This window comes from Glycine max, chromosome 14, assembly GCF_000004515.6.
Source record: "Glycine max cultivar Williams 82 chromosome 14, Glycine_max_v4.0, whole genome shotgun sequence".
Lineage (NCBI taxonomy): Eukaryota > Viridiplantae > Streptophyta > Magnoliopsida > Fabales > Fabaceae > Glycine > Glycine max.
This window is the reverse complement of record NC_038250.2, coordinates 39,029,323-39,101,411: the sequence shown is the minus strand read 5'-3', so window position 1 is coordinate 39,101,411 and position 72,089 is coordinate 39,029,323. Positions and strand designations below refer to the sequence as shown.

General features: G+C 33.3%; 1 protein-coding gene and 1 non-coding gene across 3 annotated transcripts; both read left to right on the top strand.

The window, feature by feature from the left end:
• The first annotated feature begins 24,726 nt into the window (after positions 1-24,726).
• Positions 24,727-35,924, top strand: LOC100813138 (probable protein phosphatase 2C 76). Of its 2 annotated transcripts, XM_006596231.3 has the most exons (10): positions 24,751-24,814; positions 24,923-25,162; positions 25,365-25,625; positions 26,729-26,856; positions 26,979-27,077; positions 27,321-27,479; positions 27,833-27,919; positions 29,474-29,565; positions 32,129-32,203; positions 35,457-35,924. In XM_006596231.3, the coding sequence occupies exons 3-10, from the start codon at positions 25,378-25,380 to the stop codon at positions 35,637-35,639; spliced, it is 1,071 nt and encodes a 356-aa protein (XP_006596294.1). In that variant the 5' UTR covers positions 24,751-24,814; positions 24,923-25,162; positions 25,365-25,377; the 3' UTR covers positions 35,640-35,924. The 2 variants fall into 2 exon arrangements, with proteins under 2 accessions (XP_006596295.1, XP_006596294.1); XM_006596232.3 differs by lacking the exon at positions 24,923-25,162 and having other exon boundaries at positions 24,727-24,814.
• MIR9753 (microRNA MIR9753) lies at positions 33,553-33,781 on the top strand. Its single transcript, NR_126801.1, has one exon. It is a non-coding gene; the product is annotated as a microRNA MIR9753 (primary transcript).
• Positions 35,925-72,089: the final 36,165 nt, after the last annotated feature.

The window sequence follows — 72,089 nt, the reverse complement described above, 5'->3', positions numbered from 1 at the left end:
TATCATGCGTCTCTTCAAGGCATCATAATGAACATATCGTTCCTGCATTTGTCCGTTATCATATTCCAGTGTCACATTGTGCATGAGCCATTGCATCATCATGCATATGCATTCTACATACTTTTTGTTCTACAAACTACATACCTTTTGTTTTCATGCATGTTCCTTGCATTTTCCTCTGCAAAACAAAAACAAAAAAAAAGGGAAGCATGAAAATTCACGCTGCATTCTTAGTTGCATATGTTCGGTACCATGAGCCAACCATGTTGGGATCATAAACCCATTTCACTTAAAAACAAAATGATTAAACATGGTACCTAATGCATGGTTAACTAAGAAAAGATGTTTCTTCGGGCATCTCAATCTCATAATTACATTTTCTATGCATAGCATGCGTATTCCCGAGTCTTTCATCCCTATGAAATGTTGTTGAAGTAATGGCGATCAAAATTGCCATTCCCTGGGTTATGGGGTTGAACCAAGCTCGTGCTTTTACGAAAAGGTTCATCAAGTCAAGTTGAAGTATGAAAGTAACCATCTTGCAAAAATTGGGGCAAAACATGGATCGTGTTACATCGCTGCTTCGTCTACTGCCAAACACATTTAGGAATGTCGATGTCCCTGTTACTTCCAGTTTCACCTTGACGAAGATGTCATGGACCATGTTGAAAATCTAAATTGATTCAACCCCATATCCTGTGTAAAAATTCGCAATACTTCAACTGTGCATCATTCGCATACATCCATGTTGTTCATTGGTTGCATTGCTCATTGCATTCTTTCCTTGAAAAAAAAGAACTTAATCATTGTTATAAAAAAGAAAAAAACACGCTTTACGGTGCCCTTACCGAACCTGTGCTAGAGCTAGAGTAATGGGTGAAGTAGAGGAGGTGCAAGAGCAGATGGAGGCCATGATGAGCATGAAGAAGATAATGGAAGCCAATGCGGTTACAGTTGCCGCTACCAGTGTTGTTGCTAAGGTGAACCCGACGTCCCCATCCGACATCAACCAAATGAATCATCCAACCTCAGATATGGTAGGCAAAGATTTGGGAAGTACGGGCGGCCCCCATGATGTGCAAATTCAAAACGAGCACGCCTTCCCATCATATGGCTTGCCTCTCAACTATATGCCACCCAATGTGGCGTACACTCCCAATGAGAATGCCAATAACTCCACTCCTATACCCATTGAGAGCCAACAACCCCAAACTGATCATGCACATGTCTCTTAAACCGTGGGGGAGACACATAAAATTCCCCACCACAATCTAGCCGACTTCGAGCCTTGCCTCGGATATGCCACTGAAGGGCAAGGAGTTGGTGATATACCCCTGCAAAACACTTGGGAGGGCCCTCAGTATCACCCACAACCACATCCCTCACATTCCACAATGATTAAAAACCCTCATGCTATGGCGGAAATGGGAAAGTTGGATCATCTAGAGGAAAGGCTCAGGGCCATTGAAGGAGGTAAAGATTATGCCTTTGCTAACCTAGAAGGGTTGTTCCTAGTACCCAATATCATCACCCCTCCCAAGTTGAAGGTGCTGGACTTTGACAAGTACAAGGGGACTACTTACCCCAAGAACGATCCAAAGATGTATTGTCGGAAGATGGGGGCATACACAAAAGATGAGGAACTATTGATACATTTCTTCCAAGAAAGTCTTACGAGGGTAGTTGCTACCTAGTACACTAACTTGGAACCTTCCCGAGTCCATTCTTGGAAGGACCTAATGGTTGCCTTCGTTAGGCAGTATCAGTACAATTCTGATATGGCTCCGGATAGGATGCAACTATAGAACATGTGCAAAAAAGGGCATGAATCTTTCAAAGAATACACCCAAACGTGGAGGGATCTGGCAGCCCAAGTGGCACCCCCAATGATGGAAAGGGAGATGATAATCGTGATGGTAGACACATTACCAGTATTCTACTATGGAAATGGTGGGTTACACACCTTCAAGCTTTGCGGATATGGTCTTCGCCAGCAAAAGGATCGAAGTGGGTCTAAAAAGAGGCAAATTTGGTCATCCTGCTTTGATAAAAACTGGGGCAAATGAAGAGGATGAGAATGAGGGAGAAACCCATGTTGTGACTGCCATTCCTATATGGCCAAGTTTCCCACCAACCCAACAATGTCATTACTCAGCCAATAACAACCCATCTCCTTACCCACCACCCAGTTATCCACAAAGGCCATCCCTAAATCAAACCACAAAACCCACCTACCACACAACCAATGCTAAACACCACTTTTAGCACGAACCAAAGCACCAACCAAAAGGGAATTTTGCAGCAAAAAGCCTGTAGGATTCACCCCAAATTCCGGTGTCATATGCTAACTTGCTCCCATATCTACTCGATAAATTCAATGGTAGCCCTAACCCCTGCTAGGTTTCCTCAACCTCCATTTTTCCGAGGATACGACTTGAACGCAACATGTGCATATCATGGAGGAGCCCTGGGGCACTGTATGACCCTGAAGCATAAGGTGCAAAGTGTAATTGATGTGGGCTAGCTGAAATTCGAGGAGAATTGCTTGTTGAATCCTAACACTGACAAGCGACACCACACATGGGGCAATTTTGAAAGCTGTTGTTAGATGTCTCTAATGACTCATCAGGATTTTCAAGTTTATGCCATTATTGTAAACCATAGTTACAATGCTAAATAAAATGGATAAGTCAGACATCTTTGTCCCTCATCCTCTCATAATTACATCTTTTCTTCCACTGGAATGTGGGTGCAAGCCATTGGTTTGTTCGCTCGAGCGACATGCGCTCCTGAGTGCTGACTTCCAAGACCGTTCAATCAGAAATTACTCATTTTGCACGTTGGTGGGGGAGCCGTAAAACAACGAGTAAAGTTCAAAACAAATAAGTTTCAAAATAAAAAAAAGTTCAAAAAGAAAAAGAAAAAAAAGCATTTGATTGATTGTGTTTTCAAGACGTTCATGTGACCTCATTTTATCATTCTAGAAAGTTTGTCTTTTTAGAGAGAAGTGAGTTATCAAGAATAGGATGTTGGACAAATGGCCTCAGTTATTTTAAGAAGGGGGGGGGGGTTGAATTAAGATACAAAGAATATTCCCCAATTAAACTTTCACTCTCTCTTTTTTGGATTAACAATGCACCCTTAACATGAATTACTCAAAAGACAATTCAAAATAAACTTCTTTAAAGCAAAAGAGAAATAACAATAAATAAAAGAAGTTTAAGGGAAGAGAGGAATGCAAACCTGATTTATACTGGTTTGGCCACTTTCCGTGCCTACGTCCAGTTCTCAAGCAACCCACTTGAGATTTTCCACTCTCTTTGTAAAACTCCTTTTACAAAGTCTGAACCACACAGTGACAACCCTTCCCTTGTGTTCAGGAATCCTCTACAACAAGAGACCCACGGTCTCTTAATCCCTTTTCAGAAATAAGAAGAAGAGAAGAAGAAATCTCTCTTGGGGCCAGTAGTTTCCTTTTATTAGTTCCTGGGCCACCCCCTGATATTGGAGGGCGACCAACTGTGCGAGCACAACCAGAGAGGGAGGCTATCACGCAGCTACTATACATACTGGGGCAAGATTTCACCCGTGCCGCTGCAAAGAGACGAGTGTGGATTATGCGCGCCAACATGACCACTCTTACACAGATATAGATGATGTTGCTACTTAGCAACATTCTGCCCAACGACCGCAATGTCGATCTCCCCCTGTGGAAGTATCAGTTGGTCTGTGTCGTTCCGACATAGGTAAGTATGCATGTGGCTAAACTGATTTCTGATGTCATCTATTGTTCGCAAGGATCGCGCCCGCAAGACACCCAGTAGACCCGAAGAAGTCCAACAGGGTCCTAGGGTTTCCAGCTCTGATTACGGGCCTCTGTCAGTTCTACGGAGTGTCCGTCGCCCCCAGCAAGGTCATGCCATCATGACATAGGTAAGTATGCACATCGCTCAACTGATTTCTGATGTCATCTATTGTTTGCAGGGATCGCACCCGCAAGACACCCAGTGGACCCGAAGAAGTCCAACAGGGTCTTGGAGTTGTTAGCTCTAATTACGGGCCTCTGTCAGTTCTACGGAGTGCCTGTCACCCCCAGCAAGGTCATCAGGCCCCCTACTAATCGAGCTTTCAACAAGAAGTACTTCGCCCCCAGGCAGGCGCAGGACGAAACACCACAGCAGCCTGGGGATGGCCGACCAGCAGGCGACCAATTCCAAAGCCAAAGATAAGCAAAGTACTAGGTCCGTGACCGACAAGTCATCATGCGTCCAACTCAAGACGTTAAAGAAGCGCTACTAGGAGGCAACCTAGTATCCTTTAAATTTCTGCTTGTTATTTGATCGTCCTTTGTTTCTCAAGTCATAGTAGGACACACCTAGTTGCTCATGATCCTAGGAATTTAAATAAAACAAGCACAAGCTCGGAAGGTAGTCATACCTCACAAAATATATGTATGTGTTTAGGTAGTGAAAATACCTTAGATATGCATGTATGTAGCAAAAAGATATCTCAAAAAAAAAAAAAAAAAAAATATATATATATATATATATATATATATATATATATATATATATATATATATATATATGTGTGTGTGTGTGTATGTTTAGGTAGTGAAAATACCTTAGATATGCATGTATATAGCAAAAATACCTCACAAAATGTATATATGTATGTTTAGGTAGCAAGATACCTTGGATATGCATGTATATAGCAAAAATACCTCACAAAAATATACACATGTTTAGGTAGCAAAATACCTCATGAAAAAAAAAACAAAAAAACAAAAACAAAAACAAACAAAAAATATATCTTTCAGCTGAAAAGCCTACATGCTTTTGAGAAGAGATAACTTCCAGCTTTTCTTTGAAAAAATTCACTGATCATAACCAGTTTTTGAAAAAATGTGTATATACCTGAAGGGTGAATGCTGTGAAAATTTTCCTGAACGCCCAAAATAGACTCGGATGAATGCATGAATTGATAAAAGAACATATTTTGGAAACATCGGGTTGACTTAAATAGGGAAAATGAATCCTGAGCCCTAGTGTCACATGACCATAAAAACTTGATGCTTGAGTGTCCACATGGGTGCATGCATGACCAGTTTTGCATAAAATTTCCTAATCATCATTGTTTCATGTGTATCATGGAAATAATGTAGGACATTCCCTTTATCCCCGAACCGCTGGCCAAGCCCTGACATATATCATGACCAGCCGTTCTACAAGCCTTGAGCCAAAATCCCAACTTATCATAAACCTTGACCCAGGATGAGAATGTCAATCCTTGTCCTCGGAAGAAAACAAAAAAAAAGGAGAAAGAAAATTCCCAATCAAAGAGTGGGAGGAAGCAAAAAGAAAGAAAGTTCCCGATCAAAGATCGGAAGAAAACAGAAAAAATATGCAGAAAGGTCTTTGGACCAGACAATATCTGAACAATACAGAATTGTCACCAAGTAAACAAAAAAAAAAGGAAACCACGACCTAAAGTGGTCCTCTCCCTTCGATTGCCAACCAAAATCCTGTGCGTCGGTGGCTTGTTCACCTTACACTAAACAAAAACAGAAAAGGAAAAGGCCAAGAACACTCAAAGCCAAAATTCCCACAAAGAAACAAACCATTCCCAAGAAAAAGTCATATTGATCCATGATCACGCATGTAATCTTTGATTTGATAGGAAATGATTTACAAAATCAAGTCATGACATATCTATGGTTCGGAATTAGGATAAAACACTTACCTGTGTGAGATTGATACACTTTGAGTGATTTTCTCTTATTTTTGTTGGACCCAGTGTTTTCTCTAAATGGTCGTTTAGAAACGAAATGCTAACATCCAAAATCTCATTTATGGTTATGAGAAAATTTCATCAGCATACTCTCCTTCCCCGATAGACACATCATTTTTCATCAAAAAAAGCATATGTTGCTCTGATCAGTTGGAAGTTTTGTCTCTTTACTAAAGCATGTTCACATTTTAGTGAAGAAAACATCGAGACTATTTTTAGTCTCACAGTTATCAAGAACTACGTAGGTCTGAGTTTGTCATCACAAATTGAGGATACGTAGGAGCAAAAGCCCTGCTTTTGTCGACCACCCCACCTTTTGTTACCGTGACCCAAGAGTCCGGTGGCATGCGGAGCCACATGACCATGGGATCCCCAAATTCGTATATTCCATCATTTATCATTTGTATGTTATCTTGTTTCTATGACTTGAGGGACTAACGTTTGTTTTGTTTTTTCAATCGTCTTTTGTTTTGTGCATGCATTTTGTTTGGACTATTGCGTAGTGCTTACTTCGTTATTGTCGATAGTGTTTGTTGAAATTCCGGAACCTTGTAGAGTTTTCCTTTAGGAACGTCGTCCTAAAAATAAAACGAACAAAAATCATGATAACGCCAAAAATTGAAAAAGAAAGAGGTGTTGTGAACAAATGTCATGTTTATATATAAAGAAAAGAAAAGAGTTTTTTATATATGTAAAAAATGTATGGAAAGATTTTGTGTGTGTGTAAATAAGGTGTGAAAAGAAATTCTTGTGTGTGAGTAATGAGTGTACATAAAGAAATTTTTGTATAAACCACGAGTGTATGTTGAAAAACGAAAAAGAAATCTTTGAACAGGAATAGAGTTTTTATATGGACCGTGTTGATATAAAGAGAAAGAGTTTTTGATACGTGTGTATACAGAGAAAGTTTGTCGTGTATAGGAATGTAGGTGAACAAAGAAAAGCTTTTCTCATAGATGGCGATGGATGTATAGTTTTTGCAAACATAAAAAATGAAACAAAAAAGAAAAAGAAAGAAAGACCTCGAAGGTCGGCATGTTATAGTCATAGGAAGCATAAATCATTCGTAGAGAGCAAACATATCTTTTGGAAACAAGGGACTAACGCTAAGAGTTTATTGTCCAGAATAACCGAGATGAGAATGGATGGATTCATTGAACCGATGAAAGAACATAATTTGGACTTGTGTACATCCCAAGCCTTAGTATCACAATGCCATAAACTGGATGCTTGAGTACCCACCTAGTTGTGGCCATGACTAATTTTGCACGTTGTTTCCAAATCGTCATTGTTACGCGTGGCTCGTGGAAATAATATGGAAATTCAACCCGAGACCGACACCTTGACACATGAATTTGTTTTGCCCCAGATATCAAGATCGGGCTCCCACGATGAAAAGACCATGTTGAGACACAACCTTAGGCTACTTTGAACCTTGGCCTATGAAAAGAATCCTCATCCTTTTCCCCGAAGAAAAGGACAGCAGAATCTCCTCAAGGGAGAGCAAATAATGAATGCTAAAACCCGAATTCCCAAAGAAAGAAATGGAAAGGGAGAAATGAAAAGAAAGAAAAGGAAGAAATGAAAAGAAAAGGAAAAGAAGGATTCTCGATCAAAGATCGGAAGAAAGTAAAAAGGAAAAGATCGGAGGAAAACAGAATAATTATCGATCAATAAAAGAAAGAGAGTACAGGAGATCTTCGGACCAAATAAATTTTCGGCGAGGTAAATAACCGCCGGCAAAGAGAAAACCCATTTTTTAAGTGGTTCTTCCTTTGGGATTGCCATTCAATGTCATCCTCGACTGGCGATATCCCGCCCCACCTAAACAAAGAGGAAAAGATCGAAACACCCAGCTTCCTCTCCAAAACACTACCTTCGAGAAAATCCTATTGATCCGTGATCGTGCGTGTGATCTTTTGGTTCGATAGGAAATCATGTGCAAAATAAAGTCATGGTGCAGTTATGGTTTAGAATTAGGGTAAAACACTTATCTGTGTGAGTTTTTATACACTATGAGTCACTTTATTCCCAGTTTCAGTTTGACCTGACGTTTCCCCTGAATGTTCATTTAAAAACTAAATGTTGACATCTTGCCCTTCATTTTCGGTTACAAAGAAAATTACTTTTGGCATGGGTATATTGTTTCTCTAAGATATGGTGCTCTCGCGAATGATTTATTTTTTCTTTACTAAAAGCATGTTCACCTTTTAGGTGAAAAAGACCCGGTGGACCATCCGGTCCCACCCTCAAATCTTGTTCGGAGACCCATGAATTGATTGCCTAGCGCTGTTCATGTGTCCTCCACCCTCAAGCGCGGAGCCTCCAGTGATTGGGAAATGTGGTTTTTGTTATTTTCCCGATCGGTTCCTTCGCCAAACATGTGTATATATGTATATTATGTTATTAGTGCTTTTGTTGTTTGTATTTGTTTTGTGTTGTGCAGAGAAAGAAGAAGGAGAGACGGGAGTCGTCATAGACTAATCATAGAAAGGGCGAAGAAGGACAAAATCAGTGTTTTATCTTTGCTTTCCTCTTATCTCTGATAAAAGGTAAGTAAAGAGGGGCAACTGTCATACCCTAATTTCGTCCGGGGACTATTGTTTGATGGCATGCAACCTTTGATTGATCGCTTCGAGGTACTTGGCACCCTTTGTTGCACAATACGTGAAATTCCGTAACATGCCGGAAATCAAAAAGAAGTATTGTTACGCAATCCGTGACTTTTCGTAACTTTTCGAAAGCTAAAAAAGGAGTAATTACATGATTCGTAAGGTTCCGTAACCTTACGGAAAGAAAACAAGTATCGTTACGAAATTCGTAAAGTTTCGTAACGTTACGGAAAAAGAATCACCAAAAAAAGCAAAGGGAGTGTATTTAGTAAAAAGGGGGTGCAAATAGCAACCAGGCCCACTTGGGCCTTCCAGATTCTTCCTCCAGAAGGCGGTTGCTTCTGGAGGAAGCAACCTGGCTCGCCTGGGCGAGCTGGGTGGCAAGCTCCTCCCCTATTTTGCTATAAATAGAGGGAGGAGTGAAGAAGGAAGGGGTTCAGCCTTCTTGGCACTTCGTATTCACTTGAAATTGGTGAGAAAAATTGTTTCCGTGGGTGATTTCACGAAGATTTTCAACCGTTCTTCGCCGTTCTTCGTCGCTCTTCGGTCTTCAACCGGTAAGTTCCCGAAATGGAACTTTTCAATTCACTCTATGTACCCGTGGTGGTCCCCATTTGTTTCGCGTGCTTTTATTTTCATTTCATTTACTTTCCGTACCCCTTTTGACGTGCTTCAGTTATTTACTTAAGTCATTTCCTCGCCTAATCAAAAAATAAAATAAATTTCCACCGATCATTTGATTCGTAATATCCTTTAATTTCTGTTAAATGAAATCCGACCGTTCGGTCATGCCGTAACCATGTTGGAAACCAAAAAGAGGTGAAATAATAATATAATAATCAAAACGTATCTTTTAGTAAAATAAAGCAAAAAAAATCAATCGGACGTTTCTCTTTGGGATTTCTCTTTCTTAATTGAATTGACTAATAATTAAAGTGAAACTAAGGCTAAAATCAACTCACAAAGTCAAGCTCGTCCGCGAAAAATCACTAAAAAGGATTTCAAGGTTCAATATCTCAAGCTTTTTTCTCACCAAGTAAAAAGGGATCATTTTTAAGGTCCAATACCTTAAAAAGACCACATTCCAAGTAAAAAGAATCGCTTGATTCACCCTTAAAAAAAAAGAACTACATAGGTCTGTTTTCCTCTTCGATGGAGGGTACGTAGGAGCAAGAGCCCCGCTTTTGTCGACCTCAAAAAATAAAAAAGAAATAAAAGTTAGGGTAACACAATTTCACACAATTCTAAAAAATAAGGTTGTTGTCCTGTGAGACAAACGTGAGAGGTGCTAATACCTTCCTCAAACATAAATACAACTTCTGAACTTGGAATATTCTTTATGACCGGTTTCCTTCAGTTTTTCCGACGTTTTCCACAAATAAACGTTGGTGGCGACTCCGCACATTTTCCTCCATTGGAAAGCGCACCCGTGAGCCTCGCCTCGCTCGCCCACAAAAGGGTAGGTTGCGACACAACCAATTGGTTTGCAACCAGGAGGCAAGTCTACTAAATGCCATGTCTTGTTAGATTCTAAAGAATCCATCTCATCAGTAATGGCTTCTTGCCACAAGTCAGCATCCAAAGATGACAAAGCTTCTTGGAGGTTTGATGGATCCTCCTCTAATGTATAGGCCATATAATCGGACCCATAATCTTTAACAATTCTTGTTCTCTTACCTCTTCGAGGCTCTATATCTGGTTCTGGTTGTGCAAGATTTTCACTACTAATAACAGGAAGATGACTAGATTAAGTACCCCCACTATTCCTTAATTTAAAAGAAAATCAGAAACCAGATTCTTTCTCATCTCTGGAGTATGCATCACATCTTTGAGAATCAAAGTCTTTCCAGGGGTAAACTTCAGTTCAACATCTCCAGTTCCAGCAACAGTAGTGGTGTGGGAATCACCCAGCAACACTTTCTTATTTTCAACATTCGTGTATGTTTTAAACATAGCACGATCATAGCAGACATGGCGGGAGGTGCCAGTATCTACCCACCATCCATCTGATCCTCCAATCATATTAATCTCAGCTATCACAACTATTTATGACTCTTGAGCAATTTTATGCATCTCATGAGATTGAGACTCTACTGATTTATCATCAGTCATTTGATACTTGAGGTAGCGGCTAACATCATACTTTTTAGTCCTAGCTTCCTCAGTATCATACTTCTCTTCCAGAGCCAGCCAAACTAATTTGGCAGACTTATATGGGCTATAATAATCATAGAGATCATCAGCTAACCCATTCAGAATGAAATTATTGCATAGGTAATCATTTTCATTCCAAAGAGCTAATTCCATAGTCATTTTATCCTTCACTTCCTTCTCAGCATCTTCAGGTACCACCAGAATATCAGTGTTCAAAACATAGGCAACTTTTCTCATAGAAAACATCATCTTTTGTTGCCAACGTTTGAAATGATACCCTTCAAACCTAAAAGGTTTGTTGAGGTCATTGTTGTTCAAGCCAGTAATATCTAGGATAGCCATAGCAGAGCCAAAACCGTCTTAAAATTGTTATAACAATAGTTTATGGCAAACCAAAAAAATTACTGGTTGAGTCGCAGACAATGTCGCTTTCTTTAAGACGTTTCGTGGCACTGCCAAAAAATTGTGCAAGCAAACTATCAACCACGATGTCGGATAAAACAGCCCAGATCACTGTATAAGATTTCCACTGCACTGAGGGAACTTTTCTAGAATTACACCCTCTTGTATGACTTGAAAAGTCACTCTAAAGCCACCCGAAAATATGACTTGAGAAGTCATTCTAATAGCCAACCGAAAATATGACTAGAAAAGTCATGCTAATAGCCAACCAAAAAAATATGACTTGAAAAGTCACTCTTATAGTCAACCGAAAATATGACTTAAAAAGTCACTATTATAGCCAACCAAAAATATGACTAGAAAAGTCACTCTAATAGTCAACCAAAAAAATATGACTTGAAAAGTCACTCTTATAGCCAACCGAAAATATGACTTAAAAAGTCACTATTATAACCAACCGAAATTATAGAGCGACAGAAAGAAAGAGGGAGAAATTTGCCGAAAATGCATCAGTTGAAATATGAGAGGGAGAAAGAAAAGTTGAGGAAATGCTTCTCAACTGGGGCATGAAAAAATGAAGAAATGAGCTCTCTATATATAGGGAGAGAAACACTATTCAAGTGTTTATCCTGAGCGATGTGGGACTTCAAGCCCTTTTTTTTTTCTTCCTTTTTTTTCAAACTTTCATCCTTTATTCTAACATGTTTAAATCTCATAACAATTTCTTTTACAGTGAAGGGAAAAACAGGTCTTTTTTCAAGGCAACTGTATAATAATCTCACTTGAACTGCCATATCACCAAAATGAGACAACACACGTGCATCCTTTTTTCAATATTCAAGCGGAAGCACATGCTACTGTAATGTGATTGTGCTTTTTAGATCCTTAAGAGATTGCATTTGCTTTCATTTCCTATTATAGTTACAGGAAAAACATTGGTTTGCAAATTCGGCCATAGTAAACTACAGCAACGCCACTCAGCACATATGAAATCTAAGATGTACTGCTGGATCAATACTACAAGCCTCGAACAACCTAACTAATCAAATTTATGATGATTAAGATTGTAAATCCCTTAGGAGATAACATGGGGTCATTCTACTGAAATTAAGATTTTAGTCTACAAATGTTTTGTCTTTGCTACGTACTTCTAAGCTGTAACCAAAGATAACAACATTATGCGTGATGTAAAATAATTTCATAAAAATTTACTTGAACTTGAGAATTTTGGAACTAATTAAATAGTTCTTCAAATATATATCGATATCCTTATGCTTAGAACGATTGTAAAATTTATGCAAACAACACTTATCGTGTCCTATCCTATAATGTTGTCTATCTTAGTCTAATTCAGTTCTTCATTTTGGTCAATTTCTTCTTTTGATTGTTCTACCTAAAATCAAGTAAGGAATACCTTTGAAAAAAATTATCCAAAATAGTCACTTTCAAAACATACACTAGACACCAATCACGGTTAATTTTCAATTTCTTTTCCGCTCCATTTAAAATAAATAATATTCCATTGGCAGTTTAAGAATTGGATTGAGTCAGTTTGGGTTTAACCTATTACTCAATTCAATCAAAATTGTTCCCATTAGATTGGATCATATTTGTGCAATTTTATTAATAGACCTCATACAAATCAACCTAATTATAAAATGGATCATGTTAGATTAATTGGATATAAATATTTGAAAAATATTTTTTATTTTGTAAATATTAATTTTTTTAAAACAATAGTTTAGTTTTTTCTAAAATTTTATAAGTATATAATGATTAGATATACTATGAAAAAGACTAAATTATAACGATATTTGACTAATAAAATTAATGATTTTAATTCTAATATAATATTTTTTTTAGATAGAAATAAAATATATTAGATTATTCTCATGAGAAAACTTAAAGAAAATTAAGACAAATATAAAAATAATTTTTAAAAAATCATGGGTGATCTAATTTAATATTTTAATAAACTATATTAGCTAAAAATTAACGTGTTTTATATTTAATAATTAATTTATATATAATAAAAAATTTAATTATATTTTATGGATTGAATTGGATTTAAAAATAAAATCTGTTATTCAACCTTTATATGAACAAGTCTAACTGGAATGAGTTAGATTTGACTCAATTCCTTACAAAACACAACTCAAATTGTTCAAGTTGATTTGAGTAGCTAGATTGACATATGTATATTTGAAAGTAAAGTGGAAGGGAAAGAAAATGATATGAAAATGGATTATAGAAATTAGCATTTACCGTCAATATGTTATAGTTTCAAGCACAATATTATTATAAATAGTAAGTTTCTTTGTTGTTACACACTATATTTCAGCTTCTGTGATCTCTGCTCTCCACCATCAGTAGGTCAGGGCAACCACGAGATTTGAAGAAGTTAGTGTTCCTCTCATTTTTAACTTGAATTTTTTTATAAAAAAATTTCCGTGCTCTGTTACACTCGCTGTGTATTGTTAAAATTATTTTTATTATTTGTTCAATTCTTTGGTTTTGAAATAGGTAGCAGCAATCACTAGAGAGAAAGAGAGCCAAGAAAAAGAAATTGTAGAGAAAGATAACAAGCTCCGCTAAAAAACATTTATATTATTGTTATTATTATTGTTATCATTATTATTATTATTATTTAGACTCTATTCTTCTATAGTTTCTTAGTTTATTTTCTAATCATAGAATAAATAAAAAGGATTAGGAAAGAAAATAGATTGTTGATTCATTGAGTGTATTTGCAACTTGAGTCGCAATATCAGCAAAAGACAAATTGTTTCTATAGTTGTTTGTTTCATGTTTTTCCTTCCTTTTATATTGCGTGATTGAAATTGAGCAATAATAATATTTGAAATATATTGAACTTATATAAATTAATAATTAAAATTATTTTTTTTTCAAATTATTATATTTTATGCATTAATAATTGACCGTTCAATTTCAATAATTCAAAATTTAATTTATGTGTTCAATAATTTAATTTATCAATTGACCATTAAATAGTTAATTTGATATTTTATTCCAATATAATTATTTTAATTTCAATTAAATTATTTACAAAAATATTTTCCATATTAATTTTTTTAATTAAATACTGATACTTAATATAAATATGATTGTGAAATTTTTTTAAATTAGAATATAAAATAAAAAAATGATTTACATTCATTAATTATAAAATAGGATTTATAAAAAAATAATTACTTTAATTATAATTACAATTATAAAAAATTGATTTCAATCAATTAAACATTTAATTTGGAGATAAATACGTAGACATGCATTTCAATTTAATGGATAATAGAATTATCATTCTTATCATTTGTTAACTGAAAAGATAAAAAAAAGATAGAAAGGAATATTTTAAGATTAAATAAGATATAAATAATGATAATTAAGAAAAATTATGAAAGCTTAATTTGAACTGGTCTAATTATTTTAAAAAAATTATACACATTTATATCTGGATAGAATAATCAGGGGTGTAAGGGATGAAAAGTATAGTAGATAGTATATATATATATTTTTATACTGGACAAGGTAGGTGAGTAGCAGTATACATCTATAATAATTTTTTCATTGTTGATGATATTCATTATATTGTGGACACCATTTTGATAAATTGTCCTTCTTTATCCTGATATGTCTTTGTTAGTTATTCGTTTCTGTGATCTCTACTCTCCACCATCATTCAGGGCAACCACGGGATTTGAAGACGTTAATATTCCTCTCATTTTTAACTTGAATTTTTTTATTAAAAAATTTCCGTGCTCTGTTACACTCGTTGCGCATTGTTAAAATTATTTTTATTATTTGTTCAATTCTTTGGTTTTGAAATAGGTAGCAGCAATTCCTAGAGACAAAAAAAGCCAAGAAAAAGAAATTGGAGAAGAAGATAACAAGCTCTGCTAAAAAAAACATTTATATTATTATTATTATTGTTGTTGTTGTTGTTATCATTATTATTATTATTATTATTAGTCGCAATATCAGCAAAAGACAAATTGTTTCTATAGTTGCTTCTATAGTTGTTTGTTTCATGTTTTTCCTTCCTTATTGATTTTTCCCATTTTTTCCCCTTTCTGATTTTCCGGCTTGCAAGGTGATCCACGAAAAAACATTCAGCCAACAAGTTTCTTTCTTTATGCTTTGTTTTATGCATGTTTATTATTATTATGATTATTATTATTTCGATGGAAGGTTCAAGCTATTTGAGAGGTACTTCAACTTCAAATTTCATGCTATTCTACTATAGATTTATGTCTTCTTTCTTCATTCTTATTAATTCGTGTTTCATTTTCTTCTTTAAAATTGCAATCATGATATTCTCATATTTCTTCGTTCTTTATTTGCTTTTGTGATCTCTTCTCTTCACCATGAGTAGGTCAAGGCAACCCACGGGATTTGAAGACGTCAGTGTTCCTCTCATTTTTTTTACTTTAATTTTTTTTTAAAAAAATAATTTCATACTTTGTTATACTCGCTGCGTATTTATTTGCAATTGTCTGATTTTTGTTTGTTGTAAACATTTATATTATAAATGTTAAAATTATCTTTATTATTTGTTTACTTCTTTGGTTTTGAAAGAGGTAGCAGCAATTCCTAGAGAGAGAAAGAGCCAAGAAAACATTTATATTATTATTATTATTATTATTATTATTATTATTATTATTATTATTATTATTATGTAGGCTTTGTTCTTCTATAGTTTCTTGGTTTATTTTCTAATCAGAGAATAAATAAAAAGGATTAGACAAGAAAATAAATTGGTAATTAGAAGACAAAAGGATTAGGATGATAGTAATACTGGTTAAACTACCTTTTGTAGTTTACAATTTTTTAGAAATGTTATTGAATGATGTATTTTGAACAATTAGTTAATTATAAATATTAACTTTCTTCATAATTCACTTCTCAATTTAATTTTAAGCCTATATTGTAACTTGAAGAGTTGTACCTAATTAATTGAGCTTTTACTGATTTTTCTTGCCTTCTTTGTTCAATGTCGTTATAAATAAGTTCATATACAATTATATCATATAATTTATATGCAAGGATAACATATGTAGGAATGATTTATTGTAAGCAGATCATACATTTTTGTGACAAGTTCATCCTTGAAAGACCAATTGAAAGATATAGTTAACTGATATCAGTATTTGTTTTTAGCTCTTTTCATTGACCAGTGGATCCAAATTTTGTACTGTTAACAATGCTTCTTCTTACAGACAAAAAATGGTTATTGTTATGTTTTAGGACATTTTTCTTGATCCCAGGTGTCATACCCTAATTTCGTCCGGGGACCATCTGTTTGGTGGGATGCGACCTTCGCTTGGCCACTTCGAGGTACTTGACACCCATCGTTAGGCAATCTGTGAAGTTCCGCGACATGTCGGGAGTCGAAAGGAAGCGTTAATGCGCAATCCGTAAAGTTCCGTAACATTCCAGAAGCCAAAGAGGGAACAATTGTGTAATCCGTAAGGTTTCGTAACATTACGGAAAGAAAACAAGTATCGTTACGTAAGTCGTAAAGTTCCGTAACGTTACGGAAAAAGAATCAGCAAAAAAGGGGCAGAGGGGTGTATTTAGTAAACAAGGGTGTGCAAATAGCAATCAGGCCCACTTGGGCCTTCTAGGATGTTTCAACAGAAGGCGGTGCCTTCTGGTGCAAGCAACCCAGCTCGCCTGGGCGAGCTGGGCGGCAACCACCTCCCTCTTTTCCCCTATAAATAGGGGAAGGATGGCAGAACAAATTTGTTCAACCCTCCTGGTATCTGAGAATCACTTAAAATTAGTGAGAAAAATTGTTTCCGTGAAGAAAATCCAAGTCGAGGCACTTCCGTAATGCTTCCGAGACGTTTTCGTGGGCGATTTCGTGAAGATTTTCCTCCGTTCTTTGTTCGTTCTTCGGTCTTCAACCGGTAAGTTCCTGAAATCGAACCTTTCAATTCATTCTATGTACCCTTAGTGGTCCCCACTTGTTTCACGTGCTTTTATTTTTATTTCATTTGCTTTCCGTACCCCTTTTTGATGTGCTTTAGTCATTTATTTAAGTCATTTTCTCGCCTAATCAAAAATAAAATAAATTTCCTCCGATCATTTGAGTTGTAACATCTTTTAATTTCTGTTAGAATAAAATCCGACCGATCTGTCATGTCGTAACCACGTTTAAAACCAAAAAGAGGCAAAATAATAATATAATAATCAAAAAAATATTTTTAAATAAAATAATCAAAAAAATCAATCGGACGTTTTTCTTTGGCATTTTCTTTCTTAATCGAATTGACTAATACCCAAAGTAAAACTAAGGCTAAAATCAATTCATAAATCATGCTTTTGTCATCACCTAAAAACCATTTTTAAAGGTCCAACGCCTTGAAATGCTTCTTTTCGCTTTTATTGGTTAAACATGGATTTTCAAAAGCCTAAAATCAACACATAGCTTTGTCCCTTCTTTCAAAAAAAAAAAACCAAGAGATCATTAATGGTCCAATGCCTTAATGTTTTCTCTCCTTTCAAAAGAATCGAAAGATCGTTTAATGGTCCAACGCCTTAAATGGCCTTTTATTCAATCAAAAATATATCTTGCAAAAAAGAATAAAAAACTTAATCAACGTTCAGTTCTCAAAGAACTGCATAGGTCTGATTTCCTTATCACAATTGAGGAATACGTAGGAGCAAGGGAAACGCCCTTGTCGACCCCAAAAAGATAAAAAATATAAAAGGCATAAAAAGACACAAAAAGTGTAAAAAAGGGAAGATAAAACAAATTGAAGTCATATTTGCACACTTGATAAAAGGCTGTCGTCCCTTGTGACGGACGCGTGGGGTGCTAATACCTTTCCCGTGCGTAAGAACAACTCCCGAACCCTTCACACTTAAAGTTCGTAGACCACGCCTTTTTCGGTTTTTCCGACGTTTTCCTCGAATAAACGTTGGTGGCGACTCCGCGCGTTTTCCTTCCTTGAAAGATGCACCCATGAGTCTCGCGTCGCCCTCCCGCCGAAGGGTAGGTTGCGACACCAGGCATGATGTCTTTGTTTCTTTAAGTAAAAGAATAATTTAAATATGAAGGATTTTTCCCTGAACTTTTTATTTGACACTGGTAGTAGCCATTTTTGGCTGATCCGAAGAGTCTTCAAAAGTTTGTTCGGATTAATGATGTTAAGAATCATTCCTTTGTTTTGCATGTTTACTTTATGGAAGTAGCTAGGTTGACATATGTACATTTGACAGTAAAGTGAAAGGGAAAGAAAATGATATGAAAATGGATTGTAGAAATTAGCATTTACTGAAAATATTTTGTAGTTTCAAGCACAATATTATTATAAATAGTAAATTTCTTTATTGTTGCACACTATATTTCATTTTATTCCTATTATGTAATAAAAAATAAAACAATCAACTGAAAATTTAACAAAACCACTGAAACTACTCGATGGATATAATAACCAATCTCATTCCAATAAACTCATAAGCTAAATAAATAATTATAGATTTCAAAAATCAAATATAATTATCTAAATCAACTTTATACCAACAAGACTAACATATTTTATATATAATGTATTATTTTTATCATTGTTATTATTTAGTTATGCCGAATATAATAAGAGGAACACTTACTTCTGTATTAGCTGGTTTTTTTTCCAACCATGTATTTGTGCGTGTTATTATTATTATTATTATTATTATTATTATTATTATTATTATTATTATTATTATTATTACTCAAGTCAAGTGATCATGACTATGCTAGGGTGTTGCCTAGGATATTCCCGTGATTCAAATTTGTCATCATGAGCAAGGCAACCACGAGATTTGAAGGGGTAAGTGTTCCTCTCATTTTTCATTTTAATTTTATTTTATTTTAATTTTTCATGCTCTCTTACACTAGCTGGTCATTTTTGTTTTGGGGATTCGACAGATACATGCACAAGAAATTCCAGAGTAAGTTTGATTTTTCACTTCAGTTTTATTTTATTATAATTTTTCATGTAGTCCTGATTTTTCACTTCAATTTTATTTTATTTTAATTTTTCATGCTCTGTTACACTCGTTGCGTATTGATCCGCAATTATCTTTTTTGTTTTGGGGATTCGGCAGACACATGCACAAGAAATTTCAGAGTAAATATGATTTTTCACTTCAATTATTATTATTATTATTATTATTATTATTATTATTATTATTACTCAAGTCAAGTGATCATGACTATGCTAGGGTGTTGCCTAGCATATTCATGTGATTCAAATTTGTCAGCATGAGCAGGTCAGGGCAACCACGGGATTTGAAGAAATAAGTGTTCCTTTCATTTTTCACTTCAATTTTATTTTATATTAATTTTTCATGCTCTGTTACACTAACTGGTCTTTTTTATTTTGGGGATTTGACAAGTACATGCACAAGAATTTTGGTGGGGTATCTTTGATCTGAGCATTTTACACTTATTGGTGGCTTTAGTTTCTCTACATGGTCCTCAATAGATTTTTAGTTGTGCCTTTATGTGTAGATTATAGCCCCAAGCTGCATATGAGGTGGATATCTTTTGGTATACAGTTGAGGTTAATTTCATTGCCATTGCCTTGAATTTTGGTCATTTTATTGCTCGGTACACAGCAGAAAAATGACAACATTCTTCAAATATGCCGTGAGCAGTGGCGGAACCAAGACCCTAAGTTAGTGGAGGCAAATTATAAAAAAAATGAGTGGGTTCAACTATATAAATATAAATGGAATAAAATACAAAAATATAAGATTTTATTTACAATTTTTAATTTAAAAGAAAATTTATTGGTGGATTTTAAAAACGAGGGGGTGCAAGTGCACACCCTCAATCTAATGTAGGTCCGCCATTGGCCGTGAGGTAATGTTACCACAAGATCCTTCAAACAATAAAAAATATAGGTACAAACAACTAAACTATACCAAGGCTAATTGTACTCTTTTTTTTTTTGTGTATCTATTGCTGGCGAATATAAATTATAAGAAATTGAAAGAAAAATTAGATCATGGCTCCACTTGGTGTCTCAGTCAATTTCCAGATATGCTTGAAGTGTTGACCTTTCCTTTCATCTTCTTCTTGACCTCCTTAATCTACAAATAATTGCAGTCATGTCAAGGCAAATCCGGTATTTTACCTTTGGTTGAGGGTTATTAGGAACTCTGCAATGCATCAACGTTAGAAACTTAAAGAAAATTTTAAAAATGTAGATTTGGGTCTAATTTAGCTTTAAAATATCAATTTGTAAATTAATATTTATCTTTTACTTATATATTTTATTTTAATAATGCTTGGTTTTATTCTTAGGAGGAGGAACCAAGTGACCTGCAGTCTCACCACCAAAATTCACCTCTCTCTCCCTCCTCTGATTATACATTAATTTGAATTTAGCAGTTTTTCTATTGAGACGATAAAATATATTAGCAATTTTTCTTTTGAGATGATAAAATATAAAAAAATAATGTGTGGAGGGACCGTAAATACTAGGTCCCATGCTCTCGCTGTTTGGATTATTGGAGGTGTGCCCCCGGTTTCCCTTTCCTCTATGTTCTCCAAATATAATGTATGTTGCATTAAATTTGATGGTGATGGCTGATGAAGTTTGAATGAATATTAGGTGAAGGGGAAGAAGATTTTAAAATGCTTTGCAAAATTAATATTGAAATGGATGTAAGTCTACATATTTTAATGTGGTTTCTGTCATTGGTAAGATGGTTTATTGCCTCTAGCTAGATTTGGATGAAGTAATGTTTATATATATTAAGAAACTGAAAAGAGACCATTTCTATTGAAGACTTTTCTGTTGAAAAGGAATACTCATAATAGATATGTGAAGTCAGCACATAAAGGACCTAACAGCCGCTCTATTGTTTATATATTATTATTATGATGATGATCATGAAAGATGTAGTGGTACAGTGATTGATTTTGACTTTAGCATATTTTTTTTCTGCACTTACTGAGGAGACTACAACAACATTGGAAGGCAAGTTTAGCTTCTGAGGGAAGTTTTTCACAAATTAATACACTTCATCTCTTTCTATGCACTACTTCTCGGAGACCAAACCTCTTTCTCCTACTCCACTTCTTTTTCATTGTTGTTTCATCTCTCTCTCTCTCTGCACTAAAACATGATTAGCAAGTTTTTTTTTTCTACTCGACTTTTTCATTGTTCTAAAGCATTGCTCCATTAATCTCCAGCCGTTGTCCTCAATAATGGCAATGTATTTGCAAACGACCCGTAGAAGAATCTCTCTCTCTCGGATGTGCTAAAGTTTTTACTTTTGGTTATATGGGATTTCTTTCATTTACTCTTCCTTCCGCACCTAAATTAAAAATAATATGTCTCTCTTGCATCTTTGCTTCCTTCTATATTATGATCTATTCTGGATTTCTCTACACACTTTGTCACTTCTATAAAGGGGAATTGGGTTGGTTTGATTTCATATAGTACATCATGTGTTTCAAAACTCATTGCTTTTGCAGATGACTGCATTAAAGGATATAGAAAGGTAGGTATTGACTTATGGAGAAAGGTATTTAATCAATCAGAGGTCTTTCTATTTTTTCTCTCATTCTTCAATCCCAACTTTTTTTTCCTTTTCACTAAAATTCTCCTATTGCTACTTCAATTCAAGAAGTATCACTTAAATCATTAACTTAAATTGTAATATGAGAATTTGTGCGGTTACCCATTTCAGGAAGCCACTGGAGTAGTTCTTAAATGCAGTCGTAGATGGAATCACTTTGAATGATATCACTAAAATTTCTCGGAAGATTGTTTCCCCGCCTCTCACTATGGCATCATATGGGGATGGTAATAATCAATTAATTAGTAGTAACTTAATTCAAGCATTTGGTTTGGTTACTGATACAAAATCCTATTGCCATGTCTTTGCCTTGCAGTATTCAATGCCTCCCAGGGAGTTCCATGCAAAATGAAATTGCTTTTTCATTCTCACCAAGCCAAAGTAAATCCCGGAGAATTTTTATTGTGGATATGAGATGAACTTTTTCAGTTTTGTTTTTAGTCATTCCCTTTGAAATATAGGTGTATGATCTCACGACATTTTCCTTCTTTTTGTCAACTAATTAATTTTCTGTATTTCTTTTATTAGTTCTTTTCAGGAATAATTGATTTGGTTTCTACTTCAGTGAAAAAAAAATAAGAAAAATGATTTATATGTCTTCTTTTGAGGCAAAAAAAAAAAAACACAGTCTACAAGAGGATTATGATTAATTTGTTAAATTCGTACTGAGTATTGACAGAAGGAGGGTTTGCAAAAATAAAAACTTGATGCTTGCTAAATAAATAATAAGTGCCAATATTGTCTCCTCCAAAATAAGTCTTATCTCCCAGTTGTTCCTCCAACAATTTAAGGGCCTCTATGAACTCCTTCTTGGCAGCTTCTTTTTCTTCTCCCTTTGATGTCCAAATCTTCTTTCCAAGATCATGTATCTATTCAACATTAAGAATTAACACCCAATTAGATCATAAAATGTAAGTGAGAAAAAAAAGGGGCCACTAATAATAACCAATACACTCATATCTACCATAGTGATACCAGAAGGGATGATAGAGACAATCAAATATGTTTTGTTAGACATAAGATCAACCACTTAAGAAGATAATCAAATACTTTTTGCTACATGTTTCTAAAGTAGGCTGAGGAATATTTACCAATAAATAAAACAACAAAAGAACAAAACTATTAAACGAAAGTAGCTGAACCACTTAGATAGGTTGTGGAGAATCTAGGGAAAAAAAAGGCGTCTAAAGAAAGTAGCTATTTTTATCCAAATGGGGTCCATTTTCCTTTCATTAAACATCTCTCATATTCCAAATTACATCTAAGCCCCCATAAATGGTCTTACGACTTTGTGGAGACATGTGTTTTTGATAAACAGTCGCCCAGGCCCGGTCACTGCGACCCCCTTTGTGAGGAGGCACCCCATGAGTTTTATTTTACGGGGCTATTTTGCCAAATTCCCTTACTAAACTCTCCATGAGTTTTAATTTTATTTTTTTGTTTTAATACATAGGTAGAAACTCCTAGATTTATGTTTTGTTAAGCTTTTTGGTTGCTTCGTCCAAGTTTAAAGAAAAGCATTGTGCTTCTTCGAATCCTTTTTTTATTTTTCTGCTTCTTCGGATTCTTTTTTTTTTTGCTTGGTTAGGTTCTGAGTGTAATTTCAAGAGCTTATATTCCCATTAGTTAAAGGCTCGAGATGGTTTTTCCTTTGCTGGTGTAAAATCTTTAGCGCTTTGATCTATAATGGTCAATATTTTTGCCTTTTACTGATATTATTTGTGTTATTGTTGTTATTGTTGTTGTTGTTATTATTATTATTATTATTACTATTATTATTATTATTGTTATTATTATGTCTACTGTGCAGAGTGTCATCTCGGGCAGCTCAAGGCAAAGATAGTCAAACTTAGGACATAATTATTGGAGTCTCGAAAAGTATGCTGCTATTTATAGTGTTTATTATTGGTTTCTATTTTCAGATTTAGTTTCTCTCCTGAGTTTTTGTATGAATTTTGCACGAGAGCAAGATTTTGAAGTTTTTATGATTTGTGTGGAATCCTCTTTCATGGGTCAATGGCGGACCTACGTTGCCTCCAGGAGGTGCACTTGCACTCCCTCATTTCTTAAAAATCATCAAATTTGTAAATAAAATCTTATATTTTTGTATTTTATTTCATCTATATTTATATAATTGAACCCACTAATTTTATTTTTTATAATTTACCTCCCGCTGACTTAAGGTCTTGGATCCGCCACTGTCATGGGTCACGGAAGCAGCAACAATCATGGCCATTGCTTTGGTCCATGGAGGAGTAAGTTGATGTATACTTTTAAGTTTTCATTATATATTCTTTTGAAAATGTTTATTTTGATATCTCTATGTGAATGCACATAATAGAATAATGACTTTCAAAATAATGACTTTCATCCCTGATTCAAATTGGTCTTCTAAATCAAGTTTTGTAATAATAATTAGACTTATATGACATTTATGTGTAGTTGATTTAACTTTAGCAAGTGTGTTTATTTTTTATTTTATTAATTTGTCAACTTATTATATATCCTTTTTAATGTTTTATTTTTTTTATCATACATATACAAGCAAAACCAAAATAATTCTCGAGTTTTCTTCCCTAATCCTTTTTATTTTTTTCCCCCGATTAGAAAATAAACTAAGAAACTATAAACGAATAGAGCATAATAATTATAATAATACTAAGAAAAACAAAAATAATTCACAAGTTTTCTTCCCTAATCATTTTTTTCCCTGATTAGAAAACAAACTAAGAAACAATTATTTCCTATCTCTTATTATTATTATTATTATTATTATTATTATGTAGGCTTTGTTGTTCTATAATTTCTTAGTTTGTTTTCTAATCAGAAAGGTAATTTTTTTTCTTTTATTTCCTATAATTTTTATTATGTATTTCTTTCTCTTATATGTTTGGTTTCTTTGGGTCAAATCATTATTTTCTTTTGCTTTTGATGAATATCTAACCTGTTTTATGTAGTTTCAAGCATATAAGAAACTAAATAATAAGTTTATCATTAACATATGAAAAAGGAATTATAGAAATTAACATTTATCATTAATATTTTATAATTTTAAGCATAATATTATCATAAATAATAAATTTCTTTATTGTTTCACACTATATTTTATTTTATTTTTATTATGTAATAAAAAATAAAAAATTAACTGACCGTGCGTACACGCACGGGTCACACTAGTAGTCATATATTTGGGCATGCGAAAGAGAAGTATGATATGAGTACTTGCCAGGCTTACACGTTGCTATCTTTCTCAGGTTTTTTCCCTTTCTTTCTCTTACCCTTCTCCTTTTCCCTCTGTCGCTTTTGCCAAATCTCGCTATGCTTCTCTTCTAACCTCTCACCCTCGCTCTCTTTCTCTCTAGGGTTTCGTTCTCATTCTAGATTCCCACATAGAAACTGTTTCTGCGTTATTTGATTCTTCTCCCAACCTTTCCTTGATCCGGATTAAGATTCCTGGCACGTTTTTGAACCGATCCACTTCATATCGGATCCGAATTCGAACATTCAACATCTGATTCCGCAATTCTCTCCGAATTTTGCTTTGAATTTGCTTTTCGAATAGATGATTACAGTTCCTTAGACAGTTCAATTATTAAAAAAAGGTTTTGATCCTCGAACTTTTTTTCTTTTTGATTTCACGAAACTGTGTTGGATAATTATATTGATTAATGATGAGTGTGGTTATGATTGGCTGATTATTCATCGTGGTTTGTGAATTTGTGTACTTGCCTTTTTTTTATTCATTTGTTTTGCCTTAGAGTTCAACTATTGTTGGGATTTGAGAGCATTTGTGTGATTTGCCAGGTACATCATTTAGATGGTATGCCGCAGTTGTGTAAGGTCTTTGGTTGTTCAAGCTGGAACCTTCGCCAACAGAGTGAGAATCAACGGATTTGGGAGGAGTTTGCAGGCAGTTCAGAGTTTTTCTCATTGGCCAATTCGTGAATACAAGACAACCACAAGGATGATGGTTGATACGGGTTCTATGTCAAGGGCTGGACCCCTTGTTGATACGATGCCAGAGAAAGATGATGATGGTCGGTTTGCCAGTGGAGGGTGGAAAAGGTGAATATGATTCTCACAACTTGCTTTCAACTTGTGCTGACATGTTGAAAACTGTATATCTGTTATTGGCGATACATGGAATCTTTACTTTGTTGCCTTGGTACTATGGTTTAACATCCCTATTGGCCGTTGCAGTTAAGCATTTACAAGGTTAGGAGTTTCAACAGGCTCTGAGTTGGGTTGTTAGATTTTAGATTTGAAGAGAACTATGATTTGAAAAAGTCAGTTCTATGTTTAGGACTGTTATCTGAATGTGCTTTTTGGAATTGTGTTTTTGTTTGGCTTTGTAAGGAAAGTTATTCTTGACTACATCAACTTACCAAAAACGTGATTGACATTTACATTAGTTTATTCAAGATGATGGGGAAATTTTGAAAAAAAGAGAGGGTGTTAATGTTATATCACTGCCAAAATAGCCTTTGGCTGTTGAAAGCAAGATTTACAAAGGCCCAAGGGAATTTTTGAAGACCCCACATATCAAAGTCAATGACCTAGTATTTTATTTCTAAGGAAGGAGTAGTGCAATCTAAAGAAGCACACCATGGGTGGCCATTTCTAAGGGTTCTTAAATCATTAGATTCATGTGCTGGTTTATCTTTTGTTTATTGAACTGTGTTTCTTTTTGCTCAATAAAAGCAACAACAAAAATCTTTATCCCTACGAGGTGGAAACTGTGGAACAAAACACAAGACAACATTGACAATAAAAAGAAAACATAAATAGAGCTAAACTCCCATGCCTCAATATAATGAATGTATCTGTTAGAGAAACCTCCCTTAAAAGGTCAAGTTCTTTTTGTGGAAGGTAATACTATTAGTGGAACCCTGAATTTTAATAACTTGTACTTGAAAGTTGAAATCAAGGAGTTAAGTTAATAATATTTCTTTATCTTCCTTGTAATTTTCTTAGCTGAACTAATCTTTATTCACCCATACTATGATACAAATCGATGTAAAATTTTAGTTAAGGCTTGCATTGTAAGAATGCCATTATTGAATAATTTGATTTGCTTGACTGGCTGGATTTGGTGTACTTTATACTTTTGCTGATCTATATTGTGATAAAATAAATGGTACTTATTTCAATGAATTTTTATTTGGCAGTGACGATGGAAGACTTAGCTGTGGGTATTCAAGTTTTAGGGGAAAGAGAGTGACAATGGAGGATTTTTATGATATTAAGACATTGAAGATTGGTGGCCAATCAATATGCTTATTTGGAATATTTGATGGTAAGATTTTCTACTACATCACTTGCATGGGAGAAATATAGTTCTTTAATTTCAGTGATTGCAATTGCATTCATCTGTTATGCAGTTTTGGTAATATGCCTTAAATTTTAAATTCCATACAGGTCACGGTGGTTCTCGTGCTGCTGAGTATTTAAAGGAGCATCTTTTTGATAATCTCTTGAAGCATCCAAAATTTTTGACAGATGCCAAATTGGCTATAAGTGTGTTTGCTTTTTCTCATTTATTTTCGTCAATGTCTCATTGTAATATCTTTTGTTTATTATTTGTTATTTTGTTAATGCTTTACTGTGTGTTCCAACATTGTTGAAAGTGTTTAATGCATACCCATCACATGTTTGTCGTATTTCCTTCCTTATGGGGTCTGTGGCCAGATTCCTGCATGGATTGCTTTTGATCTTCCATTATCAGTTTTTGCAATTATAGTAACCTCCGCTAGCTTGCAGGTGAAACATATCAACAGACTGATGCTAATTTTCTGGATTCTGAAAAGGACACCTTCAGGGATGATGGATCTACAGCTTCGACAGCAGTTTTGGTTGATAACCATCTTTATGTAGCAAATGTTGGAGATTCTAGGACTATAATATCAAAAGCTGGTAAAGGTACTAATTATATAACCTACTATTTTATGATATCTTCAATTTGTTGTCACTATTAATTAACAATAATATAGGTGGAGTTTAAATTCTCATATCATTTATAGATTCTGATGCAGTATTTGGTATTATATTTGTCAAATTTCTTTTTTTAAAATGGAAAAAAGTGTTTATATCTTAATGATGTGATGTTGGGGAAAAGCTGCTTGATAATGTAAATACAGAGATCATGTGGAAGATACAGCATTTCAGACAAGAGTCCTTGTCTGGTCATATGATAAATTTTCTCCTACAGTTCCATTTGAATACATTTTGGAAATAAGATTGGTATCTTGAATTAATTTTTTTTATTTTGGCAGCAAATGCTCTCTCTGAGGATCATAAACCAAATAGAAGTGATGAGCGGAAGAGAATCGAGAATGCTGGTGGTGTTGTCATGTGGGCAGGTGAGATACAATATTTCAGGCATATAAATAGCATCATTATAGTTCTGTTGTGATATTCTGCTTCTGCCACATTTAGTGCAACATACACTGGGGATGGGTCAGTTTTGGGGATTTCCCATGTTATCTTTGGCCAGAGTTGAGATTTGATGTTGACCTTAGAAGCTTGAGCTGACTCTATCTTGGATCATTTTTATCAGGGGTTATATTGGCAACTTGGCATAATAATATGCATGGAATTATGTTTTGGCTGATGGCCATGCCAAATATTTGCCCACCTTTTATCTGTAAAAAGTTTGTTATCTCTTATTCTATCGTATGAGTACATGGAAATTTATAGAAGTTTAGTGATTCAGTCCTTTTATTAAATTTTCTTTTGCTACTCTTGAACAAAATATATGTCATTATCAAATTGGTACAAGGTAGCCAAAAGATCCTACCTTGGATTGGATTAGAAAGGCAGAGGGAACACTTAAGTTGTGTAATAATATGGACAGTATGTTCCTGTCTAAAATACAAAATTATATCCATACATAATTTTTTGTGCATAACTGCATATAACATAAATAAGAATTGCTACTAACATTTAGTTAAAACATACACTGAAAGAGGATAAGGTCACACTCACATATGACTTATATAAGTCACAAACTCAGAACATAAGCTTAAGTTGCAGTTTAACTTCAAATATAGATGGCATATGCCAAATAAAACTCAAAACACCATAAGAAAACAGTCCAACTCTAGATCTCTTCTCTACTCTAGCAAATTATTCAGTGCAGCAAAACAGACCAGAGAAACAAAACCCCAGTCAAACCAGCACCAACATAGAGAAGCTGGAAGGAGAGGAAACCAATGCAGTATCCAAATGGCCAGGAGTTGATTAAAATTTAAACCAAAAACCTAGCTGGACCAGCACCCAAAGAATATCAAATCAAGCAGATCAGAGACTGTGGGGGAACAAGCAGATCAGGAAGCCTTGTAGCAGAACAAACCGAGCAGCAGCAGAAAAGAGATCAAATTGCCATCACCGAGTCTTGTTTGTAGAAGGTCAGCACAAGAGGCTGCAGGGTTTGAATGCAAAGGGGCAAGTCAAAATGGGAGGAGGAAACATGGATTGAAGGGTTTTTAAAATTGGGTTGGTTCTCTGGCCATTTTCACAAATGGGCTTTCTAGTCTACATGGTGGGATTGTTTGAAAACATGTTGATCCTACACAATCTCTCGAGAACAAATTTGAGCATGATACGATTGCTGGCTGCCACCAAAATCCCATGTGATCTTGTATGAACAAGAATATAATATCACATTTTTTACTATCATGCATCGATATGTGTTCCGGGCATGTGGACAGTAATTAAGTGGATGATACCTGCTGTGCTTCAGGACAAATAAACTTAAACATTAGATTGATTTATACAAATAGTATCCATGTTCTGAACTTATACATAAATGGAAACATGCTTCATATCTTCACCTTAAAACCAGGTCAACAATCCAAAGGATGAAATGTTTAGTTTGGGCATGTGATTTTACATTTGTTTATTTTTCTGGTCAGGTACTTGGAGGGTTGGAGGGGTGCTAGCAATGTCTCGTGCCTTTGGTAACCGTATGCTGAAGCAGTTTGTAGTAGCAGAACCTGAGATCCAGGTGATCCTTGATTACTGTTTGCAACCTGAAAGTTTATAGCTAGATATGATTCACTCTAATAATTATTTTCACTGTATGGATAATTAGTAACTTTCTACTTTTACAAGGGAATAACTTAGTAGAATAAAGTTTAATAATGATATAATTCTAGCTTTCAGGGGCCAAATTAAGTACTCTATTTATTAATGAGTATAATACAAGCATAATCGTATTACAAAGACATGTATCAAAGTTTGAACACCTGTTATTAATTTAGAAGTTACTAATTAGTCTTTTACTTGTGATTAGGAAGGTCCTTTTTTTATCATGTGATTATTGACAAAAGAATTACTGAAGTAAATCAAATCAAGGGAAAGATATTAACAATTAGAGAGAGAAAAAATGAACAGCCCACTAATACAATGTAATTCCTGTAAGAACATAGGAAAATATCCAATAATTACTTGGTCATATCATAGTATCTTAGAGTATCATAGCATGATTCAGACTTTAGAGCATCCAATAATATCTAGATTGTAGTAATCAATGGCGCGCTATAGTGGCACTATAGTGGAGTATTGGAGCGGACCTAGTTTGTTATTGGATTCAAATAACAGATTCATTTCCAATAGTGCCATTGCAGCTGCAATAGCACAGCCAAAATAGTAGCTTTTCACGTGCTATAGCTGCACTACCATGATATGGGTTTTGAAAACCCAATTTTACCCCCTAAAACAATGTATTTTAGGTCTTTTTTTGGTTAAAATTGTGATTGCTCTCCCAATTTCTGATGATTTTTCGCTTTAGAAACTTAATACCTTTCCTTGACCATTCCACAAAGAGTTACCTCTGTTCTTTCATACTGTATAGGACTATTTCTTTCCTGTGTTTCATTCTTTCTTCTTCCTTTAAACTTCGCAATTCAGATTTTACTAATTTTTATCTAATTTATGTTCCTTTTCTGTTAATTTTACCAACATCTTTAACTTTTTTTGTACTTCATTACTATGTTCTTATTTCTCCTAGATTGATGATGTGTATGTGTAAACTGTGACTTGTTATTTATTTATCAGGAAATTTCTAAATTTTGTTTTTTTAAGTATTTATGTGTAGTATAAATTATTTAGTTTGTATTATAATTATGATATTCAAAATATTGGTCATTTTGCTTCCAACTATATGCGCCGCCATTTGAGATTTATAACTATGATCTAGATTGTATTTTCATATTTCAGGGTATATTAAAGATTATAGCTTGGAATTAGTTTCCATGTTTCCTAATATGAGTAATATTGTATGATTAATATAAATAAGGATTAGTGCTTTAGGTTTTTTTAAACATGAACAACATAAATACATAATCACAATATAAAGAGAATATTATTGGAAGTCTTTCTTTGCTCAATTTCTTCCCTCAATACCAAAATCCCAGAATTTCAGCATGGCATCAAATAGATATCATCCTCCATGACCTATCCCATCACTATTCCGCTACCGAGCTTCCTAAAATTCCAATTTCTACTTAATTTCCCTGATTCTTCTTTCAAATTTGTCGCTACTGACGTAGTTGTCAAGCTTCCTAAAATTTGGAGTTCTATTTTCCTTTCACAATTCTTCTTTCAAATTAGTCATCTCTCCTGCTGGTTTATCTTTCCAGTATTTTTCTTCTCTAGTCAGAAAAGCATCTCTGGTCAGGTCACTAATCGCCTGTACTTTGGCAGTAGTTCATTGTTGTGACATCTCCAATGTTGAACACCCATGTTTTTCTGCTGTATATGATTTCTGCTGTGCATTTTTCTACCATGTTTCAAACAGTTTTCCAGTTGCCATGTCCTCCTTTCAGAAGTTTGAAGAGTATCCTTGACTTGTTCTATACTCTGGCTGTCTCCTCCACTGGTTGTCTCCACTGTCAGCTTCTTCTGTCATGAGATGATTATGGTGAATGGATATTAAGAATGTTTGCCGGGTTGTGGCATCAATTGTCCCGTGGTGGAGGCTCAGGTGGGTCAAGTCACAGTCAACTCATGGCGCTTGGGCTGTTATGCTTTTAAGTAGAAAGAGTTGCGCCCTAACTATCAGCTATAACTTTTGGCTTAGTAGTAAGCACTCAATCCAACAAAGAATTATGGGTCTTTCTTTTCTTGATTTTTTCCCTGAATACCTAAAATCTCATAAGGAAACAAATATCGAAACATAATAAAATAAAGAAGCAACTCTTTAGGATTGTTTCCTCAATTAGATATCTAAGGGGTTCCACAATAGCTTTTGAAGATTTACTGAGATATTCTAACCAAACACAAAATGTAAAGCACCCAAAGACCCTCAATATGTGAAAATAGTCTGCTTTTTCTAGTTAGTAGTCTGTTAATAGACTGTTCAAAAAATCAATAAAATCATGTGTATAAGGTAATTTCTTTTACCGAGTTGTCTTTATAGGTTTAGTCTGGACTAGTAAACTTATCATGTGCATATATTTAATATATTGTTGGAGCCATGTGTGATTTAGGCATATTTTGTTGGAGCGATGTTAAAGTGACAAGCGGTAATAGTTTGACAAAGTAATTTATCTTTCATATACTTTCAGGACCAGGAGATAGATGAACAAATTGAACTGATTATTCTTGCAAGTGATGGACTCTGGGATGTAGTACAGAATGATGTAAGCTTTGTCTTCGTTCTTAGTCATGCATTTTGTTCATATGTGCATATTTGATGCCTCCTAATATTCATTTCTTATCAGGCAGAAATAGATTATCCTGATAGTTGATATAGCCAGTAAAAGAAACTAGAAAAATAATGAGCATAAAGGTTGTGCACAACACACATCATTAGAATAGTGCGTGTTGTGCACTTCTGTTTTGCGATCAGTTGAGTCTTTTTGACATTTTGTTTTCCTCGTCGACTTCTTAAAGACTAAAACCTTGAAACTGAAGCCCAAAATCAGTTGGTCTATTGTAACCCTAAGTCCCAATTTGTGATATGTATTTATTAATACTTCTAATATATAACCATTTGGGACTTACGGCTACCACAAAAGAGTTGGTTTTGGGGTTGAGCTTCAAGAAGCCCAAAAGGAGGAAAACAAAATGTCCAAGACTCAAAACTGACCCGCAAAACAGAAGTGCATAACACGCTTCTACCGAGTTTGCAAATTTCTGATTCTGCGCAGGACTACTCACCCAGCCATAGTAGACCTGCAGAATCGTGCACTTCTACTACTACCATGAGAATTATAGATTAGGCATATTTTGCATTTGGGCTTTTGTTCAGCCTTGTCATTTATATTGTTGGGCTTAAGCCTCTTTCACATGGTCATAGAATTGTAAATCGTGAAATTGTAACTTGAAACATGGATTCTACAAGACTTAAAAAATTTAAAAATATGCATATAAATTCTTATATATGCATCTAACATACATGGTAAAATTATGATAAAAAACACATATATACTACTACACATCAAATACTTAAATAAGCTTAAATTCAGACGTGGTGGTTGTGGTGTTCGTGTGGCTGGGACTTGCGACAATGAGAAGAGCAGGGTGAGGAGGAGGCAGTAACTTCATTCAGTTATTAGGCTTCATTCTTCAAGGTAAAAATTAGGGTTGAAAACAAAGTAATAGTCACATTGGGTAAACTGAAAGCAATTTTGAGCCTTTTGGAATTAGGGTTTAAAAGCCCAAAACAGAATTAAAAAACAAAAAAGACTGCCCTGTTTAGCCCAGAATAGCAAACTTGCAAATGCACTCGACTTCTCACTATCTTGCTATCCAGTGCGGCGAGTCTGGCAATTCTGCTTTCTGACAAGTTTGCACAGGGACACATACGGAAAGGGAGTCCAAGAACATAGAATTGTACAACTCTACATCTTGACCCACAATTTTGTCTTACATGGCGCCATGCTCTTTTATTAGTTTGTCTGACTTGGTAGAAGTGTAGCGCAAAATCATAAATTCGTGAAATAGTGTGTTGTGCATTTCTGTTTTGCGATCAGTTTTGAGTCGTTTGACATTTTGTTTTCCTTCTTGTCGACTTCTTAAAGACTAAAACCCCAAAACCGAAGCTCCAAAATTAGCCCATCTATTGTAACCCTAAGTCCCAAATCGTGATATGTATTTATTAATACTTCTAATATATCACAATTTGGGACTTAGGGCTACAACAGAAGAGTTGGTTTTGGGGCTTGGGTTTTGTGGGCTTAGGCTTTAAGAAGCCCAAAAGGAGGAAAACAAAATGTCAAAGACTCAAAACTGACCTGCAAAACAGAAGTGGACAATAAGCATGATTAGAATACTGCGTGTTGTGCAGTTCTGTTCTGCAATCAGTTTTCAGTCTTTTGACATTTTGCTTTCCTCCTTATCGACTTCTTAAAGACTAAAACCCCAAAATTGAAGCCCCAAAATCAGCTCGTCTATTGTAACCCTATGTCCCAAATCATGTGTATTTATTAATACTTCTAATATATCATGATTTGGGACATAGGGCTACGACAGAAGAGTTGGTTTTGGGGTTTGGGTTTTGTGGGCTTAGGCTTTAAGAAGCCCAAAAGGAGGAAAACAAAATGCCAAAGACTCAAAACTGATCTGCAAAACAAAGTGCACAACATGCTTCTACTGAGTTTGCAAATTTCTGATTCTGCACATGGGCCTACTTGCGCAGCCATAGTAGACCCACAGAATCGTGCGCTTCTACGATTCTGATTACCATGACAATTATAGATCAGGCATATTTTGCATTTGGGCTTTTGTTGGATGTTGTAATTTATATTGAGTTTAAGCCTCTTTCATTAGTTTGTTTGTTTGACTCTTGTTGGGCTTATTAGTTGTAGGCGCAGCACATCATTAGTGGGCTTCATGCACAAGGCTTAAAGCTTCATTCACAAAAAATGAGTCAACTTATTACAAAATCAACATTTTGCCTATTTATACTATGAATCCACAGCTACCAATGCCCATTACTGTTGGCTCAAACAAAAGCGAAAAATATTAAAAGTCGCACCTCACACACAAGAAAGCCCACTAATGATGCACCTACAACTAATAAGCCCAACAAAGATCAAACACAAACTAACGAAAGAGACTTAAGTTCAATACAAATGACGAGACCTAACAAAAGCTCAAATATAAAATATGCCTAATCTATAATATAATTCTCCTCAAGTGAAGCTCCTTAGATCGGTCTTAATCACAACGTCAAGAAATCTGAATCTCTCCTACCCTTCCCCTCCTATTTATATCTAAATAACCCCTCTAGTCTCTAACCAACCAACTCATTAATATTCTAACTATATGTCTTAACAAACTCTCCCTTCTTATATCCTAACACTATGTCTTCAAGAGTAGTGATCAGTGGACCAGAAAAGATTAGCTATCATAAAATAACAAACAAGTTGGGAGTCAGGGAAGGGAAACAAAAAAGATAGCGTCTGGTTGGGTTTTGGGGATCTGGTGAGGATTGTCTATTCGAGTTGCGACTTCTACAGTTCTACCTCTTTCTGGGACATACTATGCTCCAAGGAAAGTAGCCCAATATGGACCGTAGGTGTTTTAGTATAGGGTTTTTAGGGTTCTTTATTGCCATCTTTTACTGTATCAGTATAACTGTTATTGGTCTCATCAAGGCTATTGTGACTGCCAATGAAAATTAAATACTTCTATTCCCGGGCCTTTGACCTTATTTTATATTTGCTGAGACTTAGTACCAAAGAAATGTAGTTATGTTTGTCTAGGATTAGGAGTAGTTGGAAAAAAGGAACCTGTGAGACATTATGTAACATCCAATTCTCCAGGGTGCCTGATGTGGTGTTTAATTTTCTGTTTGATGCAACATATTTACTCGCTCATCTGTTATATACTTGGTTCAAGAGTTCTTATTGTTCTGTTTAATATTCCATCTGTTCTCTGTATGCTCAGGATGCTGTTTCTCTTGCCCGCACGGAAGAGGAGCCTGAGGCAGCTGCACGAAAGTTAACAGAAGCAGCATTTTCTCGTGGGAGTGCAGATAACATTACATGCATTGTGGTGCAATTCCACCATGAGAAAGCAGAACTAGCTAATCCTGACAAAGCAGAAGCAGCTAGTGCTCAGCATGAGTAGATGATGTGAAAGCACAAAATGCATGTGTTGGTTATATTCGCGTCAAATTGAATGAATTGAGGTCAGCATATGCATGATGGCTCACTCTGCATGTCAAGGCAATTTGTTTATTCATTAGTTTTCTTATGTAAGTCACTCTTGTTCTTGTATTGGGATTTTTGCATCGTGTTCTTCTGATGATTTCAGCGTGTGTCCGTATATATTTAAAGTTTTCCTGTTTGTAGAGAAATCAAGTTGGTATTTTTGTTCTGATCTAATAAATGCAATATGCATTTTTTTTTATCATACAGATATGTGATTAAGTAGAAATCGATTAATTTATCATTGTCGTCATTCCTATGATTATGTTTACCTGTCTGACTTGGTAACTTAAAAATGGAATTATTCTCAAAACTGGTTAAAAACCGGTTAAATCGGTAAACAGCCAGTGAAAACCGGTGCAAAAATGTATAGCAAATCAGATTGAACCGGGATTTTTTAAAAAAAAAATTATTTATTAAATTTTAAAATTTAATTTAAAATATGTTAATAAAAGGACATTGATTATAATTATAAATAGATAGGAATTATTTTATTAATTGTCATTAATTTTTATTATAAAGTATATAATTTAGTTATTAATTCACATATATTGGGCAGCCAATGTTTGGGCTGACTCTTCGGCTAATGCAACATATACTCTGCAAGTGGATTTTTTGATGTATGAGCAATCTCCGGCTTTTCTAAGCCAGTTGCTTCGGTCTGATGCCATGGAGTTTTCTTTTGGGATTTTCTTCCTACACAGGAAGAAAATCTTCTACAACTAATATTTTTTAAAATTTTCTAAAACTACCCTTATTAATAAACATACGGAGATTGTCAATGACGATATGGGAAAGAGAAAAAGAAAATCAAAGAGAAAAAGAAAATCAAATTATTTGCAAGTGTAAACAATTTTTGCAAAGAGTATAATTCGTGTGAGAGAAAAAAGAATTTTAGGTTGGTACTTGGTAGGAGTAATTTGTGGGAATGAGAAAGAGATTTTGGATTATTTGTATTTTTAAAAATTAAAATGACATGTTTAGCCTTTTATTTACCGTGGTTTTAAATGAAGGTTTTTTTTTGGGTCAAAATAGAAGGGTGTTAAATGCTGGCATATAACTTCTAATTCTTAAGTTGGTTTATGTTATTTGTTAACAGATTCATATATTAGAATGGTCATTACGTGAAAAAGAGAATGATTAATCTCAACCGTTAGATTAAAATAAAAGATTAAGATAAAAATATTTTAAATTTAAATTAAAATTTCATTTAGTCATAAAATTTATGAAACACACTTTTTTACCACTACATTCAAGTATTCATCTGAATATTTGATGCAAAATATAGTATTAATATAAGTTTTATGCGAAAATAGTTTAAAATATATTTTTTAATTTATTATATTTTTATAATCTCATATATTATATTTTAAAATATAATATATAAGATTAAAATTTATTTTCACATAAATTAAAATATGTATATTTATATAAATTTTATTTTTATTTTATATATTATATTTTTGTAATCTTATGGAATTTTTATCACATTATTCAAAAATTATTTTATACAGTAAAAATATAATATAAATTTTATCTTTAATGTATATTTTTTTTATATAAATTATAATTTCATAAAATGATAATATTTTATTATATTCTAAAATATTTATATATGTGATTTAATGATAATATTTTTTTACCTATTTTAAGATATTTTTGTTATTTATTATAATAGTATTTTTTATTTTTATTTATATTTAATTTTATTTAATCGGGTATGTAATTTTTTTAAAGAATTAAATTATATAGTAAAGATACGTAATTAAATAAAATGATAGTATTTTTTATTTTTTAAAATATTTAGATATGTGATTTATTGACTGTATTTTTTTATCTATATTATAATAAATAACATGAATATCTTAATATAAAAAATATTGTCACTGAATCACAAACATTATTTTAAAAGATAAATATAATATATAAAATAAAAATAAAACTTATCTAAATAATATTATAATTTATGTCTAAATAGAATTTAATCTTATATATGAGATTATGAAAATATAATAAATTAAAAAAGAATAAAATTTGAATTTTGAACTATTTTCACATAAAACTTATATTAATATTTTGCACCAAATATTCAAGTGATTGGGTGTAGTGGTAGATGAGTCTGTTTTACACTCCAAAGACCATGGTTTTATTCTTGACTCAAACATTAATTTTGAAGTATAGAAGGACTCAGATAGTAAATTAAAAAATAGGAGTACCTATATGGTAAAATAGGAAAAATAGTGGGATGGATTTTTCAATTAAGCATTTGAGTTTAAAATGTTTTAATCTTTATCTATCATTCTCATTCAAAATAGTGGAACAGTTGAAATTAATCATTCTCATTCTCACTTAAGAGCCATTCTCTTGTAATACTTCATATATAGAGAAAGGAGAGATCAAATTATATCGTCCAACTTTCACAACTATTACACCACTTTTATAATTTGATATAGAATGTGATTTTTATTAATTCAACCGTTGAATTATATTTACATATTATCAAGATTGTATGTGTCAAAATTGAACAACAAACAAGAAGTAGTCAAATGATTCATATTTTAATATATTTTGAAATATTTATATTATATCGATTTTAATTGATATGAATTATGTAGCTAATAATTTTGGAATAATATAAAATTTTGCATATCAAAACAACATGTAATACCATAAAAATACTTCTTATACATTTTTTTTTATCAAAACATGTTTTTAAGAAAAAAAACATCCTTAATTAATAGGGCGAAGGCCATTTCCCATATTTATCCCATCTTTCTTTTTTCATCTTCTAATTATAAAAATTAATTTAATAATAATAATAATAATAATATTTTAATAGATTAATGGTTGTGATAGTTTGAAATTTGTATTGGTTAATTTTAATCTTTTTTATGATGTTTCATGATTGATCTTGCATGTTATTGGTGCCTTCATGGTTATTATAGAGTATTCATGTTATTATCAAACTGTTATGTTATAAGAAGTGATACGTTAATTTTAAAAAAAATGAATCGTGGTTTATTTCTCAAGGGAGGAACTTGATGTGAAATTTCTCAAAACAAATTAGTGGTTTATTCAAGAAAAAAAAATAGGAAAAACATTTTAAAAAACTCATCATTTGATTTAAGAGTAATATTAGCAATACACTTTCTAACTTACTCTTTTAAACATTATACTGGGGTGGGAATAGGCCAGGCCAGGTCAGGCTTTAAAAGGCCTGAGCTTAGTCTACGATTAATTTTTGAAGCCTGAGCCTGGCCTATAGCCTATCAAAGACTTTTATTTTGGCTCAGCCTAGCCTTTTTAAAAGCCTAGCCTGGTCTGGTAGCCTATTTAAAAGCCTATTTAAAAATCTTCTTCACATTAAATCTTTAATATTCCTAGTTGTTTTTATCAAAAAAAAAAAAACACACCTTCTATAATAGGCTAAACAAGGCCTTAATATATAATTTGCCTTAATTTTTAATCTAACGTTAATTTAGTTGGTAGTCCTAAAAATATATTAATAATATAAACAGAAATCACCAAATGATATAAAATAATCTAAAACGAAAGAAAACCTCATATTTGATATGATAGGATATGATTTTTGTATGGGAACATAATAATATATGATATGATATGATTTTTATTTGCTCTAGAATACAGGAACGTAATCACAGAAAAAGGAAACCTAATAGGAATAGAAAAAGGAACTGTTAACAGAAATAGGAAAACTAATAAAAATAATGAGAAATATAAAGGAACACATGACTCACACCTTGTAATTATAGGAATGGAATCTACTAGTTTTTTTAAAAAATAATATTTAATTGTATCCAAAAAATAATATATATATATATATATATATATATATATTATTTTTGGATACAATTAAATATTATTTATTTAATTTAATAGGCTTTTAAAAAAGCCTGAGCCTAGCCTTTTAATTAAATAGGCCAGGCCAGACCAGACTTTATGTAGGTCAGGTCGTAGGCCCCTGTAGGCCGGCCTAGCCTATTTCCACCCCTAACTATTAGCAACAACTTGTTGAAAAATACAAAATTATGCGAATCAATCTCACTCTTTATTTAACGAACCTCAACCATTATTTTGCAATTTACAATAAATGTTATTCAAAAGGAGAAAGTCTATAAAGGCAAAAATTATAAAGGACGTTAAATTGTGATTTAAAAAAAAATCCGCAATTTTTGTCTGGCAAAATCGATATTGTCTTATAAGGCACTTGAAAGACAAATAGATGATAGCCTTTAAAGAAACATTGTTTCATCAAAACCTTTAAAAAACATTTTTTCAAAAGAATTCACAATTTAAGGTTAACAATTAAAACAATTAAGAGAAATATAAACATGAGTTATACTGTGAATCCACTGAGTTTTACTATCTTCACAAAGATACAAGTATTTTTTTTACAAGTTACTACTAGTTTAACCGGAGTAGTCTTTACACTAGTCTCTCCAATTTAACAACCCAACTATTCTTTGCTACAAAGCCATTTATGGATTAAAAAAAAAGCTAATTTGTTTAAGGAAGGGTGCACACTTAACTATAGCTAATCGTTTGACAAATGGATATACAAATTTAAGCTCACAATCATTACTCTCATTATTTACAAGGTGTTTTGAGATCTACAAAATATCTCATTTTTTTTTACAAAGCTTTTGAATGCTTTAGGATGTTTGCTGGTTCAAGTCTCTTACTTCATCACTTCAAAACTTCATGTATTTATAACCTTGAGGTAGAAGTAACGATTATCTCTAAATAACCTTTTTCCTTCCATATGGACTTCATCTATTGGTGACGTATTTGTTGATGTAGTAAATGCAACATTAATTGTGAATCATCAACTTGTTAGGAAGAGATATTGATAAAGTACTTTGATTATCTTCCTTTAGGCATACTCTAAATGTTACGTCAGAAAGTCACATCACTTTCGTACATTCAACTAGATTGCAACTTACTATAGGCATGCCTTTTGATAAAATAGGTAACTTTATCATTTGAGTTTTCTTGGCGAAATGACCATTAGGGTTTTTTTTTCTAAATTATCAAATGGGGTAAAATTTAAATTAATATCCAAAAATAGATAAGTTGTAGGATACCTTACGACTTCAATTTTTTTAATACGACTTTGAAGTAGTAAGTATTTTAATTTTTTTTGTTTTTAATTAGAAGTCGTAAATTATTTACAACTTCAAAGTTGTGAATAATTTTTTGATTTTATTTGTTTTGTTTTTTAGTTTTATTTAATATTTTCTGTATTTTTTATATTTTTTATTTAATATTTTCTGTATTTTTTATATTTTTTATTTAATATTTTCTATATTTTTATATATTATTTTTTATTTAATATTTTCTATATTTTTGTATATTATTTTATTCAATACATTTTCTATATTTTTTAATAATAAGGATTATTTTTTTTGTAAATTAGAAAAATAATGCAAAAGACTTAAATTTAACTAAAAATATTAAAATGTACTTAACGTATTTCTTTAACAAAAATATTAATAGTGGAATGATGTCTCACAACGAGTTCTTCTAAATATGCATTGAGATTTGTTGGTGGTTGTTGTCGCTCTTGTTCTATGACCTCTTCGTTCTCTTGTTCTACAAGAAGACAATAGCCAATAAGTACAACAAGATGAAAGACCTTGATGTATATCTAGATGAACTCGTTGTAGGACATCATCCCATTATTTATATTTTTGTTTGTAGTACATTTTAATATTTTTATTTAAATTTAAGTCTTTTACATTATTTTTCTAATTTAAAAAACCAATAATAATCCATTAGTAAAAATATAGAAAATACTAAATAAAGTAATATAAAAATATAGAAAATATTAAATAAAACTAAAAAAGAAAACAAATAAAATCAAAAAATTATTTATGACTTTTAATTAAAAAAATTAAAATACTTACGACTTCAAAGTCATATTAAAAATTTGAAATCGTAAACTTTTTTATGACTTCAATGGAAAAGAAAAAAAAAAAGAAGTCAAAAAAAATTTATGACTTTCTACTTAGAAGTCGTAGGATACCCTATGACTTATCCCTTTCTAGGTATTAATTTAAATTTTACCTTCATTTGGTAATTTAGAAAAAAAATTATCCCTGGATGGTCATTTCACCGAGTTTTCACTTCCTTTTTGTTCTTCCACAAATTCTATGAACAATAAGAACATTCTCTACATGAAGGATAAAAAACATAGAACATTGATTATGATCATAAATGTTACAAACTTCAACGCCTGTTAGCTTTTGTTTGTCAGAAGAGTGACAGACTTAACATGGCTTTTGTCTGTCTTTTATAAACACAATCTTTAAAACTTATTATTTATTAGCATTAATCAAAAACAAAAAGAGGAATCCAATTTGTGTTATGACTTAACAACGTCTATTGGAAGAAGTATGTTAGAGAGTCCATTGCTTGCTCTCCTCTTTATTTAATTTTTTTATTTTTAATTATGTAAAGTACCTAAGGGAGATTTTATTAACAAAATATATATATTTTTGCAAATTTTTTGTCTTTGAAGAAATAACTTTATTATATTTTTTATGGTTAAATTTTTATCCTATCAATTTTGTGTACCAATACTATTTCCCACTTCAATTATATTTGTTACCTCTGTTATGTAAAATTTATCCAAGTTATGAAACTTATATAGTTTCGATGAACTTGTCTCAAGAGGGCATTCAAAATATCAGTTGAAATAGTTATAAAAGAAGTTGAATACGCCATCGAAAGAATTTATTTTGATAAAAATTGGCATTTTTATCGACATTATTAAAGCATGTGTGAAGTTTAGAAGTGCTCAGAAGCAAGGCCATTTCAAATTTCAAAATATCAGTTGAAATAGTTATAAAAGAAGTTACACGAAAATATCAAATAACCTTAGATTTGTATATTTAAAAGTATTATTGTACATGTGATGAAATCATTCGACCGTTAGTATTAGAAGATTATAAATAAAATCTTTGACTATCAATTTTCGATGGATTGAATCATTATCACTTAACTCCTCAAACACCGACAACACCGCACATCCAAATTGACTACGGGTTTAGAAGGTCATCATGTATGTATTCATTCATACCTTTAATGAATTCATGTTTCTTTTGTTTATTGGATTTTTCTAAATTCTTTACTTTTCCAATCTCTTTTTCTTCTCGAAACTTTTACTATTTTAATCTTTATTTTTTATTAACTATAGAATTACTATCGAAATCAAAACAATTATATAAATAACCTTTTAAATTGAAAACACTATTATAAAATTTACTTACAAACCATTATACAATATTATTATAATTATCTATGAATATCTTTATCAAAATTACTATTATTATATATATTAAGTATTAGACAATTTTCTAATAAGTTGAAAACTATAAACTGAAAACTATAAACTTGCTTGTTTGATTAAAAATAATTTACAATCGAAAATAAATTATATGTCTCATCTTTAAATATTTATTTGTTAATGGAATTACTTAGTAAATATTACTCTGTTGTTATAATAATATGTTGCTTTCGAAGAATAAATATAATTTTCACGATTAACAATATTATAACATTATAGTCTTGTGGTTGTGGCTGTGTGGCATCTATTGTTACCATCTGCTTTGCATGCACATTTTTTCATCCAAGATTCACATGACTGACTGTTGTCGAATTTGAAGGGAGATGTATGTCTTAATGGTAGGAATTGGAGTATTACTTTTGTTGTATCTATGAATAATCTTTGGAGATGCAGAAATGAGCTCATATTTGAAAATATGAAGAAGGCTCCTCATGAAATTGTCGTTGTTATTAAGAGGCAAGTTGATGCCATAGTTGTTAGTGCCAATATGTATGATGAGCTATATCTAGGTGTTGTTAATCATAAGCTTGGTCCAGTGATTTGATGGATGCATCCTCCCTTTGGTTCCTTTAAGTTGAATTACGATGGATCAGTTCACGATGCTTTGAAGAAGGTTGCGGTTGGAGGAGTCTTTAGGACTGTTGTGGGAGAGTTTTATTTGCCTTTGTTGCAAAAGTCGAGTTCTGCTCTGTCATCCTTGCTGAGATGCGGGTTATCTATCTTGGCATTAGCATTGCTTGGAATAAAAGGATACATTAATTTTATTGTAGAGTCTGATTCCTTGAATGTTGTGAATCTAATTTCTAAGGGTTGTGATTTTCATCATCCTTGTGCTACTTGCATTATTAAAAGCATAGGTGAGCTTACAGCTGATGGAGACTCCCTGAGTTGGAGGCATGCATTGAGGGAGGCAAATGAGTTGGTAAATTCTGTCTAATCTCTAGATGTTCATTCAGATAATAGTTTTTGACTTCATCCCTTCTTTTATTTTAGATGTTAACTAGTCTGTAACCCGTGCGTACGCACGGGTCGCTTGATTAGTAAAATTGCAATCACAGCAGCATAATTGAAGATTAGATAGATATACATTTATAATGTTGGCAAAATAGAGATTGTTCAGACCAAATTAACAAGATATAATTACATGTAAAATGAAAATTATTGCCACTTCCTCTCTTTTCTAATGACTATTTCCCAAATTTTTTCGTGTGGTCGGTAGTAGAATGATACTTCGTCTCCATGGTTGAAGTCATTTTCCTTGAGGAACTTATACCATGGCCGGACAACACTTTTATCTTTAAGGCCGGCATCCAGGGTAACCACGTCCTGTTGTAGAGGAGGTCCATGCTTCCTTAAAATTGTCAAGTGATTGCCACATTCTTTAAGATATTTTCTTGCATGCAATGGGATTTCCTGCATATTATTTATAAAAATTAATAATGTGATTGAAATTGTCATAACAATGCAAGTTGATGTGATTGGAACTTACCAGCGGCTGAGGAGCACCCAGTATACATTGGGTTATTTCTGTTGTCCAGATGTGTTGACGGGAATGAAGTATTGATCTGCCAGATGTCTGTTGATCCAGTGGAGGTGTAAAGTGTATATAAAAAATGGAGTTATCATCGTAGGCAAAGAAGTTGATGATGATAGACTCGCAGATTTTTAAATCTACTCTGAAGTCTGCGAGTCCATCTGCCAGAAAATATCTGCCTCGGTGTTGTTGGAGTTGTATTGGGTAGGTTGCTCCTTTGTATCTCAACTGGACCGCTTCTGGGTAATTTGGTGCCCATTGTTCATGGTAGAATGGAAGTATTTCTATGAAAGTCTGGATATAAAGAGGAAGAAATTGTATGAAAAGAAATAATATGTCAAAAGAGAAATAAAAAAAAAGTTAAAGGAAGCAAAGGAAAATGATATAAAGTACCACCCGAAAACTACAGTGGCTGAATGATACTAAGTAGTCTGGATGTGAAAAATAATATCTCAAAAGAGAAATTTTAAAAATTCAAAGGATAACTGAAGTATATGAAAATAAATAATATATCAAATGTCAATATGATACTACAATCAGAGAGTGCAATCCAAAATACAACAGAAATACTATAACTGAAGGATAACTGAAGTATGATGAATATACAATAGAAAAGCAAAGTCAAAATACTATATCTCTAAAGCAATAATATGGTCAATAGAAAACCTTGCAAATGCAATCCAACCATGGAAGCCAACGAAAAGAGACAAAAACAGAATAGGCAAGGCAGGAAACAACAAAAAAATAGAACGAAAAAACTGTAAATCTAAAGGAATAATATGATTACTCAAAAACCATGCAAATGGAATCGAAGGAACAAAAAACAAATGGAAGGCAACGAAAAAAAGCTTTTTGTATTTTAAAGTATAACCTGGTCATTGTGCAAAGCTACTCTGAATTGCATGATTGAGGGTGGTCTTATAATTGGATATCTGATTTGCATTAACACAACATTTAGAAATGTAGAAAATTTAATGTTAAGAAATCATGCATTGGAAGAGATCAAGTTTTAAAGAAACACTCCTTACTCTGCTTGAGGCGGTGGAGGTTATGATACTCATTTTGGGTTTTTCTGAAGTGAAAGAATGGTGATTGGATGTTTGGAAGAAGTTTGTAGAGGAACGTGTAATATGGCTTAGTAGTTGAGTGGACTCCATTAATTGATTTATCTTCCCAATGACATAAGTGGCGGTAGGTATTTGTTGGAAACGGTGCAACTCAATTGTTGCTTCTCGAATGGGAAAGCTAGTGGTGATGTGAGGAGTCTGAACGTGAATACTTGTGGAAGTGACCGAACAATTTTTTTGTGAATGGTTTCAGAAGTTATTGGACTTCAGTGCTGTTTCTGCCGTGCATGTAATAGCTGGGCCTTAAATGGGCAAATTTTTTCTATGAGGTATTCGGCTTAATGGATTAATTAATAGGTTAATCATGTAAACTTCACCGAACCACTAAACTATTTTACACGTTCCTGTGGTGGTAATTGAATTTCTCGATGCTTATTTTGTTATTAGTAAAATCATGTGTGTGTGTGTATATATATATATATATCTTACTGTGTGTCTATGTGAAGCTGGTCATGTTCGATTAAGTAGGCAGTTTAAAAAAAATTATTTAATGCTTGTCATTATTGTTGGTCAATTCTCAGTATTTAAAATCAATGGAATTGTGTTGAAGATTGTAATAAGTTAAATTATATAATACAGTCATAATCAAATATTAAAAAAGTGATTATTAAAGAATAGGACTATTTCAGAAAGCATGACAAAAGAATTGAAGCTGATATTAAACAACTGAAATTGATCTTTTAATGTTTCTGAACACCTCTTTGAATACTACATTGGTAGTGGAATTCATGCTTTTCTGCTCATCATCATGAATCAGAATTTTTAATCATTTTGCAGAGTTGACCCTTGACAATGCAACATATAATTGGCCATGAATGAATACAAGTTTTGGCAAATAAAGTCCAACCATGGATAGCGATTTTCCCTGTGACTTGTTAATTGTCATTGCATAAGATAGCATAATTGGAAATTGTCTTCTTAATAGTTTAAAAGGCCATGGTGATTGTGAAGGGGACATTGACATCCTTGGAATATAAACAGTGAGGCCAATGTTTTTGCCTGAGATAATTTTAGCTGCAATTACATGTTTTGCCATCTTTGTTACTACTAATCTAGTACCATTACATAGACCTTGATTTTGGTCGAGGTTCCTTAAGAGCATTATAGGACTTCCAATTTTAAGTTTGATAGAATGAGTTGGCAAACTGAATGTGTTCAATGAATTAAGGAATTAAGTAGTAATTGATTGGAAATGCGAATCTTCACTGGTTTCTGATTTGTCAACGAAATCAGAGCTTAGATATTCCCTGTGGTCACCTATGGTTTGCAAAATTGCAATTTCAGTGATTATATTTTTGACTGAGGAAATGTCAATTAAATAAGTAATGAGATAATTACCTGGAATGAAGGATAATACGTAGTGATTGATCTATTCTACTGTTTCATTTGTTGAAGCTAGTATTGCCTTGGATTTAAAGAATTGAGGATTATTGTGGTGCTGATCTAAGTCTGGGAATGTTGATTTGACTATAGCACTGATTGGATCATCATATTCAGTAAAGAGTAGATGAGTAGGAATTTGAATTGTAGCATAACCATCGTTTTCATCACCTATAATTCCATCTCCAATGTCCAAAATCCATTTAGCAAATGTGACAGTTTCTTGTTCATCAATTGATTCTAGATTGCTGTGTAAGCGCATGTTTTTTTGTCAAGGTCAATATTTCACACGAATCCCATAGATAGGATGAATTGATTGTTGCATTTATAATGTCTGAGTGGGTTCCTCTTGGGATGACTGGTAGTATTTGGTGAAAATCTCCACCGAATACTATAACTTTGCCTCCAAATATTTGATTTGAGTTTGATTTATTTGTGATAATGTCTCTTAAACTTTGGTCAAGTGCTTCAAAACAAAATTTGTGGGTCATTGGTGCTTCATCCCAAATTATTAGACTTGTTTGGTTCAGCAATTCTGCTAATTGGGTCCCTTGATGAATATTACATGTTGAGTCTTCAAAAATTGGTACAAGAATTTTAAATCTAGAATGTGCAGTTCTGCCTCCTGGTAATAATAGAGAAGCTATTCCGCTAGAAGCAACGATAATAATAATTTGATTCTCTGCTCTCAATGAACTTGCTATTGTTCTCCATATGAATGTTTTTCCTGTGCCTCCAAATCCGTATAGGAAAAACATCCCACCTTCATTGTTGTTGACAGCTTGGATAATTCTATCATAAATTGTTTTTTGTTCATCTATATTCATAGGTAAGCTAATGTTATATTGAAATGAAGATTAATTTTGTTGTTGATGGAAACAATTAAATGAGGGTAGATTGCCCGTTATGAATAGAAAATTAACAGCATCAATACAATTTATAATTCGCAATAGCATTTCTTTGTAAGATGTTAACTGCTATGAATAGAATTTATAATATATGAATAGGTAGATTGCCTGTCATGATTGCAAAAAGATGCTCAAATTCTGATCTCGTTACATCATGGTTGTAATCAAGTTCTGATAATACCAAGTTGTTTTGTAGGTAGGATGTGAGATTGATATCCTGAGGATATGGCATTGTAGGATAGTCTTTCAGCGATCTTTGGTTTATGTGCAATAGTTGTTCAATTTCAATCAATGTCAAATTTCTAAGAGTATCATCATTGATCTGTAATTCTAAGAAATAAAAAGCAAGTTGTTAGTGAATAAGAAATAAAAATCAAGTTGTTAGTGAATGATTCTGACCATTGGTGTGCAACATAAAAACAGTCACAGCCTACCTGAGTTGATTGTTGATTTGCTATGTTGATATGCAATGTCATCAGCCAGCCAATGCCAACATTGGTTCCAAACTTCTTTAGGTTTGGTCATGGCACCTGTTAATAGAATTAATACAAACAATTTCCTTAGATAATTAGTTGTGCCCCGGTCCCTAGCCTTTTTGATTGCCTCAACATATTCTCAGTCATCTTGTAGAAAGCCCATTGCAAAACATGCTTCTCTATATGTTGGATATTGGATATTTGCAACAGTCCTGATATCTTCAAATGAAATAGGTCCTTTGCAGCTTCCAAGCATCATTCTTAAATAAAAAAAATTCTATTGTGGTTGGTGGTACCCATATGAGTCTTCCAATGGTATATCCTTTTTTTTCTGGGTTGCCATGATCTGTTTCTTTTATTATATACAAACTTTGACACAAATTGTGATTAAGTAAGATTCTTGGCTTCAGCAAAACATTTATTGGTGTTCATCCAAGCTAGGAATTTTGAATCTGGAATAGTTGGTTTGGATAGTACATCATCTATATCATCATGATCTTCATAAAGAACATTATGTTGATCTGGAAGATGAAAATACAATCTCTCAACAGCAGGCTTTCTGCCGTGGATTGGAAAAGCAAATATTCTCCAAACAACTTCAAGGGAGAAATGTATCTTTCATATAGATTGGTTAGTAAAAGTAATAGTGAGCAAATAAATTATGCAGGTTAAGATAAAATTACCTGCAATCTAGATATTCTTTAAGTTCATCATTTTGAATGTTAACATTTTGAGCTGTGTCATTGTTATTAGAAACCATAACAACAGTCACTCTGTCATAGCCTTTGTTTATGTATTTAAATAAATATTTGATTGAAGTACTTTGATTACACCATTCAATATTTATATGTGCCTGATATTTTTTCAGTAATTTTGGATTGTAAGGTACTATGTATCTATTATCAATGATAACACCATTCTTTAAAATTGAATGACCATTGTTTCTTCTATGATAGAGTGGGTAACCATTTGAATCCAAAAGAGTCTGAGGCTGAAATTGTTTAGGATAAAAATGATTGCATTTGCCTTCTTTCATACATGGAGAGTTGGGTTGTAAAATTCCGCATGGGCCATGTATCATATGGTTTTGCACCAATCTGTAGAGTTCTGGGTCATCTTCATGGGAAGGTATTTCTGCTGATATTATCTGGTCAATGTCAGTTGAAGATGGATATTTATTGTCTGGGTGTAGAAATAACAATAAATGGACGTGAGGGAGTCCTCGCTTTTGAAATTCTATAGTATGCATATCTGTGATTGATAAATGATAATGTTAACATGGTAAGTATAATTTTGTATTTCATATCTGTAAAAGTATCAGTCAAATTGTAATATTTTCGAAATTAATATCTGCATTATAGAATAAAGAAAAGTGGCCAAATGATCAACTTATATTTGTGTTTAAGAATAAAAATTATAGTCAACTTACATGCAACCACTTTTCCCAGTAATTGACCCTTTGTTAAGTCTGAGAGCATTTGTTCATATTTCAATCTGAAAATTCGTGATACAATGTCTGGTCTGTCTGTTGATTTGAGATTCAAAGGTAAAAGTAATCTACCAATTTCAAGCCAATTTGGATTACAGGTTAGAGTAATAAAAAGATTTGGGAAACCAACATAACTGCATATTGTCATACCATCAAAGTAAAGTTGATCCATATAACGTGGGCTCCCAACAAACGTTGAAGGTAAGATGACTCTTTTTCCTTTGGTTAAGCCTTTAGCTGTTCCAGTATCCAATGAACTTTGTAAGCTAGAATACTTGTCAACTCTAAGCTTTTTTTGGTTGTTTCTGATGTAGCTAAGTCTTTCAGATTCAAGCATGGTATAACCTTCAACATTGAATTGTTGAAATAATTTTTGAGAATGAAATAAAGTGTGTGCTTCATTTGACCTGGACCGAAGTCTATAAGCAAACCACTCTCTCATTGTTAGACAGTTTCACTTTCTTTTTTTGCTGGATGAAGTAGAATGGTGAAATATGTCAGCTCTATATCCGTCTTCTCCATAAGGAAAGAGTAGAGGGTATTGTAGTGGTAGATAACTAGGGTGCAGTTCATGGATTCTTTGTAATTCTCCATTTTGAGTTTCAACAATAATATCTCTTTTTGAGCTTGGATGAAAATCGCCAACAATAAGTGCACCAATTTCCGGAATGTTAGGCATATTATATACACGACCATCTTTTCCCCGAGCATCTATCAGTTGCAATTTGATATTATCGGCTTGATCATCTGCCAATCTATCCCTGGTCATTCTAAAACTTTTAGCATGAGAATTGTGTTGATCCAGCATGTGAGTTAAAGCTGAAACAATATGGCTCTGAATTCCAGAATATTGGCTGAAAAAACAATATTTAAAGATATTCATAACTGCAACAAACTATTGTAGGTGAATGAATAATTTTCTCACTAATAGAAATAAAAGAACTTCTACCTCATGGCATTAATTCTATTTTGCACTTCATTTTATGTGTCAAAGATATATAGCTATGCAAATTTGGGTTTTTTTTCCAGGCATTGGTAATAGACTGCCTATTTTGTGGCATGGTTGGCCCTGTATTCTAATTGTAGGAGGTCCTCTTGAATTATTAACTGTTTGGTCTAGCTTAATTCCAACAGAAGTAAAGGCAAACATCATGTTGTATGCTCGTAAGTTATGTTGATAATTTTTACTATCAATTGTATTATCATCAAACAGAAGTCGTTGGAGATATTGGGGTGGATTCTGTAATAATGGCAATTCAACTTTGCCATATCCACAACATAAGCTGAACCTTGGACTCTGACAATTTTTATCTTTTGATATTCTTTCATCATACCACATTTGTGCATTACAATATCTACATTGCATGAGTTGATCACCAAGATCAGAATATCCTGAAATTGTTTAATATCATAGTACAATATGATGATAACAATTGTGAATATTAATTTAAGAGCATGTGCAGTAGTATCTGAAACTGTAAATCAGAATTATAGTCATTACCTTCAGTGTTGATTACAGGTTGATTAATTGGAGATTGGCAATCCTCATAGGCACTTAAAAAATTAGAGCCCGAACCTGCAAAAATTAGAAATAGATATAATAGCAATATTTGAACCATAGCAAAAAAGAGCATGAAACATTCTTTTTGCAGTACCTTGTGTGTATTCAGAATTTACACTTTCTGATGAATCAAATGCAATGACTAAAAAATAGAGAGGAAACAAAAGAAAATGTGATTAAGCCAGCTAAGTAAATTGATTTCTTGCAAAACATGCTATATCAGATGTCTCACTATCATATTCGGAAGCGCAGTTAATTGTTGGTTGTGAAGATGACTGAGCATGAGGATGTCGCTTCTACTGCATGATATGTTTCCTGTTGATCCTGGCTTTTGTAGAATTAGATCTCTTTGCATGTTGATAGTTCTGCATGTTGAAAATGACTAAAGGCAGAATTGAGTGAATTATAAACTAAACAGTAGATTCATGTTGAAATGAAGAACCAAATGCTTCTTTTAAATCTGCAGAAGCTACAATAAATTTAGAAGATGAAAGAAATGGGACATGAGGCATTTTGTTGGTTCTGGACCATAGCCTGGCTATTGATGGTGGCATTTGCTGGATTAGATATGTTTGCATGTTGCTGATTCTGCATATTGAAAAAGGGTAATGATAGAATTGACTAAGTTGTAAGGTAAAGAGATGAGACAAAGGGCAGATGAGAGAGCAAAACTATGATTCAACATTAACAACTAGCAAAATTGGTAATATAGAAATCATGACACTTGGTTTCGAATAAACTTGGGTTTTGGGACAGTTGCTAAGCTTGCAATGAAAGATATTGTGTATTTAGGAGTCTGGTGTCAATCTAGACACACAAACCAAGGCCATAATTCAAAATAGGTAAGATAGAAATGATGATAGTCATTGGCACAAATATTGACTTCTGTAACTGCTACTAAGCTTGCAATGGAAGATATTGTATATATAGTAATGAACTTTCCATTCAGTAACACAAATTTGTTTAATTTGTACGCTCAAATCTATTAGCTTGTGTGTTCAACTTGAAATCTTAAATTTCTATTTTACATCTTTTATTTGGCATTATGTAACAAAAGATGCAAAAAAAAGTTTACTAAACGTTTATATCAGAGATGGGCATTGGTTGTTTATATATTGCTTGTCTGGCACACCCCAAATTCTTTTTTGATTTCCTTTGTCCGTAGATTAGAGTTGTTTTATATAGTTCTAGTTTGTTGTAGTTAAAATCAATATTATACTTGCGTAAGCCATCAATGAACTAAAAAATTACAATTGAAATAAAGAAAACATGATTTTAGGCAAGCAGTGATAGTTGGAAAAATGGAGTATGTGGGAATGGTTGCACTCATATCCAGAATGATGATTTTACTGATATGGATGATAACATTCATGCCAAACACATTCCAAATGAGGAAATATGATGTCAGCATAGAAAGTTGTATTAATTTAAAGAGCACGTGGATCGAGAAGCAAAACTGAAACTAAAAATTTAACAGAATCCTGGCGATTCTATTTTTATTAATTTTTTCTTTCTGTTGTTATTTTCATGCAATTTAGATGGGAGTGCAATTCATCAAACAGCTTACCCTGAAATAAATTAAGAAGGTGAGAGTATCAACTATCAATATAGTCGCCAATGTGCCTTTAAATTTTTCTTCTTCGTTGTTTTTAATATTTGATGTAATTTGAACATCAATTTATCTCCTTCATGTTTTTAAAATTTAGTCTAACTCGTACATTAATTTGTAAGAAGCATATAGATAATCAAATGTATCATAAAAAACAGCCCAATGGTATCGAGGCCAACCAAATCACCAATGGTGAAAAAATTAATTGTTTTTAGCGGCATATTTAATATAAGAAAACTTCTAATATTACGGTAGGAAGACATGATACGGGCAAATCTCAATTTAGGGCGCCTAAAAGGTCCACAAAAAAACACTCTAACAGATAATTGCCTAGTTTTGATTGCTCATAACTAAGTGAATTATAACCTGCTAAAAACTAAGTCATAGTTAGCTTCAGAGTTGACAGAATATAAAAGGCAGAAATGTACAATAGCAAGAGACAAAATAGCATGAATACAAAAAAACAGATTTTCAAATGGCCAAAACATCAGCATGGCGGAAAGAAACGTCAGGGGAATTGTCAGAGGCAGTCATAACCAAAAGTACATAATTAGCTGCTTAATTCTACAATATTTTAACAGCACCGTGAAAACACAACGAAAACAATCTGGAATCAGCTAAATTCACATTTATCAGAATGCCTTGTTAATTTGTTAGACGATAGTTGGGCTAAGGAAATTTGTGAGCTTCCTAACTCATCATCAACTTCATCAGATGGTATCCGCTTTTTGGGCGTTAAAGGGAATCCTGCAACTGGATCATGATCGACTGTCACATACAGAGATTGTTACATAAAAGATAAACTGGTAAATAAAAAACAATGTAACATATCAACGCTCATCACAACAATGTTAACTTACACATTCAGCATGGGTAGCATTATTGCAATCAACGTTCAAAGCATCTATTTTGGAACATGCATGTATCAAATATAAATTGATAATAGTCAAACTCATGCATCATATCGTTATGGCAACAACAACTAAAACAGACATTAGAAAACAACACCTCACTATCAGCCAACATCTCGAGCACAACATTGATCAAATCTAGTTCATTTGAGTATCTAAGAACAACGACATTCTTGAATTTTGATTGAATCCTGACCTTAAAAGCAAGCACATAACCTAACAGCCTATCAAGTGCTTGAGGGGAAACATTCAAATCAAGATCACCATCCTACCAGAAAGAGGACAAATCCACCAGTCACCAGTTACAATTGAAAGAACAAAATATAATACATAAAATAAGAAGCAGTATATGATAAGACAAGAACTTACTTCAATCTAGACCCTATTCACTTCATCAACTGCTTGACCAATCAATTCAGCATATTCACGGTCCTAGAGCAAAAACTTGCTAGTCTCATTGTTTTGGGTAACCATTACTTCAACTCTATACCTAGCAATGTACATGCTAGTCAAATACAAAATGCTGAATAAAACATGCTGATGCACTAAAAGTCCAATTACCTCAGAACAGGCTGATCATTATCCTTGCCACATCCGCATGTGAATGGTCCTGTTTGGATGTCAATTTTCCTATGACATTGAATGCAAGCTGGATAACACCATGAATGATTATCCATGACTATTTTGCTAATAGTGCCCAACGTAACACAAACAACATCCTGATAGAAAACCATAACAATCAAATTGCCAACAATAAAATGCCAGTATTAGAGACGTTAGGCATAATATATTGATGTAAAGATGCCAAGGCAAATTCGACTTTTAATTGCAATGAATACACAATAAACACAAATAACAGGTCCACCTCAGAAATGCCATTGTTCTCGGAATCAGTTTTGACTTCAGCTTTCGAGAGAAATGCATCCTTTGATGATAGTTGGCTTCCCCCTGAAACTTGTGAACTTCCATGATCGCCAAGTGGTAAAACTGGGCCGACCTCAACGCCTAAATCTAAAAGCCTAAGCCAATCGAATAAATAGGAAAAAGCAATAGAAAACACTCAACACAATTGATACACGAATTTAACAGCCACAGAACAAAGACGATAAGCAAAATACCTCTCTTTAAATTCCTGAATTTCCAATATAGGTTCATTAATTAATAATTTTGATGCCTTGAAGGAATTGCTCATTGAAGTTGGATAACTTCCTGTAAATGCGGAAAAATGCAACGCCAAAAGTTATCTGATGAGTACCCAAATCAATAAACAGAATATCACACTTACCCTGTGCATCTTTTACTCTAGCATGTGTCAAAATAATAACCATCAGCCCATCATTCCCACGTTCATTCAAATAGGATAAGAACTGCATACAGTAATTTTCCCAAAGTGTGCAAGATAAAATTTCACCACTACAACAAAGAAACAACATTAAATCTATCACTTCATAAGGATCAAATAGACATAACCATAATGCAACGTGACAAATAAAATCCTTGACAATATAAACCGTAAATAACCAAATATATATAACAGATAGAAAAAATTGGTGTTAACCATAACCTCAAATCCTTCATTCTAAAAACAACCCTGGTATTTTTTGATGAAACATGTCGAAAGAGCACCTGATCAACGACCCCAATAATATCTTAAAGCACCAGAAAATGAAAACAGGTCATTGAAAAAAAACAAAAAAGTTATGATCAATATGAAAGCACAAATTGTGACTGGGGTCACCAACCAACAGGCCAGCCACAAAATTCTCAACAACGACATTTGCAAATTCAACAAATCTAAATTTCTTAAAAGGTAGTTCATGCAAATCAACTTCTCTAATAACGGTCACTTCAATAAAAACTAACTTGTATTGATGTTCACACACTCTAAATTGACCATCATTCTTGACAACTTTGAAATTATGCATAACATAAGTTGAATTCTCCTTGAAATTAGCTTTCCAAGACTTGAGCTAGTCCGGTTTACAAACAACATGAATTTGATCACCCTGAAATATGCAAACTATATAATCAATCGATGATATGAACAACAATCCAACAACCAAATAAACAACACAAAATATACCTCAGAATCAACAAAAACCATTTCCACTTGCTCAGACTTGTTAGGAGTCCCAACGAACCAAAGATCCGTGATTCTGACAGCAAGCTTAAGCGTCTCTTTTGACCCATCAATAGACTTAATCTTGTCAGGAATCCTCGCCATGAAATTGGATAGACCTGCCAATTCTAAATGAAAAATGTGATAAATCCAAAACCACGCAAATGCAATGTAAACCTCAACAAACAAACGAAAGCCGGCGAAAACAAAACCAAGAAAGTTATGTTTACAAAAAATAGAATACCAATACAGACTTAAATGACACATGCAATAACATTTCGATCAATGCCAACATACCATAAAAACTATGACACTATTTGTTGATCTACTAAGCCAATACATGCAACAACCTCAACCAAAAAGAAAATAGCCAAATCAGCAAACAGCAGAAAAGCAGGAGCAAAAAACTATATCTCTAAAGAAATAATATTGCAACCATCAACAAGCAAATGAAAGGGGCCAAAAACAAACACAACAAAGTTTTGTTTACAAAAAACAGAATACCAACAAACGCTTAAACCACACATGCAATAATGTTTCCATCAATGCCAACATACCACAAAAAGTATTACACTATCAGTTGATCTAGTCAGCCAATACATGCAACAACCTCAACCCAAAAACAAAATTGGCAAGTAAGCAAACAGCAGAAAAGCAAAGCCAAAATACTATATCTCTAAAGCAATAATACGGTCAATCAAAAACCATGTAAATGCAATCCAACCATCCAAGTCTGTGAAAAGAGACAAAAACAAAATAGCCAACTTAACAAACAGCAAAAAAACAGAACCAAAGAATTATACCTCTAAAGGAATAATATGATCAATCCAAAACCATGCAAATGCAATCCAATGAACAACAGACAAATGGAAGCCAATGAAAAGAAAAGCAAGAATTTTTTAATAATAAAAAATAGAATAGAACATGTGCTAGAAGAACACAAACATGCAGAGACCAAAATCAGCAAACAACAAAAAACTGACAAAAACACACATGCACAACAAATGAACAAAACTCGAACCTTCAACCATAGAAAATCGGAAATTACGAACTGGAAACCACAACCTCACGCCAAAATGCTAAACAACAGAACAGGTATATTGAAGACGGAAGCCAACTGAAAACAAAGGCAAAAAGTGAAACTGAAGAGGACATCAAAATCAAGAAGAAACAATGAAAACCCAGCATAAATCAGCAGGTTCCAAGTTGCTAGTGAAAGGACTCAAAAACGCTAGAGAAGAAGCCACGTACACCACCAACAGAAGTAAACCACCCAAACTGGAAACGACAATCTAATCACTCAACAACACACCAAGCTACCATAACCATAAAATGACACATGGCGGCAAGGTGGCACAAAACCAAGCCAAGCTGGAGGGGCATAAAATGACCAAAAAGCCAAGAAAATGGACAGTTGTCAAGCTCTCAGCCATGGGCATTTTAGTATATTCATCATACTCCAACTTTAGTATATAGATATTGATGTTGATATAATGTCAACCTTGTTTCCTAATGGTTTTTAGGGGAGTTTTTTTCCCTTTATTTCAATAAATAAATAAATTATACTCCATCTTATAAAAATAAATTATAATATTCAATTATCTTATTCACAAAAAATTAAAGAAATTAGCTAAGTTAGTTAGTGACAATAAATTTACCTTAAATTTATATATTATTCCTAACATTGATGGTAAATACTCTTTTTTTTTTCAAATATTTTTTTGACAACAAATAATAAAGTATTTGAATACTGAAAATATTGATTCTTTGTTAGTTATAATTCTGCTATTCTCTTTCATCATTAATATACTTATCATTTTAGTTTTTATTGGTCATGCATGTGAATAGTCAAAGTATTTCTCTTACTATTTGTTAAACTAAGAAAAATCACTATAATTAAGGGTATTTTTTGTAAAAATTAATAATAGACATTCTATATTGATTCTTATAAAAAAAACATCCATACCTAATTTGTAACTTTTATAATGAGGATGGGAGGAAGTTATTGAATTGACAATCATGTTATACAGTTAAAAAAATTTCTTTGAGGCATTTAAGCTAGTTACTTATTTTTATTGTAAAAATAATATGAAAAACATATTTTTTAAGGGTGTTGATCGAATTAGATTGATCATTACACCAGATAATTAGGGCTGAAAATATGTCAGGTCAGACCAGACTTAGCTAGGCTTGACCTTGGCCTGACTTAAAAATATTAAATTTGGCCTATCCTATTTACCTGTTACAGGTTTTTTTTTAGGCTTGACCTGACTTATTTAAAAATATGACTGGCCTACAAGCCTATTAAAAAATATATTTTACAATAAATGTTATATACGAAAGGAATCTAATGATTATACAATGAAACTTTGAGAATTCATATAATACTTTTTTAATTTTAATATAAATAAAACACATACTTTTCTTTTAATTTGAGCATGAAAAAAAACAAGTTAAAATTAATTAGAGCATTCTAATATGATATTAAAATTCACTAATCACAACGGCTCAAGTAACAATTATAATCATAACACTTTAAGTATTCAACAAAATATTATAAATAAAATAGGCAAGTTAATTAAAATTCCATAAGTTCCATTTGATAATCTAATCTTAATGTCAATACTAAAATAAATAAGAAATAAAAATCAAGACAAGTTTTAATATATATATATATATATATATATATATATTAAACAGACCAGTCTGATAAGCCTAACAGACTTTTGTTAAAGCTTGAGCCTGGTCTTCTTATTTAAATAGGTTTTCCAAAAACTTTGAACCCGACCTTTACACTAAACAAGTCAGACCAGGCCAGACCTTAAACAGGCTAGACCAAAGACCCTTGATAGGTGGTCTGGTCCATTTCCATCCCTATTGACAATTCAAATAATATTAATTAAATTAGTTCAGATTAATTGAGTTAATTAATTTTTTTTCACTCTAAATCAAACTAATAATTCATAATTTTTTGGATTCTTGGATTTACTTTTTCTTAATCCAAACTAACCCAATAATTGGATCAACTTATTTTTTAACAGTTGAGTCCATATAATTCATCAATAATTTAGCTCAACTTGTACACCTAATAGAGTATATGATCAACATTTTGATCCAATTTGAGACAATATTTCACATATGAAAGAAATTGTGTTAATAATAGTCATTAAAACTCATTTAATTAACTAAAAAATGGAATTTTTTTATTAAATTAACCTATTTAACAAATGAAGTTTTTATATATTATAAAAAAGGATATGTACACCATATATCAAATGAAAGTTAATTTTTGTTAGTGCATAAATGATAGTTTTGCAAACTAAGTCATTAAGGGACTTTTACAAAGAGTAATTTATTATTGGAAAATTGTTTTTTTTTTTAATAAAATGTAAAAATTCATCTTAGTTCATATGAACTATAAATATTTGTCATATTAATCTTAATTTGTAAAGGCAACAATCACAATAGGGTAGGGGGATTGAATTATGATATTAAAAATTTTTGCAAATATTTTTGAAATAAAAAGACTATCGTCTATACAATAAAAACAAAGAAACAAGGTTTTCTTAAGCGCGATGAGTCAATTGATACTCTTAAAAGAGTTAAAAACATGTCTTTCACAAGAGATTCAAAACAACCCCGTCAGTATAGATAGATAAGGAGAAAAGGCAGATGCATAGAAAGATTTATATTGGTTAGTTTCAACCACTGAGAGTACATCCAATTCTTGGCTACCAATTAAGTTTTCACTGTCTTTCAACAAAATGTAATGACTCATCTCGTCGCTATGATATCACTACTCTAAAACGCATAATTTCAATTTTAAATGAAAATTCCATTAATTTGATTATGAAAAATGTGAGTAAATTTTTTTTGCGATATAGTTTCACCAAGCAACGCTCAAATACTTATATGAACATGTATATATTCTTATATTAACCCAGTATACATCATTCACATGACAAAGAGTAAATTAGTTTACACACACACACACACACACACACACACACACACACACACACACACACACACACACACACACACACACACACACACACACACACACACACACATATATATATATATATCTAAATTTGAGGTTTTCATGCCCAAATCAAAAGAATTACAGAATCAGCTATGGAGGAGTTGTAGACAAAGGATCAAGCTAAATGTTTTGATGATGCCAAAGGTTCACATGCGTCTCAAAGCTTTATTCAAGACAAAAAAATTAAAGATATTCAAGATGGATGATCAAGACAGTCTCTAGAGTCTTAGAAAGGGTATATTAAATAGGAAGGGAATTCCAATTGAAGTAGCAAAAGGTTTGGCCAAGAAATTTAAGTTAAAAAGTCTTTTTCAAACAAATTTACTCTCTGGTAATCGATTACCAGAGGATGTAATCGATTACCAGTGGCCAAAACTGATTTACAACAGTTATTAAAATTTGAATTCAAAATTTGCACTGTGTAATCTATTACACATATATGGTAATCGATTACCAGCAGTTTCTGAACGTTTTAATTCAAATTTTAAAGCTTGTAATCGATTACACATATACTGTAATCGATTACCTGAGCAGATTTTCAGAAAATATTCTCAACAGTCACATCTTTTTATGTGGTTCTTGAATGGCTATCAAAGGCCTATATATATGTGACTTGAGACACGAATTTGCGAAGAGTTTTTCAAAACAAAAAAGTCTTATCCTCTTATAAAGCAAAATTGTTTTATCCTCTTACAAATTCCTTGGCCAAATTACTTGTGATTCAATAAGGAATTTTTGAGTGCTCAAATTGTTCAATCTATCTCTTTCAAGAGAGATTTCTTCTTTTCTTCTTCTTCATTCTGAAAAGGGATTAAGAGACCGAGGGTCTCTTGTTGTGAAAGAATTCTAAACACAAAGTGATGTGAACCTTACGGGGCACGGATCGCTTGATACAGGCTGTAGAGTTTTTGGTTGACGCCACTTCTAGTGAAGGAAGATAAGTTAGGGTAGACGCCACTTCCGATGAAGGAAGATAAGTCTGGGTAGACGCCACTTCTGGTGAAGGAAGATAAGTCCGGGTAGACGCCACAAGGATTACCTTGATAAGTCTGATAATTGGTTCAACAAGGAACCCGGAGAGAAACTCTCACCAAATTTTATCAAAATGCCAAAAGTTTTTTTTTTTCAAAACAAAAACCAATACTTATAGTGTATCTGAACTAAAAGATAAAAATAGACATGGGCCTTCTAAATAGTTTGGGCCAAAATTACAATAAATAAAAATTATAACTAAAAAATATATTTAACTTGGGCCTTCAGCAACAATTAATAGTCTTGATAGTGTCTCTGCCTCTGGGCCTTCATCCTTCTCCACTTGGGCCTTCATCCTTCTCCACTCGGGGGCTTTGTCCTTCTCCACTTGGGCCTTTAGCCTGTATTTGGCCAGTTTCATGATTCTCATCATTCCCTCCTTCTTGGAAAACATTTGTCCTCAAATGTTCAGGATCATCACCGGGTTCAAGTACCACTTCCTTCCTTTTCTTGTGGGCTTGCTTGACATAGCTTTCATTCTTCTTTGCAATTTGCACCTTCACTTGGTCATACAATCTTTTCACATACTCAACTTTGGCATGTGCATCCTTACGTTGAGTCTCTTGGGGATTGCTTTTGTAAGTTGGCCTGTTAGGCAATGAAGCTCCGGGGAGGACATCAACTTGATGTTCTATGCCTCTTGAAGGTGGTAGTCCATGAGGAATCTCCTTAGGAAAGACATTTTTAAATTCCTGCAATAATGGTTGAACACTAGGAGAAATAGAAATAGTAAACTCATTAGAATTATCAGTAGAAATTTTACTGTCTTTGCAATACTGTAGATTGAGTGGTTCATGAGCAGGTAACACTTTCCTCACTTCACTCGCCTCTGCAAAATAATTAAATTTTCTCTCATGTGTATCACTCTCTCTCTTATGTGTATCACTCTTTTCCTCGGGTGTATCACTCTTCTTTTTCATATTCCTTTGTGGTGCCTCACTATTTTCTTTCTCTTGTTCTCTCTTTTCTCTCATTCTGATTTGGTCATCACACACTTCTCTAGGGGATAGAGGTTTAAGAGTAAACGAGGAAGATTTGGCTATTCGTCTGTAGGGCTTTTCTTTGTTACGGTTCAACAAATGTTGCATTTGTGTAGTCCACGCGTCCAGAAATAAGCGTTGAGATTCGTCCAGTTGATGATATACACCACCATTGTCACCAGCTCTTGCCATGATTAAGGAACAAAGAATTTTGCAGTAAATTAAAAAAAATTCAGGACCTCACCACACTCTACTCACGTGTTTCTCTCTTTAATGGTAGTTCACTCGTGTTTGATGCTCTCAATATAGGCTTTTGTGTGATGTTTTCACTCTTGCCTTTTACCACTCACTCCCTCTTAAGTTCCTGGATGGATCGAATTAGACACACAAGGTAATATAAAATAAAAGGAAAGACAATATAATTATTAGAGTAACAGATTTGATTTGGGATAACAACTTGGACTTGATTTGGATAGCAGATTGGATTTGATTTGGATAACAGATTAGATTTGGATAACAAATCTGATTTGGATAAAAAATTTGATTTGATTTGATTTGGATAATAGATCAGATTTGGATAACAAATTAGATTTAATTTGGATAACAGATGATGTGAACCTGACTAGGAACGGATCACTTGATACAGGCTACGAAGATTTGGATGACGCCACTTCCAGTGAAGGAAGATAAGTCAGGGTAGACGCCACTTCCAGTGAAGGAAGATAAGTCTGGGTAGACGCCACTTCCGGTTAAGGAAGATAAGTCTGGGTAGACGCCACTTCCGGTGAAGGAAGATAAGTCTGGGTAGACGCCACAAGGATTACCTTGATAAGTCTGATAATTGGTTCAACAAGGAACCCAGAGAGAAACTCTCACCAAATTTTATCAAAATGCCAAAAGTTTTTTTTTTTCAAAACAAAAACCAATACTTATAGTGTATCTGAACTAAAAGATAAAAATAGACATGGGCCTTCTAAATAGTTTGGGCCAAAATTACAATAAATAAAAATTATAACTAAAAAATATATTTAACTTGGGCCTTCAGCAACAATTAATAGTCTTGATAGTGTCTCTGCCTCTGGGCCTTCATCCTTCTCCACTTGGGCCTTCATCCTTCTCCACTCGGGGGCTTTGTCCTTCTCCACTTGGGCCTTTAGCCTGTATTTGGCCAGTTTCATGATTCTCATCACAAAGGAAGGGTTGCCCTTGTGTGTTTAGAACTTGTAAAAGGAATTTACAAGATAGTGGAACTCTCAAGCAGGTTGCTTGGGGACTGGACGTAGGCACAAGGGTGTGGCCGAACCAGTATATATCTGAGTTTGCATTTTCTCTTCCCTTAAACTCCTTTATTTATTATTGTTTTATATTCATATTCAAATTGTTCTATTTGAATCAATATTTAAGAAATTCATTATTAAGGGAATTTATAACTTGAATAGAAAGTTAAATAGAATTCTTAATTGGGGAAATAAGTTGTAATATCTTAATTCAACCCCCCTTTCTTAATATATCTGAGGCCCCTTGTCCAATAAGTGGTATTAGAGCTTCATTCTTGTATAAAGTTTAGAAGCTTCAAGAATTATGGCCTCATCAAACTACTTGTTTCCCGAGGGAAATTCTATAAATAGACCTCCCATCTTTAATGGAGTGGGTTACCACTACTGGAAAACCCGCATGCAAATCTTTATAGAGGCAATAGATTTAAATATTTGGGAAGCCATAGAACAAGGACCTTATGTTCCCTTTATAATAGCCGGAAGTGCAACAATAGAAAAACCTAGAGCAGACTGGACTGAGGAAGAAAGAAGATTAGTACAATATAATTTAAAGGCCAAAAATATTATTACATTTGCCCTAGGAATAGATGAATACTTTAGGGTTTCAAATTGTAAAAGTGCTAAGGATATGTGGGATACACTACAAGTAACACATGAAGGCACAACAGATGTTAAAAGATCTAGGATAAACACTTTAACTCGTGAATATGAACTTTTTAGGATGAATATAAATGAAAGTATACAAGACATGCAAAAGAGATTCACACACATAGTTAATCATCTTGCATCTCTAGGAAAAACTTTTCAAAATGAAGATCTAGTAAATAAAGTTTTAAGATGTCTTAATAGAGAATGGCAACCAAAGGTAACAACCATCACAAAATCTTAAGATTTGTCTAGTATGTCTCTTGCTACGTTATTTGGAAAATTGCAGGAGCATGAAATGGAATTATTGAGATTAAATCAACATGAAGAAACTGATAAGAAGAAGAAGGGAATCGCTCTTAAAGCCTCATCTGCAATCCAAGAAGACAATGTTAAAGAAGATTCAATTGACTTGGATAATGATGAAGATATTAGTCTTTTTGTAAAAAGATTCAACAAGTTCCTGAGAGTCAGAGGAAATCAAAAGCGACCCAATTTTAAACCTAAAAGAAGGATAGAAACTTCATCCTCTACTCTAAAATGCTTTGAGTGCAATCAACCTGGACATCTGAGGGTTGATTGTCCCATCTTCAAGAAAAAGATGGAGAAGTCTGAAAAGAAAAATATCAATGAAAAGAAATTGAAGAAAGCATACATTACATGGGATGAAAACGATATGGAATCTTCTGAAGATTCAGAAAATGAAGATATAAACCTCTGCTTTATGACTAAAAGTTATGAAAGTGATGAAGAGGTAACATCTTCAAACAACTTATCTATTTCTTTTGATGAATTGCAAGATGCATTTGCTGATCTGCATAAAGAGTCAATTAAACTTGCAAAGTTAGTTTCATCTTCAAAGAAAACAATTTCAAATTTAGAAAATGAAATTTCAAAATTAAACAAAGAATTAGATCATCTTAGAAATGAAGTCTCAATTTCTAAACCTAATGAAAAAGTTCATATTTCTACTATTTCTAACAAGAAAATGTCAGATTCTTGTAGTTGTTGTGAAAAGTATGAAAAAGAAATCAAAGAGTTGAAAAACTCACTTGCAAAATTTTCTTATATTAAAATTAATTTAGATGTCATATTAGGAAAACAAAGACATGTCTCTAATAAGGCTGGACTAGGATATAAATCTGAAAAACAACAAAAATTTCATAAAAACTTCTCTACTTCCACACAAAAATATAATTCTAGTTCTATCACATGTTTTTACTATGGAAGAAAAGGGCATGGCACATCTACATGCTATTTTAGAAGAAATTGTAACAATATTAAAATGATTTGGGTCCCAAAAGGATCCTTTATTCATACTAACACACAAGGACCCAATAAAGTTTGGGTACCTAAGTCACAACCTTGATTTTGTAGGAACCCTTGAGGAAAAAGTGGTACATAGATAGCGGATGCTCAAAACATATGACGGGAGACACATCAAAATTCACACATATCTCTCCTAAGAAAAGCGGACATGTAACTTATGGTGACAACAACAAAGGTAGAATTCTTGGAGTTGGAAAAATAGGTACAAATTCTTCAACCTCCATTGAAAATGTTCTACTTGTTGAAGGTCTTAAACATAGTCTGCTTAGTGTGAGTCAATTATGTGACAAAGGCTATCTGGTATCATTTGATTCTCAAAAGTGTGTCATTGAACATAAACATGATACGAATATAAAGCATATAGGGTTTAGAGTCAACAATGTTTACATGATAGACTTAAGTCAAAAACTAGATAATAATCAATGCTTTCTTAGTAAAGATGATGATCCATGGTTGTGGCATAAACGGATTGCACATATAAACATGGAACACTTAAATAGATTAATATCAAAAGATTTAGTTGTTGGTTTGCCAAAACTAAGATTTGAAAAAGATAGGCTATGTGATGCATGCCAAAAGGGAAAATAAACTAGAGTTTCTTTCAAATCTAAAAACATTGTTTCAACTACTCAACCCTTACAATTACTTCATATGGATTTGTTTGGTCCTTCCAGAATCATGAGTTTTGGAGGAAGTTACTATGCTCTTGTTATAGTTGATGATTATTCTAGATACACATGGACTCTTTTTATCACTCATAAGAATGATGCATTTCAAGCATTTAGAAAACTTGCAAAAATCATTCAAAATAAGAAAAATCTAAAGATTATATCTATTAGGAATGATCATGGGGTGAGTTTGAAAATAAAGAATTTGAATTATTTTGTGATAAGCATGGGATTGAGCATAACTTTTCTGCACCAAGAACCCCTCAACAAAATGGTGTTGTTGAAAGGAAAAATAGATCTTTGGAAGAGATTGCTAGAACTTTATTAAATGATACTCCTCTTCCAAAATACTTTTGGGCTGAAGCCGTTAACACTGCATGCTACATTTTAAATAGGGTTTTAATAAGACCCATTTTAAAGAAAACTCCATATGAATTGTTCAATGGCAGAAAACCAAACATCTCACATCTTCATATCTTTGGTTGTAAATGTTTTGTATTGAATAATGGAAAAGATAACTTAGGAAAATTTGATGCTAAGTCAGATGAAGGTATTTTCCTTGGATATTCTCTGCATAGTAAAACTTATAGAATATATAATAAAAGAACAATGACAATTGAAGAGTCTATACATGTTTCCTTTGATGAGTCTAATGCCATTCTTCCAAGGAAGGATTTTTTAGATGATATTTCAGATTCCTTAGAAGATACACATATTCATGGAAATGATTCTAAAGAAAAAGATGAAGGAAGCAATGAGGATTCTCAAGATAATGGGGCTAGAGGAAATAATGAACTTCCAAGAGAATGGAAAGCCTCAAGAGATCATCCCCTCGACAACATTATTGGTGATATATCAAAAGGGGTAACAACTAGACATTCTCTTAAAGATTTATGCAATAATATGGCTTTTGTATCTATGATTGAACCTAAAAATATAAAAGAAGCCATAATAGATGATAACTGGATCATTGCCATGCAAGAAGAACTGAATCAATTTGAAAGAAACAATGTGTGGAAATTGGTAGAAAAACTTGAAAATTATCCTGTCATAGGAACAAAATGGGGTTTTAGAAATAAATTAGATGAACATGGCATAATTATTAGAAATAAGGCTAGGTTAGTAGCAAAAGGGTATAATCAAGAAGAGCGAATAGACTATGAAGAAACATATGCTCCAGTTGCAAGATTAGAAGCCATTAGAATGCTCTTAGCATATGCATCCATAATGAATTTTAAACTCTATCAAATGGATGTTAAAAGTGCTTTTCTAAATGGTTTAATTCAAGAAGAAGTATATGTTGAACAACCCCCAGGCTTTGAAATCCCGGATAAACCAAATCATGTTTATAAATTGCAAAAGGCTCTTTATGGTTTGAAACAAGCCCCTAGGGCGTGGTATGAACGTTTAAGTAATTTTCTTCTAGAAAAAGAATTTTCTAGAGGAAAAGTGGATACCACATTGTTCATAAAGAGAAAGCATAATGATATTTTGTTGGTTCAAATATATGTTGATGATATAATTTTTGGATCCACTAATGATTCATTGTGCAAGGAGTTTTCCCTTGATATGCAAAGTGAATTTGAAATGTCAATGATGGGAGAACTAAAGTACTTCCTGGGATTACAAATCAAGCAAACTCAAGAAGGTATATTCATCAATCAATCCAAGTACTGCAAGGAATTGATCAAAAGATTTGGGATGGAAAGTGCAAAACACATGGCTACACCGATGAGCACTAGCTGTTACTTAGATAAAGATGAATCTGGTCAATCTATAGACATGAAATAGTATCGAGGTATGATCAGATCTCTTCTCTATTTATCTGCTAGTAGACCTGATATTATGTTTAGTGTATGCATGTGTGCTAGATTTCAATCCAACCCCAAACAATCACATTTGAGTGCAGTTAAGAGAATCATGAGATATCTATTAGGTACAATAAATTTAGGATTATGGTATCCTAAGAACTCAACTTGTAACTTAATAGGATATTCTGATTCTGACTTTGCCGGATCTAAAACTGATAGAAAAAGCACAAGTGGAACTTGTCAATTCATTGGATCCGCTCTTGTCTCATGGCATAGTAAGAAACAAAACAGTGTTGCTTTATCCACTGCTGAAGCGGAATATATTTCTGCCGGCAGTTGTTGTGCACAGATTTTATGGATGAAGCAACAATTATCTGACTATGGTATCTTTCTTGATCGTATACCTATTAGATGTGATAATACTAGTGCCATAAATCTATCCAAAAACCTTGTACAACATTCTAGAACGAAACATATAGAAATTAGGCACCATTTTCTAAGAGACCATGTTCTAAAGGGAGATTGTTTGCTAGAGTTTGTTGATACAAAGAATCAGCTTGCTGATATCTTTACAAAATCTCTCCCAAAGGATATATTCTTTTCAATAAGAAGAGAATTAGGAATTTTAGACCTTAGTGATTTGGATAGGTAAAGTTTTATGATTGATTGATTAATTTACTCTTATGATTGATTGTTTATATGTTACTTTGATTAATTTTATTTAAATTCTTGTTATTATGATAAAATTTATGTATTCCTGTGTGTTGTATAGTTGAATGATTGATTTAAAGTGCATTAGTAGTGATGATTAATCATATTAGATGTGTTTAGAATAGACATAGATATTTTTTTAAAGAAACTAGCCTAGGTTATGTTCTGGTAATCGATTACCATCCATTGTAATCGATTACACAAGAACAAACAGCCTGTAATCGATTACAACATCCAGTAATCAATTACCAGAAGGCTCACTACTCCTGTAATCGATTACCAAGCCTTGTAATCGATTACAACTTGTCCTCATCTATAAATGCTCATGAAATCAGAGCTGCTACGCAGCCACGGCCTCCTCTCACACCTCCTCCATACCTAAAACTTCAAATCTTCGAATCTCACTCAATTCTTCACCAAATCACATCCCGTAAAGCCCAATCTTCCTCTTTTTCACTTCCACTGATTAAAATCCACTAAAACTTCATCAAATGGTAGAGTCATCGAAGAAGAGAAAGGGATCATCCTCCACCGCCGCTGCTGCTGCCCATCGCCGCCACGGACCATCTGAAGCATCCACAACACCTATTCATCCATCTTTATCATCTCCAAGATCATCCACATTGTTTTCTTCCGATGATCAGCGTCTACGGTACCTCTCTCAATTTTCTTCTAGGATCATCTTAGACCCTAAGTACCTAGATGTAGAGTTCTTTAATGATGAAACATTTGATTGCTATCAAGTGTTTCAAAATTCTGGCCTTGTTGATTTCATGTCATTAAAACTGCCACATTATCCTGAACTTGTAAAGGTCTTCTACTGCAATTTGAAAATTCAGGATGGCATTATTTCCTCTGAGGTGCATGGTATTCCTATGATCATTGATCAGTCCTTATTCTTTTCTTTAACTCATTTACCCTGTCAAGGTGCACCTTTTGAGGGCACCATTGTTGATGACTGGAAATTTGATTATTCTAGTCATGATGCTCGTCGCATGGTCTGCAATGATCAGGCTGAAATGACCGATAGATTGCTGGCCGGATCATTAACTTTTGATAATCGCATCATGCACTATATAATTGTTAGAATTTTACTTCCCCGGTCTTCAAATTTAGCACAAGCCTCTGAGGAGGATTTGATTCTGATGTGGGCTTTTCTCACCGGTCGTCAGATCGACTGGGCCCATTTGGTTCGGTACCGAATGCATAAGGCATTACGGGCCAATGCACCTCTACCTTATCCACAGTTGATAACTTTGTTTCTGCGTCATTTTCAAATTCCGCTTGATGATGAGCCATTTGTTCAAGTCAAGCGTTCCTTTGCAATTGGTGCTGGTGTTGTGACTTCCTTTGGTTACCGTAAGGATCGGAATGGTCAATGGCTGAAGAAAGACGCACTCCCACCTCAAGATGAGCGTACTCCTTCACCTCCTCCTCAGCATGAAGATTCAGCACTCCTGAATGGAGTCCTTACCGAATTACGAGGTCTTCGTTCTTATGTTGGTGAACGTTTCGACTCATTGGATACACGCTTTGCCGACATGGATATTCGCCTCACACAAGTTGAAGAAGATGTCTCCTTCATCCATACTTGCTTTGATCCACCACCGCCGCCTCCATCATCCTCTTAGATTCATTGTTATTATTATTATGACTAAGTCTTATTAGTAATTAAGTATTATTGGTATTTTGTTTTTATCGCCGTGTATTTGGCTTTTTGTTGCACTAGTTATCGTACTCTTGCACTATTATTATATTTTTGGACTTTGCTTTGGTTGGTTATGACAATGTATGGATTTATTTTGGTTTAATGTTTGGCTCTGTTTGAATTTTGATTGTGTTGCTTAGTTCTTTTTGATGTTGCCAAAGAGGGAGAGAACTTGAGAGAACTTGGGTTAGAAATCAATTAGAAATTTATCATTAAGTAAAGTTAGGCATGCATGCCAAAAGATAGGGGGAGTAAGGGTTGTGTGAACATGCTATCATCTTGTATATAGCTTGTCTTGATTTCAGGGATTGTCATCATCAAAAAGGGGGAGATTGTAGACAAAGGATCAAGCTGAATGTTTTGATGATGCCAAAGGTTCACATGCATCTCAAAGCTTTATTCAAGACAAAGAAATTAAAGATATTCAAGATGGATGATCAAGACAGTCTCTAGAGTCTTAGAAAGGGTATATTAAATAGGAAGGGAATTCCAATTGAAGTAGCAAAAGGTTTGGCCAAGAAATTTAAGTTAAAAAGTCTTTCTCAAACAAATTTACTCTCTGGTAATCGATTACTAGAGGATGTAATCGATTACCAGTGGCCAAAACTGATTTACAACAGCTATTAAAATTTGAATTCAAAATTTGCACTGTGTAATCGATTACACATATATGGTAATCGATTACCAACACTTTCTGAACGTTTTAATTCAAATTTTAAAGCTTGTAATCGATTACACATATACTGTAATCGATTACCTGAGCAGATTTTCAGAAAATATTCTCAACAGTCACATCTTTTTATGTGGTTCTTGAATGGCTATCAAAGGCCTATATATATGTGACTTGAGACACGAATTTGCGAAGAGTTTTTCAGAACAAAAAAGTCTTATCCTCTTATAAAGCAAAATTGTTTTATCCTCTTACAAATTCCTTGGCCAAATTACTTGTGATTCAATAAGGAATTTTTGAGTGCTCAAATTGTTCAATCTATCTCTTTCAAGAGAGATTTCTTCTTTTCTTCTTCTTCATTCTGAAAAGGGATTAAGAGACCGAGGGTCTCTTGTTGTGAAAGAATTCTAAACACAAAGGAAGGGTTGCCCTTGTGTGTTTAGAACTTGTAAAAGGAATTTACAAGATAGTGGAACTCTCAAGCAGGTTGCTTGGGGACTGGACGTAGGCACAAGGGTGTGGCCGAACCAGTATAAATCTGAGTTTGCATTTTCTCTTCCCTTAAACTCCTTTATTTATTATTGTTTTATATTCATATTCAAATTGTTCTATTTGAATCAATATTTAAGAAATTCATTATTACGGGAATTTATAACTTGAATAGAAAGTTAAATAGAATTTTTAATTGGGGAAATAAGTTGTAATATCTTAATTCAACCTCCCCTTCTTAAGATATCTGAGGCCACTTGTCCAACAGGAGTTGATAACAAAACACAACTCTCTTCCAGTCAATCATGCTCAGTATGATGCATACACCCAACCTCAACTCTCAAATGCAATGTGGTTCCATTGGTCAGGAAATAGCCTAAGTGTGTCCACGCAACACTCACACTTAGGAAAACTAGGTAGCAAATGTCGTGGTCACTCTGTTGTGCAAAGGAAACTCCCATCCCCCCATGGTGATCAGCCTGAGTCATAAGAGAGTTCCAAACTGAGTGACATGCCCTCAAG

Bases quoted from the DNA above. Each gene is read 5' to 3' on its own strand.
- LOC100813138 (XM_006596232.3), top strand. From the start codon at position 25,378: ATGGTATGCCGCAGTTGTGTAAGGTCTTTGGTTGTTCAAGCTGGAACC. The intron at 27,078-27,320 runs GTGTGTTTGCTT...GCTAGCTTGCAG, and splicing joins AGATGCCAAATTGGCTATAA to GTGAAACATATCAACAGACT. The intron at 29,566-32,128 runs GTGATCCTTGAT...ATATACTTTCAG, and splicing joins TAGCAGAACCTGAGATCCAG to GACCAGGAGATAGATGAACA.